Source organism: Nicotiana tabacum, chromosome 23, assembly GCF_000715075.1.
Source record: "Nicotiana tabacum cultivar K326 chromosome 23, ASM71507v2, whole genome shotgun sequence".
NCBI lineage: Eukaryota > Viridiplantae > Streptophyta > Magnoliopsida > Solanales > Solanaceae > Nicotiana > Nicotiana tabacum.
Genome location: NC_134102.1, coordinates 142,070,110 through 142,142,198, shown reverse-complemented (window position 1 = coordinate 142,142,198; position 72,089 = coordinate 142,070,110). Strand labels below are relative to the sequence as shown.

Sequence of the window (72,089 nt, the reverse complement as noted above, 5' to 3'; positions counted from 1 at the left end):
CATCAAGGGCAATGATTTAGAAGACTATGAAATCAAATTCGTGTTGTTAAAAAAATTAGGGGAGACCCTCTCGAAGGGAGCAATGATTTGGTATCACAACCTACCACCAAATTCCATCGACTCGTTTGCCATGTTAGCGGATTCTTTTGTAAAAGCACACGTCGGCGCCATAAAAGTCGCAATAAGGAAATCAGACCTTTTTAAGGTAAGACAAAAGGATAACGAGATGATGAGGGAGTTCGTATCTTGTTTTCAAATGGAACGAATGGATCTGCCACCAGTCACAGACGATTGGGCTGTTCAGGCTTTAACTCAAGGTTTGAACGAACGAAGTTCGACAGCTTCATGGCGGTTGAAGCATAACCTGATCGAATACCCATCCATCACGTGGGCCGACGTGTACAATCGATAACAATAAAAAATTAGGGTCGAAGATGATCAGTTGGGGTCTGAATCCGCTGCCCGAAGGGATATTAATTGAGAACAAGGTCCGATCAGGGATCGATACCGATCGTATAAAGGAAACTTCAGAATCGGTGAATCGAGACATAACCCCGGACAAAATAACAAAAGAAGTGATCGAGGTCAAGGGTTTCGGGGGCTGATGAATAGAAGTAGGTTCGACAGGCCTGTCGGATCTAAGGAAGCGCCTCGGTTATCGGAGTATAACTTCAACATTGATGCATCCTCCACCGTGTCGGCTATTGGACGCATCAAAGACACTAAATGGCCTCGACCCATGCAGACCGATCCTACCCAGAGGAATCCCAATCAAATGTGCGAATATCATGGCACCCGTAGCCACATAACGAAAGATTGCAGGCAACTAACAGAGGAGGTAGCCCGGTTATTCAACAAAGGGCACCTTCGAGAATTTTTAAGCAATAGGGAGAAGAACTGTTTTAAAAACAGAGACTTCGGCAAGAAAAACGAATAAGAAGAACCACAACACGTCATTCACATTATCATCGGCGGCGCCGATACCCCTCAAGGACCTGTGCTTAAACGCACTAAAACATTGATTGTGAGAGAAAAGCGATCTCGAACTCAGGATTACGCACCCATAGGAACTTTGTCCTTCAATGATGAAGATGCAGAAGGAGTCATATAACCTCATAACAATGCACTGGTAATATCCGTACTTATGAATAAAACTAAAGTTAAGCGTGTGTTAATTGATCCAGGTAGCTAGGCCAACATCATTAGATTGAAGTTCATAGAACAGCTCGGTCTATAGGACCAGATCGTAACCGCAACCCTGGTTCTAAACAGATTCAATATGGCATGTGAAACCACCAAAGGCGAGATAATTCTACCGATAAACGTGGACGGGACCATCCAAAAAATGAAGTTCCACGTAATCGAAGGCGAAATGAGGTACAACGCCCTATTTGGAAGGTCGTGGATCCATAACATGAGAGTTGTACCTTCGACCCTACACCAGGTCCTTAAATTCCCAACATCAAGGGGAGTCAAAATGGTGTACGGAGAACAACCGTCCGCAAGAGAAATGTTTGTTGTCGAGAAAGTAAATCCAATATCCTCACCTTCGCCAATAAAAGGATCTTGCCCAAAAGGGGAACGAGATGCCAAATAGCAATCACAGACATCAGCTTTAGCCCAACCAGAAAATCAGAAGATCGATGAAGATGATGATCAAAGGATCCCTCGATCCTTCGTGGTTCCCGATGATTCCGACGCTACCAAATCAACAATTGAGGAATTGGAGCAAGTCACACTAATCGAACACTGGCCCGAACGGAAGGTATACCTGGGAACGAGGTTGACTCCCGAACTCAGGAAAAAACTTATTCAATTTCTTATCGATAACGTAGATTATTTTGCTTGGTCCCATTTAGATATAACAGGGATCCCACCGGATATAATGACGCATCAGCTATGCTTGGACCCCAGGTTCAGACCGGTGAAGCAAAAAAGAAGACCCGAGTCTGAGGTAAAGCACACATTCATAAAGGACGAGGTAACCAAACTTCTCAAAATAGGGTCCATTCGAGAGGCGAAATATCCTGAATGGTTAGCCAATGTAATTGTAGTGCCTAAAAAAGGGAACAAACTTAGAATGTGTGTAGATTATAAGGATTTGAACAAAGCATGCCCCAAAGATTCCTTTCCGCTGCCCAACATCGATCGCATGATCGATGCAATGGCCGGTCACGAGATCCTTACTTTTCTCGATGCCTATTCCGGGTCGAAAGACTAGGAAAAGACTTCATTTGTCACCAAGTATGGAACATATTGTTATAATATGATGCCTTTCGGGCTAAAAAATGCAGAAGCTACTTACCAACGCCTAGTAAATAAAATGTTCGAGGAACAAATAGGTAAATCAATGGAAGTTTATATTGATGACATGCTAGTTAAGTCCCTGCGCGTAGAGGACCATTTGACCCATTTGCATGAAACGTTCGAGATTTTAAGGAAATACAACATGAAGCTCAACCCCGAGAAATGTGCTTTTGGGGTCGGTTCGGGCAAGTTCCTCGGCTTCATGGTGTCAAATCGGGGGATCGAGATTAACCCCGATAAAATCAAGGCCATCGAAGACATCACCATCATGGACAGCGTGAAAGCCGTACAGAGGCTAACAGGATGGATTGTAGCCTTAGGCCGATTCATTTCGAGGTCGTCAGATCGAAGTCACAAAATTTTCTCTCTACTCAAAAAAAGAACGATTTCGCTTGGACCCTGGAATGCCAACAAGCATTAGAGGAATTAAAACGATATCTATCGAGCTCACCACTGCTTCATACTCCCAAAACAGACAAAAAACTTTACTTGTACTTGGCAGTATCAAAAATCGCGGTAAGTGGTGTCCTAGTTCGAGAAGAGCAAGGTACGCAATTTTTCGTTTATTATATAAGTCGAACCTTAGGAGAAGCAAAAACTAGATATCCGCACCTAGAAAAATTGGCACTTGCACTAATAAGCGCCTCTAGAAAGTTAAGACCATACTTTCAATGTCACCCCATATGCGTATTAACCACTTACCCGCTTCGTAATATTTTGCACAAGCCCGAACTATCAGGCCAACTGGCCAAATGGGCCGTCGAACTCGGTGGGTACGATATCAAATATCAACCCCGTACGACCATCAAGTCTCAAATTTTAGCGGACTTCGTGGCCGATTTCACGCCGACCCTCGTACCCGAAGTCCAAAAAGAACTCTTATTGAAATCGAGTATGTCATCGGGGGTATGGACCCTTTTTACGGACGGGGCTTCAAACGTGAAGGGGTCCGGGCTAGGCATCGTTTTAAAGCCACCCAGGGTAACACTATTAGGCAATCTATCAAAACTACTAGGTTGACTAACAACGAGGTCGAGTATGAGGCCGTGATTGTAGGTCTCGAGCTAGCTAAAAGCTTGGGAGCAGAAGTCATCGAAGCTAAGTGTGACTCTTTGTTGGTGGTAAATCAAGTAAACAAAACCTTCGAAGTTCGAAAAGATATAATGCAAAGGTATTTGGACAAACTACAGGTCACTTTGCACCATTTCAAAGAATGGACTTTACAGCATATTCCACGAGAGCAAAACAGTGAGGCTGATGCACTTGCAAATTTGGGATCATCGGTCGAGGAAGGCGAGATGAGCTCGAGGACTGTCGTTCAACTCTCGAGATCCATGATCGAAGAAGGTCATGCCGAGATAAATTCTACGAGCTTAACCTGGGATTGGAGGAAATTCGAGGTCCCTACGAATCAAAGCTGCTCGATTCACATTAACTGCAGATGGAACGCTATATCGAAAGACATTCGATAGACCATTGGCAGTATGCTTAGGTCCGGGAGACACCGATTACATCTTACGTGAGGTGCACGAGGGCACTTGTGGGAATCACTCCGGTGCCGATTCATTAGTCTGAAAAATAATCAGGCCAGGGTATTATTGGATCGAACATGACAAATGTCAAAGGTTTGCACCAATGATCTATCAGCCCGGAGAGCAACTTCATTTAGTCCTATCCCCATGGCCATTCATGAAATGGGGAATGGATATCGTCGACCCTCTACCATCAGCCCCATGTAAAGCTAAGTTCATTTTATTTATGACTGACTAGTTCTCTAAATGGGTTGAAGCACATGCGTTCGTAAAAGTAAGAGAAAAAGAGGTTATAGACTTTATTTGGGATCATACCGTATGTCAATTTGGGATACCCGCCGAAATAGTATGTGACAATGGAAAATAGTTTGTCGGCAGCAAAGTGACGAAATTCCTCGAAGACCACAAAATAAATAGGATATTATCAACACCGTATCACCCCAGTAGGAACGGACAGGCTGAATCAACAAACAAAACTATCATTCAAAACCTAAAGATATGGCTGAACGACGCTAAGGGAAAATGGAGAGAAATCCTACCCGAAGTTCTTTCTGCATATCGAACAATATCAAAACCTTGTACGGGGGCGACCCCGTTCTCCTTAGTATATGGCTCTGAAGCCTTCATTCCAGTTGAAGTCGGGAAACACAGTACCAGGTTTCGGTATACAACAGAAGAGTCAAATAACGAGGCTATGAACATTAGCCTCAAATTATCAGATGAAAAATGAGAAGTTGCTCTCGTACAATTGGCCACCCAAAAGCAGTGAATCGAAAGATACTATAATCGAAGAACCAAGCTTCGCCATTTTAAACTCGGGGACTTAGTGCTAAGGAAAGTCACCCTCAGTACCCGAAATCCAAACGTAGGAAAACTAGGACCGAACTGGGAAGGACCGTATCAGGTTCTCAAAAACATCGGAAAAGGATCATACAAGCCCGGTATTATAAACGGCAAACAACTATCAAGCAATTGGAATGTGTCGCACCTAAAATGATAATACTGCTAAGGTACGACCCTCCCATATTCATTTACATTTAAAAACTAACCCCTGCATGGGTCCGATCAGGAGCTAGGATGGATCTTTCAATACGAAGCCCTAGGTCTGAAAGCATGCGTTGCACTCTTTTTTCCTTAGACCGGTTTTATCCCAAATGGGTTTTCGGCAAGGTTTTTAATGAGCCAACCAGTAATCGTGCTAAACTTAAAAACAATTCGACAGTATCCGAGGCCTCTTTACAATCGACCTCGAATACTAGGGGGCATTAGCCCTCAAATATATCAAGTTCTGATGCAAGAAAGTTATTTCGTAACAACAAAGTTCCAATAGGAAAGGTTGTAAGAGCCAAATGGTCAAAACGAACCATGCTCATGTAGTTGGCCCGAGCCCTGACACAACACATGGACACATGTATAATGACTTGCAAAGAAAAATTTCTTCTCTACCGATATCTTATATCCAAGAAAGATTCCCTTATTTCGAGTTTTATTATGCAAACAGGCTTAAGGTACATCAATGAGTTCGAGCAATACTCACTCAACTATCAAGCCTACGGGCTACATTATTTCGAGTTCGAAACATTCACTCGACTAATAAGCCTACTGCCTACTCTTATTTCGAGTTCGAGCAAAGAACTCACTCGACCATCATGCCTACGGGCTATATTACTTCGAGTTCGAAATATTCACTCGACTAATAAGCCTACGAGCTACTTTTATTTCGAGTTCGAGCAAGCACTCACTCGACCATTACGCCTACGGGCTACATTACTTCAAGTTCGAAATATTCACTCGACTAATAAGCCTACGGGCTACTCTTATTTCGAGTTCGAGCAAGCACTCACTCGACCATTACGCCTACAGGCTATATTACTTCGAGTTCGAAGCATTCACTCGACTAAAAAGCCTATGGGCTACTCTTATTTTGAGTTCGAGCAAGCACTCACTCGACTATTATGCCTACGGGCTGTATTACTTCGAGTTCGAAACATTTACTCGACTAATAAGCCTACGGGCTACTCTTATTTCGAGTTCGAGCAAGCACTCACTCGACCATTACGCCTACGAGCTATATTACTTCGAGTTCGAAACATTCACTCGACTAATAAGCCTATGGGCTACTCTTATTCCGAGTCCAAGCAAGCACTCACTCGACCATTACGCCTACGGGCTACATTACTTCGAGTTCAAAATATTCACTCAACTAATAAGCCTACAGGCTACTCTTATTTCGAGTTTGAGAAAGCACTCACTCGACCATTATGCCTATGGGCTATATTACTTCGAGTTCGAAACATTCACTCGACTAATAAGCCTACGGGCTACTCTTATTCCAAGTCCGAGCAAGCACTCACTCGACCATTATGCCTAGGGCTACATTACTTCGAGTTCGAAATATTCACTCGACTAATAAGCCTACGGGCTACTATTATTTCAAGTCCGAGCAAGCACTCACTCGACCATTACACCTACGGGCTATATTACTTCGAGTTCGAAACATTCACTCGACTAATAAGCCTACGAGCTACTCTTATTTAGAGTTCGAGCAAGCACTCACTCGATCATTATGCCTACGAGCTATATTACTTCGAGTTCGAATCATTCACTCGACTACTAAGCCATATGCTATTTTTATTTCGAGTTCAAGCAAGCACTCACTCAACTATTACACCTATGGGCTGTATTACTTTGAGTTTGAATCACTCACTCGACTGATAAGCTTATGGGCTACTTATTTCAAGCTTGAGTAAGCTCTCACTCGGTTATAAAGGCTATGAAGTCCAAATTCGATCAAATTTCCTAAATCCTTATGAAAACATTCATAAAGCATGAATAAAATCTTCACAAGGCAGGAAACAAAACAGAAGCAAGTCGGTAAAATAAAAAGATGTTTATATATACAAAATTGTTTACATGATTGATTGCAACATAGAAACTAAGGTCTAAGTTTCTTGGCTATCTCCGGGAGCGGTCTCTTCTCCACCGGGATCCCCCCCGTTCTCGGACCCGCTCTTACTCCCATCATCATCATCATTATCATCATCGTCGTCATCGAAAGCCAGGGCTTCAGCATCGACTTCGAGTTCTTTGGCCCTTTTAATCTCTTCAGCGAGGTCGAAATCTCGAGCATGGATCTCCTCGAGGGTCTCCCTCCGAGATCGACACTTAGCAAGTTCAGCAACCCAATGTGCTCGAGTATCGGCGGTCTCAGCTGCCTCTCTTGCTTGGACCTGGGCAACTTCAGCATCGGCCCGATAGACAGCCACGAGTGCATCCGTATCGTCCTTTGCCTTTTTGGCGTTAGATTCGGCCTTGGCAAGTTCAGAGGACAACCGAGCCTCGAGCTCCTCTATTCTTCTTGCTTGGACCGAGCCTTTCTCCTTCATTTTTTGAAGTTGGTTTTTGGTTGATGATAATTGGGCTCGAGCAGCTTCTTTCTCTGCAGCAAAGCGGTCCATTCCTTCTTTCCACTTCAAAGACTCCGCTTTTACCACATCGACTTCTTCACGGAGTTTTTCGATCATCTCAATTTTCTGCTGCAGCCGTGAGACCGAAAAATTAGCCATCATTCCGGTATCGAGCCCATAGGCTTTTAAAAGTATTATTACCTGCTCGGACAGGTCGATCTGATCTTGGTGAGCCTTGGCCAACTCAGCTCGGAGGTCTTTTATTTCCTCTCCCCTTTGGCCTAAGAGGAGTTTTAGGGAGTTCCTCTCCTCCGTAACACATTGAATCTCGGCCTCGTATCGATGCAGCTCGGTTCGGGACCAAGACCATGCTTCTCGATAAACTGCCGCGGCAAAGAAAGAAGAAATGAAGTTAGAAAAGAAAAGCAAGCATAAAGGTAATACCAATAAAATAATTTAAGGCTTACCTGATTCAAAGCCTGTTGCACCCCGTGAAAAAGATCTGATGCATCACTAGTATCCGCAACATCCTCGATACCGGTAAACAGGTCACGAAAATGATCCTCTCCATCATGAGGCCTGTCTAGTTTGAGGGCCCCTAAAGCTTGGGCTTCCCGAATCGCCCCTGCGGAAAAAGCAGGGAAGGTGGGCGAGTCTTCGATTGCTACTGCCTCAAGTGAATCACTTGGAGCATTCTCTTCGGTTCGAAGAGATTTGAGGAGAGCCCTTTCAGACATATCCCCCATCTGTTGGCTTCGATGGGAAACATCTTCGATCTCCAAAAACTCGGGGACTCCGCCCGAATCTTTCTTCGATATATCCCCAGTTCGAGATGGAGCCTTATGAACCACCATCGATCCAGCTGCCTGTGGAACGTCGATGGTCTTCTCCGTTCGGGCTGCCAGCGCGGACCCATTATTTTCTTCTTCTTCTTCTTCTTCTTCTTCTTCTTCTTCGTCTCCATCCATTAGACACATAACTGATTCTACGGTCAAAGGAATGGTATTCTTGTTCAGCTTACGAGCCGTCCTCTTCTTCGGTTTTGGGTCTTCAGGAGCGGAGGCTCTTTTCCTCTTATTATCTTTCACCGGCTTTGGCACAGAGGCCGAAGCCTCTTCCTCGATGGACGAGGGCCTCAAAACCGCATCTTTGCACACACCTACATATGGAAAATTTCATTAAAGTATATGGAAAGCATCTTGTTCGAACTACCAAAAGGTACGAGAAAAGGGCTTACCATGATTTTTGGCCTCCCATCGGCCCTTTGACAAATCACGCCATGAGCGTTCGGCATATGTGGAGGTCGAAGCCAGAGCTCATACCTAGTTCTTGAGATCGAGAACTGCTCCGGGCATTCAAGGAATCACTGCATCACAAAAAGATGAATATCAGTGAGAAAAGAAATAAAAGGGAAAAATAGAAGGAAGTAACAGCAGAATTACACTTACGTTTCATATTCCACTCCTCGGGAAAAGACATCTTTTCAGTCGGAATCAGGTCTGAATTCCTTACTCGAACAAACCTGCCCATCCAGCCTCGATCCCTGTCCTTGTAAATGCTCGAGAATAGAGCCTTGGTAGCTCGACGCTGAAGTTTTATTAACCCTCCTCGAAAAAGGCGAGGACGGTACAATCGGATGAGATGGTTGAGGGTGAACGACATCCCCTCGATTTTGTTCACAAAGTATCGAATCAAAATAACGATCCGCCAAAAAGAATGATGGACCTTGCCTAGGGTTATTTGGTATTGATGGAAGAAGTCAATAATAACAGAGTCGAGGGGACCTAACATGAAAGGGTAAACATACACACTTAAAAACCCTTTCACGTAAGTGGTGATATCTTTGTCAGAAGAAGGGATTATTATTTCTTTATTATCCCAATTGCAATCTTTCCGTAGCTGTTTGAGGTGCCTCTTGGTTATCGAACACATGTACCTCGATACTGGCTCTCATCAGCCGGGAACCGATGAGCCTTTATCGACCTTAAAATCAGAGGTAAGAACACACGCCCCAGGAATGCACTCCTCAGGCCTGGCTCTACCGGTGTTTCGTCGGTGGCAGACTGTGAAGATGAAACTTTCTCTTTCTGAGGAATAGTTTGTGATGTTTTCGCCATTTTCAAATTTAAAAGTCGAGAATAGAAGAAAGTAACAAAGATTTGGTAATTTTGAAGAAGGGCTTTTGCAAAGAGGAATCAAAGATTTGCGAATAAACCCAGAGGATATGAAAAAGAACTTTGGAAATTTGGAAGATTGAAGATGTAAAAGTGGTAAATGGTAAAAGGAAGGGCTATTTATAGATTAAAGCAATGGCGGTTCAGTATCAGCGGTGGCCGACCATCGTCTGACATGCATTAAATGCCTTGAAAGACTAAATCGACGGGACAGCTATCACGTGCATCATGATCGATCCCAATGTAAACGTCAGCTTATAATCCGATCGAGCCGTTGAGAAATCATATCGTTTCTCACCACATCCTTCCCGGGAAATGAGGGGACTATCTGTATACGGTCGAAATAGATTTCAGCCTTCGTACGATTGATCAAGGTCGAAACATAATGGATCGAAGAAAGACTTCGAGATGGGTTCCTAAGATGGTACAAACAAGCTTCGAATTTGAGGTATAGGTCAAACACCGAGTTTGAAGTCTTTCATCGAGCTCGGGTCCGAATCAAACTATAATGAAATGATTTCGAGCTTAAGGGGCAGAGGCCAACCGGGATTGAGTCTGAATCATCACCTGATCCCGAGTCCATATCGAGCTCTAGAAGCATTACCGACCAGCACCGAGGCCGATTGAGCTCGAGCTCACAGACAAGAGCCATTGCAAATATACTAAGGGGGAGAATCTCGGCGGAAATTAGGGAAAATCTGATTTATCATGGATTCTCCACTATGTATTTTTAATTATATCTAAAATAGGATCCTCCACTATAAAGAGAATGGCTACATTTCTGTAGAGGGCAGCGTTTTGCTTACATCGTAATTTAAGCACCATATTCTCCTATTCTCGAGAGTTATTCCTTAAAGTTTCATTAATTGATTCATCTTGCTTATTTTGAGAAATCATCTTCTATCCAACCTTGTTTATTTTGCATTCTTTGCAATCCATATTTGATATTTTTATTTATCCTTACGATTTGTATCAAACTATACCACATATCCTTAGAACTACGTACAAATTCAACTCTATCTGTTTTTCAGGTAAACACAAACTAAGCAAATTTGTACTAACCTTAACAAAAGAAGGCTCTTGATTATCAGAGTAATGACTAATGATCAACTCAGCACCAAAAGAAGGGTAATTATCAAAAAAAGAGTAAATCTCCCGTGATCTGTTCTTTCTAAGCAAAGATTATTTTTAATTTGTACAGTTGATAATATGAATATCGTTTGTTGGCATCGCCCTTTGACATAAATAACACCTTTCTTTCTTATTTTTCTATTCGTAAAAGTACGTGTTAACAATCTCTTTTATAGATAGAACTTGCAAATTGTTCTATTATATTTATTGAAAATGTGCAAACAAAAAAAGAATGCATAGATTACTTTTATGTTGATCAACCTGTACCTAGCAGCTTAAAGTGAAGGAGTTCTTGCAGCTCAACTTTGTGAAGCTTATATACCCCCGCACCTGCACATTCTGTTGCCTCTCTATATATTCGGCTTCCGCAACAATTGGTATCAGAGCCAAGGTTCTATCTTAGTATGCTCTGTGGTTGCAACATAGTTTGAACTTCCACACCAGAAAAGAATTATTTTGGTGTTCTGTACTGTCAGCAAATAAATAGCATCTGTAGCAAAAATGGGAGATAATAAAAATGAAGAGTCCACATCGGGTGTCAGTAATACGTCGTTGGCATCTTCGCTTATGACAAGAATTATGTCAAATACGAAATTTGCAGTTGAAATTTTTGACGGGTCAGGACATTTCGGGATGTGGCAAGCTGAGGTTCTTAATGTCCTTTTTCAACAAGGGCTAGATATTGCCATAGAAGAAAATAAACCAGACAATATTGGAGAAGGAGATTGGAAGATTATCAACCGCGTTGCTTGTGGTACCATTCGATCTTACCTCGCAAGAGAACAGAAGTATCCATACACAAAAGAAACTTCTGCAAGTAAATTGTGGAATGCATTGAAGGATAAATTCTTGAAGAAAAATAGTCAAAATAAATTTTACATAAAAAAAGACTATTGCGCTTCACATATGTTCCCGGTACTACAATGAATAATCATATCACAAGCTTTAATAAGTTGGCGACATATTTGTAGAATATGGACGTGACCTTTAGTGATGGAGATATGGCCTTAATATTATTAAGTTCACTTCCCGATGAGTACGAGCACCTCGAAACTACTCTACTTCATGGGAATGATGAAGTATCTCTCAAGGAAGTTTGTTCTGCCTTGTACAACTATGAACAAAGAAAGAGAGAAAAACAAAAGAGTGGAGAAGGAGAAGCACTGGTCGTGAGAGGTCGTTCTCAAAATCACATGAGAACGAAGAAAGGAAGATCCAAGTCAAGATCCAGACCCAGCAAAAATGAATGCGCCTTTTGCCGAGAAAAGGGGCACTAGAAGAAAGATTGTCCAAAGTTGAAAAATAAGGCCAAACCTAACAATGGGAAGGCTGTCATGGATTCAAATGTAGATGATTGTGACGACTCTGATTTCTCACTAGTTACAACTGAGCCATTCAAACCATCTGACATATGGTTGATGGATTCAGCTTGTAGCTATCATATGTGTCCTGACAAGGACTGGTTCGTTGATTTTTAAGAAAGAGAATGTAGAGTTATTCACACCGCAAATAACAATCCTCTTACCGCATATAGTATTGGTTCAATCCGATTAAGGAACCATGATGGATTGATCAGAACATTAACAGATGTTCGATACGTACCGGAATTGAAGAAAAATCTCATTGAGCCCTAGAGTCAAAGGGGCTCAAAGTCGTTGCAGAAAATGGGGTAATGAGAATATGCTCTGGTGCACTAATGGTAATGAAGGGAATTCAGTGAAATAATAACATGTACCACTATCGCGGTAGTATAGTTATTGGGACAGCAACAGTGATATCTACTGATGACAATGAGGCAGAAGCAACCAAGCTATGGCACATGTGCTTGGGACATGCTGGAGAAAAATTCTTGAAAATTTTCTCAGATCAAGGATTGTTAAAAGGAGTAAAGACTTGCAATTTGGAGTTTTGTGAGTATTGTGTCAAGGGGAAACAGACAAGGGTTAAATTTGGAACAACAATCCATAATACTAAAGGTATTTTGGATTATGTTCACTCTGGTATTTGGGGTGCTTCCAAAACACCTTCATTAGGTGGGAAACACTATTTTGTAACCTTTATTGATGACTTTTCCCGGAGAGTATAGGTGTATACTATGAAAACCAAAGATGAGGTGCTGGGAATTTTTCTCAAATAGAAGGCGATGATAGAGACTCAAATAGGTAGAAAGATAAAGTGTCTTCATACAGATAACAGTGGAGAATACAAAAATGATCTTTACAATAAGATTTGTGAAGATGATGGCATTTTGAGACATTTCACCGTCAGAAATACACCACAATAGAATGGAGTGCCAGAACGCATGAACCGGACTTTGTTAGAGAAAGTTCGGTGTATGTTGTTCAATGCTGGCTTGGGCAAAGAATTTTGGGATGAGGCAATAACATATGCATGCCACCTCATTAATCGTCTACCATCTGCCGCTATTGGTGGCAAGACACCATTTGAAAAATGGTATGGAAAACCTGCTGAAGATTATAATTTTTTTACATGTGTTTGGATCAATTGCATACTATCATGTGAAAGAGTCAAAATTGGATCTGAGAGAAAAGAAAGCTATATTTATGGGGATTACTTCTAGAGTCAAAGGATACCTATTATGGTGTCCAGAGACAAGAAAAATTATATTCAGCAGAGATGTTACCTTTGATGAATCTGCCATAACAGATAAGGTGACAGTTGAAGATGTCAAACAAACTGATGGTGCTTCAAAGCAGGTGGAGTTTGAGGGAAAATTAATTTTCCCAACACAGGGAGAACACGAGGAAACGATAGAAGATTTTCCCCTGGAAGAAGAGTCAGTGGAATGTGAGATTCCAACTCAGGAATCCCAACAACAACTTGAATCAATAGCAACCAGCAAGCCAAAAAGAACAATAAAGAAACATGTTCGTCTCATAGATACAGTGGCTTGTGCAGCCTCAATTGTAGCTGATGGTATTCCTACCACTTATAAAGACGCAGTCCAAAGTTCAGAAGAAGATAAGTGAAGGATTTCCATGAATGAAGAAATGCAATCCCTTCATCAAAATTGCACATGGAAATTGGCCAATCTCCCGAAGGGCAAGAAAGCAATTGGGTGCAAATGGGTATTTGCAAAGAAAGAAAGATTTCCTAACCAAGAAGATGTTCGCTACAAAGCAAGATTGGTGGCCAAAGGGTACACTCAAAAGAGGGAATTGATTACAATGAAGTATTTTCTCCAGTCGTGAAACACTCCTTCATTAGAGTTTTGTTGGCTTTGGTAGCACAGTTGAATTTGGAACTAGTTCAGTTAGATGTAAAAACTGCATTTTTACATGGAGACTTGGAAGAGGAAATCTATATGACTCAGCCAGAAGGATTCAAAGTTGCTAAAAAGGAAAATATGGTGTGAAAACTTGAAAAATCATTGTACGGATTGAAACAATCTTCTAGACAATAGTACAAATGTTTTGACAAGTTTATGTTGCGGCGGAAGTACAGAAGAAGCAAATACGATCATTGTGTGTATTTGCGCAAGCTTGAAGACGGATCCTTCATATATCTTCTCCTATACGTTGATGATATGTTGATAGCTTCCAAAAGTCAAGAGGAAATTGAGAAGTTGAAGATTCAACTACGAAAGGAGTTTGAGATGAAGGATTTGGGTGAGGCGAAGAAATTTTTTGGCATGGAGATAAAAAGAGATAGACATTCAAAGAAACTCTATCTATCTCAGAAAGAATACTTGAAGAAAGTAATAGATCGATTTGGCATGAATGAGAACACGAGGTCGGCTAACACTCATCTTGCTCCTCACTTTAAGCTTAGTGTTGTTATGTCGCTGAAGAATATGAGAGTATATGTCAAGAGTGCCATATGCGAATGTCGTTGGTAGCTTGATGTATGCAATGGTTTGCACAAGACCAGATATTTCACATACTATCGGAGTTGTAAGCAGGTATATGCATGATCCAGGAAAGGAGCATTGACAAGCTGTGAAATGGATTCTACGGTATATTTGTAATACTGTAGATGTTGGATTGATTTTTGAGCAGGAAGATAGTCAGTATCTGGTTGGATATTGTGACTCGGATTATGCGGATGATTTGGACAAGCGTAGATCAACTACCGGTTATGTTTTCACTTTTGCAAATACACCAGTTAGTTGGAAATCTACTTTGCAGTCAACAGTTACTTTGTCTATTACTAAGGCAGAGTACATGGCAATTACGGAGGCTGTAAAGGAGGCAATTTGGCTTCAAGGGTTGCTTAGAGATCTTGGTATTGGTCAAGAAAGCATCACATTATTTTGTGATAGTCAGAGTGTTATCCAATTAGCAAAGAACCAAGTTTATCATGCAAGGACGAAGAACATTGATGTTCGATATCACTTTGTACGAGATATTATAGAAGAAGATGGAGTCATGGTGCAGAAAATTCGGACTATAGACAACCCTGCCGATATGCTAACAAAAGTAGTGACTGCGATCAAGTTTCAACATTGTTTGAACTTGATCAACATAGTTGAACTTTAAAGATTGAAGTTGAAGACACAATCAAAATTTATCAGTAAGAGAAAATTGCAAAAGTGAAATCTTACCAAGGTGGAGATTTATTGAATTTTGACAAGATTAATGTGAACATTTGAAGCCTCATTTTAGGAAGAAATTAGTAGATGCATTTTTCATTCATTTACATTGCATTTTCACACTTAATATGATGTCATGCATGACATTATTAAGGTCATTTCCCTTCTATAAATAGCAAGGATTTTGTTCATTTGAAATCATCTCTCACTTGCCTTCTTATCTCCTAAGGCATTTGAATCTTCTTTCTCTCTTGTAGTATTTCACTTGTATTTTTGGAGTGAAATAAATTTGAGTTGATTGTGTCCGAGGACTAGGCAAAAATTAAATTTTGCCGAACCTCGTTAATTTTTTGTGTTCATTTTATTATTGTCTCATTTACTGTTTATTAGCTACCTTTAAATATAGTAGTTGTGATTTAATCGCTATCTATATATTCGGCTTCAGCAACAGGAACAATGGGTGATCTGCAAGCAAGAAGTCCATCATTCTTAGCTTCACATTCATTTCACCAACTCATAACCATTATAAAGCACCAAAAATTACTTATGACCAAGCAAAGTATACAAAAGTTTCAAGTACTTCAGCTCTCATTCGTGAAGAAAACTTAACAAAGAACACACAGAGATTGACCAGAATCTCATTTAAAATCCACAGTTCAGCAAACATGAGATGTAGATTAAAACTCTTCAATGAATTGAGCTTTCTATTTGATTTCTTATCATCCTCCGGATATAAGGTAGACATATTCTCAAGTCTAGAGACCTAAATGTTTGACACTGCTAGCACCTGTGTTTACTTTACCTTTTTCCTTTTTCTATTTTCACCACAGAGCAGGTGAGATTATGGATACAGAGAGAAATATTTGACCAGTTGTGGAGAGGGCAAGGGGTTTCGAGGTTTATAATGGGTGTGACGTAGAACAAGGTAATACTAGATAATTTTTTTTTTTTGGATTGTGAGTTAGGTTGAGAGACTGATATTTGAAGAAAGTACAACAACAACAACCCAGTATAATTCCACTAGAGGGATTTGGGGAAGGTAGTTTGTACGCATACCTTACCCCTACCCTGGAGTAGAGAGACTGTTTCCGATAGACCCTCGGCTCCCTCCCTCCAAGAACTCCCCACCTTGCTCTTAGGGTGACTCGAACTCACAACCTCTTGATTGAAAGTGGAGGGTGCTCATCACTAGAGCAATTCACTTTTGTCCTGATTTTTGAAGAAAGTACAGGTACGAAAAGGGAAAAAGAGGAACACATCTAACTGTAAAAGGTAATTTCCGCATTTTGTTTTCATATTATTGAACTATCAATAGTTTTTTATCCTATGTATTTATCCATATAGTATTCATGTTGTATGTTACTCCCTGTAGTTATGTAGTATTCATCATGTGTTTCTCTGTATAGTATTCGTCATATGTTGTGCTAATAGCTTTATTCCTCTTAAAAAGTATTATCATTTTGTTCCCGCTGTTGTTACTTTTTTGTTCTAATATTATATAGATATGCTCAGTCATAATTCTAAATAGTTGTACTTGATATTCCGTGTTATGTTGTAGAGATGTGTTTAATTTATGAATAGAGGCATAAAAAATTTAGACTTTAATAAATAACTTTGTGAAGCACGTGGAAAAGTGACGCCTAACGACAAAATAAAAGTGGATATTCAAAATTAGAATTGGATTGCTTACAAGCTTTTAGGGGCGTTGTTGTTGGGAATAAAACCCCCACGTGAAATAAAATTCACGGTCATAAAAACGGAATAATAACGTAATATCGAGATATGGTAATTAACAAGAATAAAATAGTGACAACGACAACAAGATTTTTACGTGAAAACCCCTTTTGAATAAGGGAAAAAACTACGGCCCCGAGACGAGCAACTGATATCACTATAGAAAGGAATTTTACACTTTGTAGGTCCGAGTAAAATACTCTAAAGACCACTACAACACTAAAAAAAATAACCCTCTTTTGATATTCCCACCTCACTACAATATTGCTCACTCTCTATTTTTCTCACAGACTATTTTCTTATACCTTGTCTGTGATGCCTCACTCTTTCTTTCTCTCTTTGTTGATATGTAGAAATGAGAGCCGAAACTCTTCTTTTATAGGCGGAACCTCACTCTCTCACGCCTACTATATTTGACATTTTTTCTTCTGCAGATTTGCAAATCCCATAGCCTAAATCTCATAGCCTACCAATGTTGACAATGCAGAAAGAAAAAAAAAAGGCGGCTGCCAATCAAAGAAAGTTATCTTCCTTAATTTATGGGATGGACCTCACAAATCTCTCCCTCCAGTCTCATTCACCTGAAGGAGGTAACACCGGAGGTTCTAGTTCGAGTGCATGCCGACAAGTTCTTTGCATATCTCAAACTTGTCTCTTGGTACTACCTTGGTCAGCATATCCGCAGGATTCTCACTTGTATAGATCTTCTTGACCTGCATAGATCCATTCTCTATCCTGTCTCGAATCCAGTGATATATCACGTCGATATGCTTCGTCCTTGCATGATACATGGTATTTTTTCTCAGGTCTATTGCACTTTGACTGTCACAATAAACGAGATACTCATTTTGATGTAATCCAAGCTCTCGAAGGAACTGTTTCAGCCAAACTATCTTCTTGCCAGCTTCAGTAGTGGCAATATATTCTACTTCAGTTATAGAGAGTGCAACACACTTCTGCAACTTCGGCTACCATGATATAGCTCCCCCTGAAAATGTGAACAGGTATCATGTAGTATATTTATGATTATCAAGATTACCTGCTATATCAGCATCCGTGTAGCCGTTCAAGATTGGATCAGATCCTCCAAAACACAGGCAGTCTCCTATAGTACCTCTTAGATACCTGAGTATCCACTTGACTTCTTCCCAATGTTCCTTTCTATGATTTTCAATAAATTTGCTAACAACACGGACTTCATGAGCAATATCAGGTTTGGTGCATACCATTGCATACATCAAGCTTCCGACTGCTGAAGAATAAGAAACTCTAGCCATGTTCACTTTCTCCTCCTCTATTGTAGGACACATCTTCTTGCTCAACTTTAGATGACTAGCAAGAGGTGTGCTGACTGGCTTAGCATTCTTCATGTTGAAGCGTTCCAGTACACGTTCAATGTACTTCTCCTGAGACAGACATAACTTTCTGCTTGTTCGCTCTCGAACTATATTCATACCCAGAATTTGTTGTGCTGGGCCCAAGTCCTTCATATCAAATGACTTAGACAATTCTCCCTTCAACTTTGCGATCAACCCCTTGTCTTTTCCTACAATTAACATGTCATCCACATACAACAACAATGTAATAAAGTTATTCTCAGAAAATCTTTTGAAGTATACACATGGATCATAATAGGTCTTTATGTATGTTTGACTTTTCATGAATGAGTCAAACTTCATGTACCACTGTCTTGGTGCCTGCTTCAATCCATAAAGACTCATATTCAATTTGCATACTATATGTTTCTTTCCAGCTACTTCAAATCCTTCTGGCTACTCCATATAAATCTCCTCTTCCAAATCTCCATGAAGAAATACAGTTTTCACGTCCAACTGCTCCACTTCAAGATCTAGGCTAGCTGCTAAGCTCAAAATTGTTCGAATAGAAGTCATCTTGACAACAGGTGAGAAAATTTCGTCAAAACAATACTTTTCTTCTATTCGAAGCTTTTTACCACCAATCGAGCTTTGTATCTGACAAGCTTGTCATTTCCATCTTTCTTGAGTTTAAAGACCCATTTGCATTTGAGTGGTCTTTTTCCCTTTGGAAGTTCAACCAGCTTGTACGTGCCATTTTTTGTAGAGATTCCATCTCTTCTTGCATGGCTTTCATCCACTGGTTCTTTTCTGGGTGGGACAGTACCTTCTTAAGACTTCCTGGCTTCCCTTCATCACTGATGAGGACATATTCTATGGAAGGGTACTTACATGACTCTACCCTTGGCCTCTTTGATCTTCTCAGAGGTTGAGGTTGTTCTTCTTCCTGAGTGGGGTACTCCACTTGTTCGACCTCATCATCAAGTTGCTCCCCCTGCTCAATAACCTCACCAGGTTGCTCCCCCTACTTCGGCATCCTCGTCGATCCTACTTTCTGCACTTGTGGGATTGTTAGAAGTAGAAGGAATAGTAACAAGGTTAGGAATTATACCATTCTTGGCCTTCTCTGGCATATCGTCAGCATTTCCAACTTCACTTTCTCAGAAGACTATATCTCTGCTTCTGATGACATTCTTCTTTACAGGATCCTACAATCTGCATTCGAACTCTTCATCTCAATATCCGATGAATATGCAGGGAACAAATTTATCATCTAGCTTTGTTCTCTGCTCCTTTGGTACATGTGCAAAAGCTCTGCAACCGAACACATTCATATGTGAGTAGGACACTTCCTTGTTGGTCCAAACTCTCTCTGGGATGTCAAACGCCATCGGAACTGATGGACTCCTATGGATCAAGTAACAAGCTGTCTAAACTGCTTCACCCCAGAATGACTTAGGTAGTTTAGCCATTCTGAGCATGCTTCTCACCTTCTCAACAATGGTGCGATTCATCCTTTCGACTACGCCATTGTGTTGTGGGGGTTCCAGGAACTGTCTTTTCATGTCTGATCCTATCGCTCGAATAATACTCTTCAAATTCCCTTGAACTGTACTCACCTCTATTGTCACTTCGGAGACGCTTTAGCTTTTGTCCTGTCTCCCTTTCCACCATAGCATGAAACTTCTGGAAAACTTGAAACACCTAATCTTTGGTTTTCAAAATATAAATCCATAGTTTTCGTGAAGCATCATCAATAAAAGTAACAAAATATTTGTTACCGCCCATCGATTCAATTTCCATTGGACCACAAATATCAGAATATACTAAATCAAGCATATTTAATTTTCTTTCAGACGATGTCTGAAATCAGACTCTATGGTGCTTACCAAATAAACATAAGTCAGAAGGTTTTACCGTTGTACCTTTGGCATAAAAAATGAGTGATTTCCTGGCAAGAATCTGCAATCCTGTTCTCGCTCATATGACCCATTCTTTTGTGCTACAAATCTGCATAAATCTCATCTTGTGCCGCGTTCAATTTACCTTGGCATATTTCTGTATTTGTCCTGTACAACGTGCCACGAGCAATTCCCTTTGAAATCACCAATGATCCCTTAGTGAGTCTCCACTTTTGATTTGCAAAATAGCTTTCGTATCCATCTCGGTCTAAAGCAATTCTCAAGATCAAGTTCATCAGCAAATCTGGTACATGTTGCACGTCCTTCAGATCCAATGTGCATCCGACATTTGTCTTGATACAAATGTCACCAATCCCCGCAATCTTTGAGTAACTTGTGTTACCTATTCTCACAAGGCCGAAATCACCAGCTACATATCTGCAAAAAAAGATCTCTTACCAGTGTGGCATGGTAAGATGTTGTTGTATCAACCACCCATTCCGACTCTGGACCTGATAAGTATATGCATTCCTCTTCCTTTTTTATACAGAGGACAACATTATCATTGTTTTGCACCATGGAAGTTATGTTGTCGTCATTCTTCTGGCCACTAGTTTTACCTTTGCCCTTTCTTGGATTTGGGCAATATCTTTTGAAGTGACCTGGTTGATCATAATTGTAGCAATTTTTAGCTCTTGATTTGGATCGGTTCTTAGACTTCCCACGAGCTCCGAATCTACCATAGTTACTCGAACTCCTTTGATAACTCCAGCCTCTACCTTCTGTGATGAGAGCATGTCCTTGATTTTCAGGCTTTTTTCTCATCTTCTCATTAAGTAGAAGAGCCGATGTGACATCTTTCAACTCAATGGTAGTCTTACCGTGCAGGATGGTTGTTGCCATATTATCATACGAAGATGGCAACGAGTTTAACAGCAAGATGGCTTTATCTTCTTCCTCGATTTTCACTCCGAGATTGGCGAGGTGTGTGATTAGTCCGTTAAACACATTTAAATGTGACAAAAATTTTGTACCTTCACCCATGTGTAGGGCGTATAGCTGCTTCTTCAGGTACAATTTATTTGTTAGCGTTTTGGACATGTATAGACTTTCCAACCTTATACAAAAGCCACGTGCGGTGTCTTCATCAATGATGTTATTTACCATATCATCTGATAAGTGCAACCTGATTGTACTAGCACCCTTTCATCCAAGTCAGCCCAATCCTCAGCTTTTATGGTATCAGGCATTTTGGCATCAGCATCTAGTACCTTGTGTAATCCTTATTGGATGAGCAGATCTCTCATCCTTCTTTGCCATATTGAGAAACCGCTATCTCCGTTAAATTTTGCTACCTCGTACTTTACTCCAAACATTTTTGTTTTTCACCGAGTATAGTACTGCCAACAGTGGATAGTATTTATATGAACGAGCAGAACATGTGCTCTGATACCAGTTGTTGGGAATAAACCCCCTACAGAAATAATATTCACGTTAATAAAAGCGGAATAATAACATAGCATCGATATATGGTAATTAACAAGAATAAAATAGTGACAACGACACCAAGAATTTTACGTGAAAAACCCTTTTGAATAAGGAAAAAAATCATGGCCCCGAGACGAGCAACTGATATCACTATAGCAAGGAATTTTACACTTTGTAGGTCCGAGTAAAATACTCCAAAGACCACTACAATACTCAAAAAAAATAATCCTCTTTTGATATTCCCACCTCACTACAATATTGCTCACTCTATATTTTTCTCATGGACTATTTTCTTATACCCTGTCTGTGATGTCTCACTCTTTCTTTCTCTCTTTGTTGGTATGTAGAAATGAGAGCCGAAGCTCTCCTTTTATGGGCGGAACCTCACTCTCTCACGCCTACTATATTTGATATTTTTTCTTCTGCATATTTGCAAATCTCATAGCCTACCAATGTTGACAATGCAGAAAGAAAAAAAAGACGGATGCCAATCAGAGGAAGAAAGTTATCTTCCTTAATCTATGGGATGGACCCACACTTATCATATAAATTCTTATGAAAGCAACTATCTCCGGAGAGTCTATAGAACCTCAAAAACTGGAACAATGACCAATGTCTTTCTGACTTCTTATATATGTAGTTTGTTTATGGTATCCTGGCCCCTCTTCGATCGGGACAAGTTCATCCTATAAGTACAATGCACTTTATCTTATTTTTGATGTCCTATTCTGATAAATTTATTCTGTTTTTATGCAGTATGAGGATAGTGTACAACCTACATAGTTGCAAAATATATGGAGGATTCCTTTTGGTAGAATGATTGGCTCATGCAAAAGAAAATTCTTCTGTTAACAAGGAGCCAACCCACACAGACATCTATACTTACAGCTTTGGCAACTGAATTTCTTTTGTTTGTTCCATCTTCGTTCTATGAGGGCTCCAATGCTCAATACATGTGTGTCTAGAGAGCGGGAGAAAATATAATAAGGTACTACTTTTCTTGGCAGTTCAATGGTCTTGCCACAAGCAAGATTGTTTTATTTGCATAATAGGAGCCGCAATGTTGTCTTGAGAACTGTGTAAAAATGAAGGCAATAAGAAAGTTATCGATTTTTATAGGTAAAGAAGAATTAGAATTATCCATTTAACAAGAAGAATAGTAAAAAGTTACGTCCACTTTTAACTTATTTTCTTTTTGGTCCGTTCCAAAAAGAATGACCCCTTTCTAAATTTGAAAATAATTTTGCTTAAACTTACAATTCTACCCTTAATAAGAAGCTTTTATAACCACACAAATACTCTGGGCCCCTTTTTGAATTGTTTAGGACCACAAATTCTAAAAGTCTTCATTTTTTCTTAAATTCCGCGCCCAGTCAAACAGGTTCACATAAATTGGAACGGAAGGAGTAACATTTTATATTCCCTCTATCATATTGCCAAATTTGTAGGCTTTTAGCATGACTGTTCTTCATTTATTCCCTACAAATAGATTGTTACCAGGAAAAATTATTTATTTACAATTGTCTTTTATACTAATATAAAAATTATGTTCCTGGATTGTTAAAAAGAACTAATTTGAAGTTGAAGTAAATAACTTTTACTGTGTGAATGAGGTTATTTAGCTCTCATATACAACTGCTAATTTAATCTCAAAATCTCACACAAGAGTCTGTTTTAGGATTTGGGAAGAAGTGTTCTCTTCTCCTAGCTTACATGGTTTTGGTTAAACTCCTTTTAAGTTGCGGAGGAAAGCAAATGACAAGAAAAGATTGGATAAGAATATTCGTTACGTTCAACTTTGTTGCCATTCTTATTTTCTAGCTGTTGGTATCTTAGACACTTTTTGGTTTAAAACTATGTTGTTGACTTTAAGAATCATTAGCATTAATGCTATTAATCCCAATAAACTTCTTCAAGAAGGCCAATGTTCGTTGGAGCAATTTTAGATTAGAAAAGTAAGAGTTTGTCAGGTTGTAGTACTCGATTTGCCTATATCAAGAGCATAAGCGAAAAGTGTACTATATCTCTTTACAGCTTTTTTGGGTAAGATAGCTCATAAAGAAAAGGCATGAGAATGGAAGGTAGGTTGAGGATTGGTCGTATAGATAACTTCTTTTGATCTGAAGCTCTTTTGCAGTATCGCACACTGATTCTTTTGGTATGTTTACCATGGTGCAATATAAGGGCCATTTTGCGTTTCACTACACGTAGGAGTGAAATCCACCTAGTTGCCATAGAGCTTTGGAATTTTAGCTATTTTCAAGGATATTTTTTATTTTCATTTTCTATATCTATTCACATCATCTCTCTATAAGCTAGCTACTCTTGGTGCATTAACATAAAATCTTGTTGAGGAGTGGACCTCGGATAATGATTTAGGGTCAATGGTATTTAATCACTCCCCATAGTCTGATATTGCTAACATGCTTAATCTTGCACATAAAGAGATAAACGATAAGACCAGAAAGTACAAAGTTGGGAAAAAGTATAATATTGCCATGGCTACTCTGCACCTTTTATTAGATGTTGGTTGGTGCTTTCAGGCTTTCTTTAGTTGTAAAAGCAATGTATTAATTCTAATGGGACGTTTTCATAGTCATATATATGTAAGTGAGAATTTTTAGGTTTCAGAAATGGGTCGACGTAGATAGATTTTCGTTACTAATCATGACATGGTTCATATGATATAAGGCTGCCTCCAAACTCTTGATGTTTTCTCACGACCATGTGTATTTTCAAGTTCAATGTTAATACGACTACTTGATGTCAATTCTTCTGATCTGCTTGTAATTTATTTTTGTTGCGACCAAACACACTCACGTAAGTATACGCGGTCGTCAAGTAATAAAGTGACTAAAAATCGGATGTCGAACTCACGAGGACTTATGATTAACTATTAACTAAATTAGACTATCTTAATTATCTAAATAAGAATTAAACCTAAAAATATTTTATTCTAAACTAATTAAATAAAAAAATATAAATAATGAACTTTGAACAGAGAAAGAGCAGATTTTTATGATATCAATGTAATGAAAACGATCTAGGGTTATGGGCTATCTAACAATCATATTATATTCTTAAATTGAATTGACTGACTAATTTATCTAACTTATTGGTTGACAGGGTTAATATTGCTCATAAGAATCTGTCGAGTTCTTACTCGCCTATTCAAGCTAACCTAACGCCTATATGTCTATGGAGTTAGAATCAACAAGAACACATGTATAATTCCTGTAAATCAACCAAACAAGGCAATTAGGTATATGTCTATCCTAACCACGAATTCGTTCCCCGATGCCCGAGTTCAAGAACTTGCTCTACTCAATCCTATATGCAATATAGAATTCCCACTTTCGAGTTCAATTCTAGATTCGTAGATAGTATTCAATTGGTGATCAAGCAATTAAATAATTAAGCGCAAGATTGAATAAATAAACCAATATGATAAATCAAGAAGGCAAAATCAATATCCGAATAACAATATTCATGAAAGAACCACAACCCTAGAACGTGAAGTTTAGCTCCACATAGACATGGTAGCCAAACAACAAATCATACAAAGAAACATAAAAATTACTAAGTTTGGTGGGAGAAAGATGGAACTTGATGAATTCCGGCCTCTACGGAGGCTCTGTGCTTGTGTGTTTTCTCTCAAAACGTCATCTCCTTCAAAAATAGGTTTAGGTTGGCTTTTATATGAGTTGGGGACGTCTAGGGGTCGAAATAACCGAGTCCTAGTCGAAAAGGGACACTTTCCCGTCTTGAGCGTCCAGGACAGCGTGGGGCGCTGGCCCTGGCGCTCAAATTGGCGCTGGTTGTGGCCCTCAAATCTCACTTTTTGCGTTTTTGTCCCGATTTCATTCCAATTCGCGCCCTTTCATCCCAAATTGCATCCGAATAATCCCTACACATAGAAATACCAAAATTTAGCATAAATAATCATATTAAACATCTCAAATCGTCGAGACATGAGCAAAATGTGAGGCGATATATATCAAAATATGCATACATTTAGCCGATTATCAATTTTCCATTCACTTCTACTCGATAGAAGTTTAATTAGGACTCATCTTTTGCATGTTTGCCGGACACGAAAAGTTCAAACTTACTTGATTAACTATTACTATCATTCCTTTACTTTCCTTTGACAGTTAAAATTGGTTGTGAATGAAGTAGAGGGAGAAAATTATTCTTTGTTATTCCAGCACTTTAAACAAGTTTTTTCCTCTTTGCTGGCCGGTTGAAAGCCATCATTTTTAGGAACTTCTAATGTTGTGGATCCTTGCAGTTGAGTTTTGCTCAATCTTACTCCATGATTTTTTGTATTTATTGTCAGATATGAGAGAGCCACGGTATAAGTGCGTACCTTGTTTAGAAACTACAATTATTTCTATTTCTCATTCTTCTATAAGGCAAGGGAATTTAAGAAAGCTTCATTAGTTACATAGTTCCTTTTCCCCAAATGATGTTATAACGACCCGATCAGTCATTTTGAACTTTAGTGCGTCATTCAACTGTTTGAGGCCTTGAGTAGTTTCACTTCAGGTATTATGACTTGCACGTGTGGTCGGAATTGAATTTCGGGAAGTTTGGAGTTGATTCAAATGGAAAATTCTCATTTTAGAAGCTTTAAGTTGGAAGAGTTCACTAAGGTTTGACTTTTGAGTAAACGACCTCGGAATCAGAATTTGAAGGTTCCAATAGGTTCGTATGATGATTATGGACTTGGATGTATGCCCAGATCGGGTTTTGGATGACCCGGGAGCATTACAACGCTTATTGTGAAAAGTTGGCAATTTGAAAAAATTTCATGTAATTGGGTTGAAGTGTATTTTAATGTTATCGATGTCCGTTTGGGATTTCGAGCTTGGGAATAGCTCCGTATGGTGATTCTGGTCTTAGGAGCGCGTCCGGATGTGGATTTGGAGGTCCATAGGTCATTTCGGGGTCGTTTGGCGAAAGTTGGAAGTTGAAGGTTTTTGGAAGTTTGACCGGGAGTGGACTTTTGATATCGAGGTCGGATTCCGATTCCGAAAGTGGGACTATGTCTGTAATGTCAATTATGACTTGTGTGCAAAATTTGAGGTCAATCGGAATTGATTTGATAGATTTCGATATCGAATGTAGAAGTTAGAATTTCTTATTTTCATTAGGCTTGAATTGGGGTGTGATTCATGTTTTTAGCGTTGTTTGATGTGATTTAAGGCCTCGACTAAGTCCGTGATATGTTTTGAGACTTGTTGGTATATTCGGACGGGTCTCGAGGGGCTCGGGTGAGTTTCGGGGTGGTTTCGGACAATTTCTAGGCCATTTTTAGCTGTTGATTTTTGGCTACAACAGTGTGCTATGTGATCGCGTGGAATTGGCCGCGATCACGGTGAGTAAAATTGGAGAAATTGGCCAGTGATACACGATCGCGGAAGACCTTCCGCGATCGCGTAGAGGAAACTTTCTGCTACACTAACCCGATTTTTTAAGCTTATATCTCGCAATCTATAAGGAATTTAAGATGATCCAAAAATGAAAGTTGTAGCTCTTTGTGTCTAGTTTTCAGAAAATTAAACCATTTGACATTTGGAGTTGTGTACAAAACGTTATGGTTAGTACATGATAGGTTGTTCGGGAAGATATTTGAAAATCACAAAGAAGAAATTTGTGTTGCACAGGGCTAACTTTGGCAGCTTATATCTCGAAATCTATAAGGAAATGAGAGATGACCAAAACATGAAATTTATAGATCTTGGTATTTAGTTTTCAGAAAGTTAGACCATTGGAGTTTTATACAAAAAGTTATGACCATTATACTAGAGGCTGTCCGGAAGAGTTGGAGAAGGCTGTTGGAAAAATTTGTTCTTCGCGATCTCGGAAGAATGGCCGCGATCTCATAGAGTAAAAAAATATTGGAAAAATTTTGTGCTTCGCGATCACGGGAGTTTGGCCGCGATCTCATAGGGTAAATGACTGAGCAGCATATTTAAGTCTGGACTTATTTTCCATTTTTAACGATTTGGAGCTCGGGAAAGGGCGATTTTTGAGAGATTTTCAAGGGAAAACATTGGGGTAAGTGTTACTTATTCTATATTGATTATATTTCATGATTTCATACTTAATTACATCATGAATCCGTGAATTAATGGAACAACAATCAGATTTTTATAAAATCTTCCAAAAATATAAAATGAAGATTTGAAAGGCAATCCGATGTCGGAATTTGATAATTTTTGTATGGTTGGAATCGTCTCGGAATGGGTGTTCGGACTTGGTAAGTTTTTTCAAGATTCGAGACGTAGGTCCTAGTTTTGAATTTTGAGATGAATTTCGGATTTTTATTCGGAAGATTAATAATTTCATATGGAATTAATTCCTACGATTAGTGTTGAGTATATTGAATTTTTTGTGACTAGATTTGAAGCTTTCAGACACCAATCCGCGAGGCAAAGGTTTATTAGAATCTTGAATTTGGTTGCGAAGCGAGGTAAGTCTCCTGTCTAACTCTATGAGGGAAAAACTACCCCTAGGTGTTGTAATTGATATTAGCTACTTGTTGCGGGGGCTACGTATGCACGAGGTGACGAGAGTTCGTACGTAGCTACATTCATGTTATTGTCCGGGTAGACTCAGGTTCACGGCATGTTATAATTGTACTAGAGTTATCTCTTGCTTATTAAATTCTTTTACTTCGCATTACTACTTGAGACTAGACGGGCGTTGAGTGATAGACTTGCTATTGTAGAGATTTGACGAATTTCATGATTAGCCACGGAATAATTGTATTCCTCTACGAATTTTTCCCGCGTTATGCGTTCTCATCGAAAGGTTTCCTCAAAACTCCTTATAACTCACATGTCCCTTCGTGAGTAGGGCCAAAGACCCGTCAAAGCTTCTTATTCTAATGGGATCGGCCGTTCGCCTCGACAGGATAGATACATCTATGGTTCGTGTTGTTCGATCCTCGGTAGTGCACAAATTATGATAGGATCGGGTCGTTCGCCTCGGCAGGATTATGTACCACACTCTCATGGGAGCGAGCCGTTTGCCCCGACAGTATAATAGATGTATCTATGGTTCGTGTCGTTCGACCCTCGGCAGTGCACAGATTATGATGGGATCGGGCTGTACGCCTCGGTATTTCTATAAAATTCTCTCATGGAATCGTGCGTAATATTTGACAAGAAGTCGATGTATCTATGAATCTTCCTGATTTGAATTGTGACGATCTATCTGGTGAGGTCCATTATATATATATATATATATATATATATATATATATATGTGCTCCGGTTGAGGAGGTAATTGCTAATTGAGAACTTGAGTCTATTTTAGAGAGGAGGATTGTATCACGTATTTACCCTTGTTTATTTCGTTTGTTTACTCTACCCCATATCTGTTTACTTCTTACTGTATCTGTCTTATTGGACCACTAGTAAGTGTCGATGTCGAGCCCTCGTCACTACTTCTCTGGGGTTAAGCTAGATACTTACTGAGTACGCGTTGATTTACGTACTCATGCTACACTTGCTGCATATTTTTGTGCAGGTACATATACGTCTGGTGGCCTTTTGGGCACAGAGGCACAGCTATTACGATCCGCAACCTGCAGAGTCCCCATCAGAGTTAATTATATTCTCGTGTCTAATTTGTATTCTAGAGAGAGGTTGTATTTTATTATATTTTCTAGTTGATACTCATGCATTTGTGACACCGGGTTTTGGGGGTACTTATGGGTTGTTCCTTATTATAGTTGTGAAAACATTATCATTTACCCTGTAAATTCTATTTCTTACTATTTAATTGATGAAAATTATGATTTCAAAAATACTAAAATGAGTAATTAAGTCAATCATTCACTGTTGGCTTGCCTGACGGCGGTGTTAGGCGCCATCACAACTTTTAGTGGATTTTGTGTCGTGATAGATGCATTGAAGAATTTTGTATGGACTTACTGCTCTATTTTGATATATATACTCTACTTACATTGACTCTGGATAAAGACTTAAGATATGAACACTTATTTTCGTCTTAAGTGTAGTAAAGTCTTCTCTCGGATCCTCACCCCTTATTGCATATGTTTATTCTATATTGCTAGATACCTAATTGGAACTTCCATTGTGGTTGATGCAGCATACGAACGCAGGAATCTACTTAATGATTCAGTTCAGCAGCTCTCGCTACCAATGTAGAAAAGACAGAAATGTACGAGCAGAGCAGGAGCTCCTCGTGACAAGCTTTAAGGTGTATCAAGTATAAAGACATTGTTGCGTGTGTTCTTGTTATGTTTTATAGGGCGGCTCATTGTTTGAATTAAGAATGGGTTCTGAATTCGAATTCTTAAATGATGTTCTTTTCATGTTGTTGCATGTGTTATGTTAGTTATGTTTCCTTGGGTGTTTCACGCAGATTTTTCATTTATTGTTGAATCCACTGCAGATTTTTCATGTGCAGTATGCTGTGCTTGGCCAAGTTTGCCAGAAGGCTTCTTTTTTTACTTTTTCATGTTTGTATTTTGTGGAGATTAGTTGGCACCTGTGAGTTTGAATATGTTGTTGTGCTAGAACTTTGGGTTGCATGTTAAATGTACCAACCAATTCAGTCACATATCTTTTTATGTGTTTGTCAATGATCCACCTGAAGAAATTAATTTGGGATAATCAACTATATCGGGTATGTGCCCGCTCTCATCTAGTCTAGTAACTAGTTTCTATTATATAGAAAAGCCATCATGGTCGACCAAGGGCGAAACCGTTATTTCAAACATTATATATTTTCTTTCCCACAGCCCACAACGCACAAAAACCTCAGTCTAGAAACATCGACCCTTCCATCGCTTTTACTCCTATTCTCCTCCTTCTTCCGTAAAAAAAAATATTCTCTATCTTCACACTTTTACAGAGAATACTCTTTCAGATGTGTGGAAAATAGATAGCATATTTAGTTAGATTTTTTCAGATTATATACGCTAAAATCCTCTCCTCTATCTGGAATTAGCTAATTTTGAGTTTTTCTCTAACACCTCTTTGTTTTAAATCTTTTTCCTTTCTGCTATATGTAATGGCAGGGGAAGATCACCATTCACCAGAGTAGGGGAAGTATGTCAAATACACATCAGTATTTCATATAATCAGGCTAGCAAAATCTATCGTTCCAGGTAGTTTCTTGAAACAAGGCTTTCAGGTTTAGGATTTTGTGTTATTCGCTGTATAATCAAAATTAAGGAGAGTGTTTGCTCTCTTTTGAAGTCTATTTACTGGCATTAACACTTACTGGACAAGATCTGATTTGTTTGGATGCTTCATCTATTTGTTAAGTTTGAATTTGTTATTTTCCTCCTTTAATCCTTAGTTTGAAAAATTATCTAAGCCTATGTTTATGTTTTTCGTTCATGAATAAAAAATTTTGCTAACTGAAACGGAGTTTTGTTAACTCAGATGTTACAATAGTAGTATATTAGTACTGGAATGCAAATGGCAACAATTTGATGCTCCACAAAATTACTACATTATTTCTTTCACCACAACTTGGATATGAATGATTTTTCTTTTATTCAAAGAGGATAGGTTAGCCTATAATTAATAGCAATAACTTATTTATTGCCTTTCATCGAAGAGAATTTGAATAGAAAATGAAATTATTGTAAGGTAAATTTGACTGAAAATGCTTACATGTTCAAGTAACAATGACGTTCCATTTCTGTTATGTTTTGAAAGGCCTTTTATAGCTTCCGGTTAAGAGTTGGTTAAGCCTTTTTTTCCTTTCTTTCGACTATACTCTCTGATAAATTTGAGATCTTACATTTGACTTCTTATAGTTTGACCTATCTTTAAACATGACTTACTAAATTTGTGATTTCGTGATTAACTGGAAATGAATCCCCCTTTTTTTTATCCTGTTACCGTTCCATGTTAGAAAATCTATTATTGAGTAATTGAATGCATGTTATATTTGATTTCTCATAACTCTATTGGACAAATTCCTTTAGAAAATATTTTCTTAGAAGAAACTTCTCAGTTAATTCCATATTAAATGTGGGTATACTCCAACCTCTATTCTGAAGGTTCTCTTCTCAAGTTCTTCAAGGAATGGCTACTAGCTTGTAGCTGTAATATTTTTGTCTCTGTAGTGTCAGATGCATTATGTTATATTCTCAAAAGTAGGTCATATGTTCATCTTATTGTATTTTGAGATTTTCCTCAATCTTATTTAATGTCATAGAAGAGTGATACCTGAAAAAAGTTAAACTTTTTTGATGGAGTATTTCTACAGTAAATTACTCCTAAAAGATCATTTTATTATGTTGGTAGTCATTTTATGTGTATTTTAAAGATTATCCTATCTAATAAGGTATTTATATTTAGCTTTTTAATTCCTTTTCAACTATTTTTTTTTAATTTTATTTTACTATGACTTTTCGTATTCTGATATCTAGAGTCTCACTTGTTGACGAAAAAAGAAAAACACACGTAGAGCTGAAAGTTCTGTGCTTATAAAATAAAATAAGAGCTTGCTTGGACTTGGTGGCTCTTATGTTCAACTGAAAATTTATGGTGACTTTTTCTTTAATTTTTAGAAGTTTATTCTGTTGTATTAGATTTTTGCTAGGTTGAAGCTTTAGAAGTTCCATTAAGTTGGCGGAAAAAAGAGCCGATTAAGAAAAAGATTGAAGTGAAAAAGCTTGTAATTCTGAATCATGTATGTTTAATTTATATGTTGAGGTGTTATCACAAAAGTGTCATATTGTCATGAATAAAAGTTGAAACAAGTACTTTAACAAATTCTAGAATATTAGGTATGTGGAGGAGAACTAGGAAAAGTTGATAGGTTTATGAAACTCAAGATGAGGTAATAGTTTATGCAACTTCTTGCTGAACTACCCTGCTCCTCCTTTTACTATGCATGTCTAAGACATCTAAGGGATTAAAGGTTGTTATACAACAGGCTTCAAGAATTAAAATAAAATAGATTCTCCAAATTCATGCGCTTCATTCGAGAAAAGGGACCAAATACTTTGAATTTGTTGTTGGAGCCACTCAAAAATTTTACAAGCTCAAAATGTAAATCATTATCATCATCAAATTTTAAATTAGGTATCAATTATTGTAATTATAACTAATGTGAATATATCAAAAAGGTAAGTACTTTAATTGATGTTGTTACAAGTAAAATCCCCTATCTAAAATATAAAAAATGAAATATCATTGTTTTTATCTTGATTTAAATTAATGTTGACTATTATTCTTTTTCTACTTTCGATGTTAATATTAGCTAAATTCTACTAGATTTGGTTCGTAGGCCATAAGAGAGGCCTCGTGAATTTACATCAATGCTTCATTTGTATTTTTAGATTGGTTTGCTGGTGTTGTTGCCCCTTTTTTTAAATCTTTCATCTGACGAGGGTCTACCAGAAGAAACCTTTCTGCCTTCTTAAAGGTTGGGGTAAGGTCAGTGTACACACTACCCTCTCCAGACCCCACTTGTGGGATTACACTAAATTTGTTGTAGTTCTTTCGTTTGTGTACTTAGCGGAGAAGCTCAATTATCAAGCAGCATAAGTAGGATGTTTCTTTGTATGATGAAAGTTTTAACGCATTATTGTAATGATCTATTGGATAATAATTTAAAACTTTCATGTTCGCAGAATGGAGCGCATATATCTTTGTTGGATGCTCGAGATGAGTTAGCTCCATGCAAAATCGAGCTGAAGGGAAAATTAGACTATCTTGATACTATATTGGTCTCAAAACCTGTCATACCCGATCAATGATGGTTGTAGGGATGACCTTTGCCCGCTAGAGCCTAGAAAGTGAAAAGGCATCTGAAAGTAGTTTTATTTTTTAAAGATCATTGTTTATACGAACTGATAACTTGGATACGATATTATTTATTGTGCTAACTCCAATGCTCAGATTATAGGCACCAAATCTACTGAACTTCATCTTGTAAAATAAAAGTGTACTATCTCTATCCAAGAGTCTTTAAACTTAACTACAAACTTGAAAATGTTCTACTCTGATAAAATAATAAAATAAAAAAGGAGAGCGCTAAGCTCTGGTAGGTCTATTTGAGTTAGCTTAGTTTGCAGTAATTTAAATTTATTTGTAAGCTGCTGCTTCATAAGTACAACGTTGGGCCCGTGCTCAGCACGGGCTTGGCATCATCTAGTAGTATATAATAAGTGAATGTTTTGGTACGACGAAGGGTAGAATAGTAATTGTGAATTGTATTATGGGCAAAATTGGTATTCTTCGGTTAGTCATTTCAGAAAAACTTCTTCTGTTCTAACACGTATTCCATTTGTGTCACTTCCCCTGTTCTTCTTTCTCCTAATTCTTTCTCTATGATTTCATATTCTTAGATATATCGTCTCATCTCAATCCTAGGAAGTAAAATGGTAAATCTTCCTATCATACTGCTCTTTCTCTCAACTCTTATGGGTTTCGTTCCAAAAGTTTTCCGTCTTGGTTGAAGTTTGTCTATGGCGTCTATATTTTTGAATTCTGGTAAATTCTTTTTTCTTTTTTTTTTCTGCGCCTGTTTCTGGTGGGTATTTGTTAATTTTGTTTTGCTACTCTCTTGCTGAGTTCTATAGATGCATGTGTGTTGGCTAGGTTACGGAATTGACAAAAGATCTAATTTTTTGTCAGAAAATTAATTCACTCATCAACTTCTATTTTATCTGCTGAAAATTCATGTTTTGGTTTTTTCCATTTTTAATTTAGAATTTTTTGTTGTTCCTACGCTTGTATGCATGTGAATTTTCTCTTAAAATAGCTCATGGTTGCCAGTGATTTGTTTGATTCTCTCCAAATAGTAGCCAATGCTTTATGTATTTGCTACTTTACCATCATTCACTTTTTTTGTGAAGCAGAGATGGGATCCATTCTTTGTCGTCTCAGGTGTGGGTCCTTTTTGTGCATTTGTTGCCGTTATCTTTTCTGGTGAGTATTATTTGGTGAAATATTGGCTTCTTTATCTTTGGTTTCTTCTATGAATAGTTTGTCCATTATATTTTTTCTGTATTTTGTTCAATGAATACACATAAAGAGTGGAATTGGACAAACTAAAATTGAAATTAGGGTGATTTACAGTTCTTATGTTTAAAAGGCATTTCTATTAGAGCCAGAATTTTTGATGTATAATTGGGTCAAACTTGGGCAAGAATACATAAGTTTCTTTCTTCCTTTGGTAATTGCACATTCTAGAAACTGTTTCACTCTTCCATAACTCTATCCTCTTCTTTCTCTCTCAATTTTGATTTGAGTATTTGGCTCTAGCGATTCAGTATTTTCGACGGGCAAGCACGTAATTTTTGACCCGCTTAGTTTTATTATTCCTGGTATTTTTAAAATATTTACTTGAATTATTTTAATTGGTTTTTAGTTTACTCTTATTTTTAATTTTAGAATATAAATTTGAAAACACATAAAATAGTTTCATTATATATTTTCTTATTTTTACTTAGGGTCATTAGTATTTTTATAGTGATATTAGTTTAATTATACCATGATTCTAACTTACTTTTCTCTACTTTTATTTTAGTATAATCCTTGAAAATACAAAAATAGTTACACTTTATATTATGGTTTACCTTAATTTAGTTCTTTATTTTTATTCCTTATTAGTATTTTATAATACTCTTATTTTTATCCAAAGAAAGAATGATTTTGGGTTAGTTGCTTTGTTTGGGTTTGAATTAGATAAAGTTGGTCCAATTTTAAGAATTTCAGCAGCCCAGTTCTCTCTTACCGAGTCCCTCCCCCATCAGCCCCAATCTCTTAACCCGCCTACTCGACCCGTCTAAACACTTTGACCCGCCACATTTTTCATTCTTTAATCTCAGCCATCCAAGCACTTCTAATCCAACAGCTCACATTTTTTCCTTACACCAAATTATAACACACAAACCCTAATCAGCCTAAATCAGCCGCACCACCTAACCTGCCGCCGCCATCACGCCACAACTCGCCGGAAAACTCACTAAATCGGCCGAGTTAACTCATGATCCCTCCTCTCTCCCTCTTTCACGTCACCAAAATCCCAACAAACTCTGACAATCGAATATGCCTCACGCTTTTTTCCATCCTTTTCGCCTTTCTCTTGAACAAATCGGAACCCTTGATAAATCTTAGAAAAATGGAGGGCCTTTGGATTAATGTTTTTGATCCAAGATCTTCCACTTCTCTGGAATTTATCCATTTATCCAAAAAAGGATTTCGGATTTTTGGTTTGGGGCCCACACGAGATTTCTTGGAGGAGAGGAATAGAAACTCCGAGAGTTCTTGTAAATTCTCTCATTTTCGGGCTTTTTTGGGCAGAGGGAAATTGAGACAAAAGTTTCGAGAAAAATTTCGGACAAAAATTAGGGGAAGAACTAGGGTTTTGGTTTTTGCTTTTTGATCTTCCTCTTCTGATTTTCCATTCGAGCTCTTTCAAAAATTTAGAAGGAAAAAAAGATACAGTTCGTTCCAGTTCCAGTTTACTTTAAAAGTCGAAAATACAAAAAAAGAAGCTTAGTCTCTCCCATTTGATTTTGGTTTCAAATTATGGAGTTTGTTTGAGGCATTAGTGTTTGCTCCAAAGTTTCTGTTTCTGCCTTTTCTGGTTTCAATTGGAGTTGGTGTAGTTCTGCTCGTATGGAGCTTGTTCGAGTGATGGAGGTGCCGATTGAGGTTCGTTCGTGGCTCTTATTTCTTGTTGCTGTATTGTCGCTTTTTGAACTTCCGTTGCTGCAATCATGTATATCATTTTTCAAACAGCAAATCAATTAAGGAATTATTTTCAAGGTCTATCTCTTTTCTCCTTACTCTTACCATGTCTTTGGTGTTGATTATTATGTGTGATAGAATCGTGTTTGAGGGAATTTGAATTCATTACTGGTTTCGAGTGGATCTGTCTGGTTTAGATGCGCCGGATTGCAGTTTGATTTGGTATTTGACTGCTTGAAGTTTTACACATATGTAGCCTATTTGGTTAATCTTCTTGTTTTAAACTTGTTATTTGAAGCTGTCCTATTTTATTTGTCGATTAATGACTGTTCATGCCTCTTGGATTAGGTTTGAATTGGTTTTGGCTTTCATTTTAAGGATTTTAAAAGATAATCTAAAGTTCCACGACTTGAGTTCAAAGTCGGAATTTGTATTAATTGTTATGTTTTGAGGTGAAAAGTTGAGACCCGTCGATTGTCGTGCTCCAACTAGTTTGTCCATGGATTGCTCTTGTTTTGCACTTGTTTTGATGTTGGTCGCACGAGCGTTTGTGAGTAAACTGAATATGGAGTGTGTTTAAAAGGTTTATTTAGTCTCATTAAAAGTTGTAAGTTTGATAATTTCACTGTGCTTGCTTGAAAGTTGATAAATGATCGTTGGAATTTAGAGTCTGAGTCAAAAGTGCCATGTAGCCTGTTTCATCCATTCTTTTAGCGTAATCTGGTTTTGTTTCTCATGTGTAAATGTTGGAGTATTTGTTCTTGTCAAATGGTTTAAAGCTCTTAAAAATGAGTGCCCAGCATGACATTTTTCTTCTTTAGTCGTTCTTTTGAAAGTTCTTTGATAGTGTTTGGTTAAAGATATTCTCTAGTCCTTTAAAATATGTGTTGGTTCTGGGTCCTGTTTACTGCTTCTAAATACCTGCTGTCACTTAATTGTTTTCATGTGCTTGAATGTCACTAGTTGTTTGGCACACTAAATTGCCATGCCATCCTGCTGTTTTTGATTGATTTGTTTAGATGCCTATTGTGGTGAATTTGAGTCACATAATTAGTCTTGGCCTTTAGGATAAAAAGGAGGCAGTTTTAAACTCACTCAATGAAAGGTTCAGTTCAGTGTTCTAAAAGGCGTGGGCGTAAGGCGAGGCGTTTTACATATGCCTCAGCGGGGCGTAAGCCCCATAGGTATTTAGTTTTTAATATTTTATAAAATAATATAATGACAATAAATATTTATAAACAGGTAAAATTGCATAAATATTGAAGAAAACTATATATATGTGTGCTCCATCCCCACAAAAAACTAATCAAAACAATCTATTATACGTTACTTACAAGCACAAGTAATTTGAGTCAAAGAATAAAGTTTTCTATATGAAGGAACAAAAATGATGATTAACCTGCAATTTGAACTTTGAATTTGCTGCTATGAAGAAGAATGTAGTTCTCTTTGTATTTGTAAAATATTCGTTGCTTTTGGGATATATTAGCAGACTAGCGGACAAGATAAAAAATTGGGAAAATCATGAATTAGGGCTTAAATCAATTAAAAAGGTCTTTACTTTTAAATTTAATACTTTTGAGTTCCTTTTTAAACCTTTTGAGTAATTACCAAACTGACTTTTGAGAATTTGGGTATTATATGAAGGACTAATTCAACAAATTTTGTTTTAATTTGAAAAAGTCTCTGGGGCTTACTCCTTACTAAAAAAACGCGCCCCGAACGCCCGGGCGTACGCCCCAAATTGCGGGGCGTACGCCTCTTGAGACTTTCGTCCCACACCATCGCCCGGAGCGTTTTTGGTATGCCTCGCCCCGGGCTCGCCCCAGAAACGCCTTTTAAAACAGAGGTTCAGATATGATACAATTGAGAAGCTAAAATTGGGGGTGGTGCAGTAGTCTTTAAATGGTTCTTCTTATTGGTTTTAATTCACATTTCCTTATTCTACTAGTATTTTAGTTTAGTTCTCATCTTCTTTAAGTGGCTTGGATGTTATGTGCTAGATGCCTTATTCTGTTGATTGCTTTTAGTTGGATATGAAATTATTTGAATGAACGTTGATTGATATGGGCCGTGGGGATTAGCTATTAAATCTTGACTTGCATGATCAGGAATTGGGCTGGGTTAAATACATGAACAAAGAACATGAGTATGAAATAAGTTTCCTTTTTTCTACTTTATTTTTATTTTTTTATTATATTATTCCGCTAGTAGCATATTTAGGCCGACCACACCTGAGTAGGCAAACTTTAGGTCTTTTCTTTTACTCAAGGTGAGAGGTTGTCCCTTTAGTTTATTATTTATCCGGGGAATGCCCGTAGTACTTGGAGGCCAAAGACGGGACGACACTGAAGAGGCGTAGAATTTTTGTTTTTATTTTTCTCTTATTTTCTTTTTTCACGTGGGGACAACCTTGAACCTTCTTTGTGTTTGTTTTTTCCTTTTTGTGTGTTTTACCTCCATTAGAGTATTGCTAAAAGCCAATTAGATCAAGTATGCAACCGTACTAGGTACGGGACTCGGGAACGCCTAACACCTTCTCCCCGAGTCGAATGAACCTCCTTTCTTGGAATTTCTGTTGCAGACTATGTTTAAGAGTCAAAACGTATTTTAAAAGGAAAAATTATTTTTTGTTAAAACGGTGACTTGGCACACCGAAACCAAATGTCAAGTGGCTACTCTCAAAGTCCTTTAAAACACAATTTTTGTCACTTTCAATTTAAAAACCCTTTTGATCTTCAAAAACCACTTTATTATTTATTTTAAAGAGGGTTAGGGTGAAAAAAGGGGTGTGACATGACGAACATGTAAGCAGTATTTTTTTGAGGATTTGCGTCTTTATCTTCAAATTCTATACGCTATATTTGTCGTGTCATCGCTGACTCTAGAAGGTACATAAACTTCTAATGGCTATTCTGGAATTACATGTGTCTTTGGCTCTTTTCATTAATTGATTATGCAATGCACGCTCTCTTTTTAATATTGGTGTCAAATTTGCTGTTCCTGTCCAAATTGCCTCAATGGACATTCTCTGACCCCCACAGTTAAGAAACCCAAATTTATTGAAAGCTATTGTAGAGTTCTTGAGCCTTTCTCGCTTTTGTTAACTGATTTTGCACATACATGTATTTATTGACTATTTTGTGTCCATTTTTTAGCAGTCAATGGTATTAAGAAGAACTCAATGAGAATAGAGAAGGGCTTTGTGAACAAAATTATTGAAAGGTTAGTAATGAATTTATATTCTGTCAACTATTTTGGTTACCTTTCAGCTTACTTTTTTCCAACATTAGAGCTTGAAAAAATGATTTACATGCTTTTTTTTCTCTAAAATGCAACAGCAAGGCAGTTTATTGTAATTTTGGCCTGACTATATTTGTAATATAATACTTATTTCTTGATGGTGAAGCTTTGAGTTTGGATCTGTTGCCTTCTGCATCTTATAGACTTGTGAAGTTTCGATTTTCATAGTGGAGACTTATTCTGTATGGCAGTAAAACTTTTATAATCAAGTCAAGTCGTTCATAATTTCGACTTGGAAGTTGTTTACATCTGTTTTATACTATTGTGAACACGGTTCTCAAGATGGAGCTAGAACAAATAAAGAAATATAGTCTCTGAGTTGATTCCGTTTGAGTCGAAACTGAATTTCACAAGTCATGTGATCAAATTAAAAATTGGTTTCAAAGTAGAAGTAGTTAGAATATTAAAAATTAAAATATAACCCCTTTCTAACCTATTGACCATTAATCACCAATTCATTTGAAATAAGCGAGCATGTGTTCTTTTTGTAGGATTGAATATAGTTGCTGGTGTTGGTGAAATACACAAATAAAGAGACTACGGTTTTTCTATGAGTACTTTTGCCACCAGTGAAGGCCATTGCAGGATCTGCTATCAAAATTTGCTTACATCCTCTCTATTGTTTTCCTCCAGGGCATTAGGCCATTAACAGAGCTCGACAATCCAATCTATAAAGGATGATTACTTCATGTTATGCCAGCAATCCAGAAATTTTCTATAGAGAAAACAGAGTAAGTGTGTTTACGTACTCTTTCCAATGTTCTTATCCATCTAAATTTTGAGTATTATTTTTCAAATCAAATTTCTTGTGATTTCTTTTCATAGTGAAAATAGAACACTGAAATTAGAATGTAGGAGGGGAATCAAATTACAGGGTTTTTGTTTGCAAATGGTGTATTATAAGCCTCAAAATCATTTAGAGAGTACAATTATAACTAATTAAGTAAGATACCATTCATACATCTACAAGATTACAATGAAGAAAAATAAATAGATCAACTTAGCTTCAAACTAATAACTCAGGAAAATAAGAAAATTACCACATTGAAAAGCGCCAATAAAAAAAATATCAATCACATTATTAGAATGATGGTGCAACCCAAGTTGGCGGGCAAATACGACTTAGGGAGAATCCAGGATAAAAAGATTTAATTTTTCCGCTTTCAAGATCGTAAGCCCGCATATCTCTTCCGCCCCCTCCGTCCAATGTACTATAGAAATCAGTCCAATCATCAGTAAAATATATGTGATTCGGCTTGACTCCGATAAACTTAGAAGAGTCAATAGAACTTGCTCTATTACGGCCCAAGAAAATTGATGATGATTCTCCCAAGGTATTAATCTCCTTCAATTCACCTTTGATTACATCTAATTCAAATACTTTAAATTTCAAGGTTTCAGCACCACTATTTGGAACCTCTGAGGCAAATCTGCTAACCAATAATAGTGCACCTAATACTTCTACTAGGTAGAACTGAACTAATGGCCGTTTAAACATATCATCCTCAAGTCAAACAAGATGACGTGACTCTCCAATTAGTACATCATAAACCCAGACTTGGCCAGAGTAATACACAGCATAAAATTTACCCTTATAGTTAGTATTTGAGACTGATAACTCCACCTACTACATTAGATCTGTCGATTTTAATATTTAGTCCAGTTGAGATCTCCAGGTCGCCAAAAACCCAAACAATTTTTATATCCATAAAAAGAAACCACTAATATATAATCTGATGTAAGAGAAGGGCTAGCAGATAACACAATTTGGTCAATGCATGGATATCCTCCATCTGTATCGTCGCAATCAAAAGCCAATAAGGCCTGTTGCGGAGGAAGTTGGATTAGGGTACGGGAAAAAGGATGCAACAAGTTTACCTCTCCGGTGTATGACGCGGTACAGATCCATCCCTCTGATATAAAACACTGTCGCCCTCTAGCTTCGGGGAGAAATATACGCAAAACTTTCTTCTTGGAAAGAGAGTAAAATTTTCGATAATCATTGTCTTTATCAGCCAGCATTAGCAGCGGAACTTGGGGCGAAACACATCAAAGTTTTTCTTTGTAACAACAGTTCGCCAAGAGGCAGAAACAGCACCAAAAGCAATGAAATCTTCAATCACTTTAACACGCTTTGCAATCAGAGCAAGGAGGCCGTGTGGTAGTTCTGCGAAGGAACAAGGCTGTAATACTAATACAGGTTTTCAAGGGAAGGGGAAAAAAGAAGGCAACGTCTGTTATATATATATATATATATATATGTAGGTGGTGTAACAAAAGGCATATTATATTCCGATTTTGACTAGAACTTGGAATGGATTTAAGTTAGAACCTTCGAAGTTAAAATCCTTATTTTCGTCCATAAAGTTTCACTTCGAAGAGGTGTACCATACGTAGTACAATACTTTTTAAGAACAATCAAGCTATAAGATAAATGCAATAACATGAGTTTAAATTATATAATTGTTATCATATGATCAATTAAGTAATATTTGTAACTAAGTTATTTCTATTTTATTTTATTTACCGCGGTGTCTAGGCAAGCTTGAACTCGACTAATTCCATAGGATACCTGCCACCAGCAACAAATATCGGATAACTCTATCCACCAAGGCTTGGATCAATGAGAAAAAATCACCTAATATTTTTTGCCTCCGCTAGATTTTGAACTTGAAACCTCATGGTTCTCACCTAAGTTATTCCTACTATACAAATATGATTTCTCATCGTATCTCACCTAGTACTTCTTTATAGACACCGATCTTGATATGATTTAACCTAGCTTGAATTTAGTGTCACTATTATCGTAAATTTTGGAACAACGGATAGTACTTGACCAACTATAAAAATCATTAGTTGAGCCAACAAAAGCTGTTCAAAGTGCAAGTTTAATAACATGGCGTGCATTAAAAATATGCTGTATTATTGTGGCAATTCTTATAGACATGATAATGAATCCCAAAAGTCCCAGTACTGATAGTACTAAGATTTACTTGGAAATAGGCTGCTAGTTCAGCTCTTGGATTATCAAAGGCAATTTTTTCTGCAACAATTGATGAAAGCACTCAAAAATGACAAGCGAAAATTGTCCAAAAATAAACGAGAGAGAACACAAAATCACTCCGCTTTGGCTGCATTCTGCTGCAAATATCTGCAGGGAAAAGAGAGACTAAAAGTATCAGATGAAAAGCATACAACAACCCAGTGAAATCTCACTAGTGGGGTCTTGGGAGGGTAGTGTGTACGCAGACTTTACCCCAACCCCGAGGGGTAGAGAGGCTGTTTCCGATAGACCCTCGGCTCAAGAAGACGAAAAGAGACAATATATGAGTATCATCAATAAAAACCTTAGAAAGAAATAACAGCATCACAAGAACATAGATAAAAAGCAAAACAATAACCAGTAGATAAAGCCGACACTAAGAGGAACGAAAGAGTAATGTGAGTTCAACATTAACCACTAGCAGTCTAAGACAAAATTCTAACAGACTAGCCTCACTGGCGCGCCGTAAAGATATGCATAACTACCTCCTAACCTACGACCCTAATGCTAGATCTCCACAACTTCCTGTCCAAACAAAAAGCATATGATGCAAAATTTTATTTGATTGTAATTGCAAACACAAGCTTCAAAACCACAACAAAGTCCTCAAATTCTCTAGGTTGGCACAAATATTTAAGTAGTTTCAGGATCATAGATAAGGCTATAACAACTACCCAAACAGAACCACTGATTCCCTTCCCTCCCAGATGAGAGAAAGAGGGAGGGGATTGCGTGTTATGGAGTAAGTTGCTATGCTAGCTCAAAGAAGCAGACTAAGTATCAATTTAGTTTTCCACATCTGCCAACTAATAATACTTCTACAACGCCTCAATGCCAAACTAATTGGGATGATCGGCTATATGAATCTTCATTGACCATGTTACTCCCATTTATACTCATCTCGGGCCAGTATTATATAAAATAAAAATAGTAATAAATCTAAAAAAGGTACTAGAAGTTCTTTATATTTTATTTTTTTTGAGAAGGTACAATATCCAGTCTATTTAAAAAAAAATTCAGCACAAATTTTGTGTTAGAAGCCAAAATAGGCAATTACAATATGGAAAAGCAAAAATATAGTCCTTGTTCTTCTTACAAGGAACTCAAAACATCTAGGATTGAATCAGGATCCTCTACATATTCTGATTTACACCAAAAACAAAAAAGAAGAATACACTTCATCTTTTAATCTTTTGTAGAGAGTTGGTTGTATCTTCAAAGCATCCCAGATTCCTCTCTTTCCAAATTGTCCCCCTCTTCCTTAGATTATCCTGAGTGAGGACAGCTTCCCTAATTACCAATCAGGTGAAACATGCCACTTTATAAGGTACTTTTATTTTCCATATGTGTTTCCAAGGCCATAAACTGAGTTGAGATCCTTCCCGGTTCAAATCTTTGTATGCTGAGCTGACTGAATACATCCTATGTTTTTGCCATCTGAGTATATCTTCACCCTCCCGTGGTCCACTACATTGTTCTAGTGTTCTATAAAACTCAATCATTCTAGGCACCTCTCAATCCTGTAGGAATCTTCTGAATGTCAGATTCCAACCATGTGTAGACCATAGTTCCTTCATTGTAACCCCATGCTGTTGATTCAAAGTATAGATGTCAGGATATAGTTGTTTTAGACTTCCAATTCCCAACCAATTGTCCTCCCAAAACAATGCTTTCTTTCCATCTTTCACAATAAGACTCAGCTTATCTTTCAGATTTGGCCACAAATTCCTTATGGATCTCCAGAGACCGACTCCATAAGGAGTATGAACTCCTTTAGTCATCCAAAATCCTTCCTTTTCATATTTTTCCCTAATCACCTTGCTCCATAGTGCTTGCTCCTCCTTTGAAAACCTCCATAGCCACTTCATCAATAGACTTTTGTTTTGCCTTCTTAAATTCCTAACTCCCAGTCCTCCTCCTTGTTTACTGATAGTCAGGGTCTTCCATTTAACTAAATGGATCCCTTTTTTATCTTTGTTTCCTTGCCACAGAAATTTTTTTCTCAAAACTTCCAATCTCTTCTCTACACTTGCTGGTAAGGGGAATAAAGACATCATATAGGTAGGAAGTGCATCCAGAACAGAATTGATGAGCACCAATCTACCTCCCAGAGACAGATAATTGAATTTCCATCTTGCAAGCTTTTTCTCACACCTTTCCAAAACATCATTCCAAATGTCTTTGGACTTGCTTTTTGCTCCCAGAGGCATACCTAGGTAAATGGTTGGAGTAGTTCCAACTTCCCCACCCAAAATATCCACCAACAGTTGTATCCTAGGTACCTCATTTACTGAAAATATTTGGCTTTTCCTCCAATTAATGTGGAGTCCAGATATAGCTTCAAACAGTACCAGGATAACCCTTAAATGTCTTAATTGACTCTCCTCTGCATCACAAAAAATCAAGGTATCATCATACTGAAGGTGAGTAATTTCCAGCCTGTTTGTTTGAATATTAGCCACATTGAAACCATTAATCCAGCCATTCCCATGAGCAGTCTTCAGCATGTTGTTCAATCCTTCCATAGCTAGTATAAAAAGAAAAGGAGACAAAGGGTCACCTTGTCTCAATCCTCTTTGGGAGGGGAAAAATCCTTCAGGAGATCCATTTATCAAGATTGAGAACCTGACAGTGCTAATACAGAACTTCATCCAATTGATCCATTTCCTTCCGAACCCCATTTTCTGTAAGATCCCTAGTAGAAATTCCCAATTTACATGATCATAAGCCTTTTCAATATCTAACTTACACATTATGCCAAGTTTTTTCTCCTTTAACCTAGAATCCAAGCATTCATTAGCTATCAAAACGGCATTTGTAATTTGTCTGCTTCTGAGGAATGCCATTTGATGAGAGTCAACTAGTTTGAGCATCACCTTTTTAAGTTTTTTAGTGAGAATTTTGGAGATCATCTTATAGATGCTGCCGATTAAACTAATAGGTCTAAAGTCCCTTAATTCCTTGGCACCATTCTTTTTAGGAATCAAAGCTACATATGTGGCATTGAAGATTTTTTCAAACATCTCCTGAGAGTGAAAATTCTGGATAGTAGCCACAACATCTGACTTAACTACCTCCCAACACTTGATAAAAAAACCCACAAAGATCTCTTTCTCATCAAAGGGACTTTGCAATGCTTGTTGTTCTTCTTCAGTGATAGTACAACAATTATGCATACTGCAAGTGGGTCTCCAGTTTTCAGTTTCAGAGTAAAGCTTGGTGTAGAAATTTGTTATCTCCCTTTTGATAGCTTCTGGTTCTTCAATAGTCTCCCCTTCCACCAACAACTGATCAATGTTGTTATTCCTTCTATGAGCGTTGGCCATTCTTTGGAAAAATTTTGTATTCCTGTCACCCTGCTTGAGCCATAGAGTCCTGGATATTTGTCTCCACGCTATTTCTTCCCTTTTAGCATTTTCTTCAAATTCCATGAAAAGATTTGCCCTTTTGATCTTTTGCTCTTCATTCAGACCTCTTAGTTGTTGGATTGCATCCAATTCGGATATTTGATGCAGTATTAAGTTTTTCCTTATCTCCACATTGCCATTATTGCTTTGACTCCATTCTTTCAATCTCCCTTTGAGTGCTTTGAGCTTACATGCAAGAATGTAGTCGGGTCTGCCTTCAAAAATAAAAGAAGTCCACCAGTTTCTAACTCTATCAGTGAAGCCTTCGGTCTCTAACCACCAATTCTCAAACTTGAAATATGATTTCTTCTGTTCCCATTTACCACATTGTAACACTAGTGGTGTGTGGTCAGAGCAAATTTTGGGTAAAATTTCTTGTTTGATGTTCGTAAAACAATCATTCCATTCTGCAGATACAAGGAACCTATCAATTCTGGATGAGATCTCGTGATTGTCCCCACAAGTCCATGTATAAACTCCCCCTATTAGTTGAAGATCCACTACTTCCATGTCTTCAATAAAATCAGAGAAATTTGTCATCGCTCTGGTGTTTCTTGTGCAATTCCTTTTTTCAGAAAGGAATCTAACTATGTTAAAATCACCTCCTACCACCCAAGGACCAGTGAAAAGACCCCTCACAGCTCCAATTTCCCACCAAACTTTTTGTCTCTCTTTGTTGCAATTTGGAGCATAAACCCCAGTGAAATGCCAAATGTAATCTTGAGTTTGAGATTCAAATCTACATGTTATAGAGTAGGATCCATTAGTAACCACTTCCCTTTTCTAAATCTTGCTATCCCACATCATTAGAATACCCCCCTAGTTCCACTAGCCACATATAAATCTTTCACTCCTCAAAAAGCATGGACGTAAACATGTTTCTCAGCCAATAGGGTATCTCCTATATAAAATTGTCGGTATTTTTGACAGCAAACTAGAACTTTGAGCATGTTGTCGAGAACTGTGATTCCTGACGGTGCAAGTGCTCATGGGCAAAAAATCAGATGTGTGGATGAAAACTTTTGGGGTAAGAATTCCCAGCCTCCCTCCACTTTTCCTCAACCTCCTCTTTTAATTTTTTTAACCAAATTAGGGAAATAATTCTCAGCCCTCCAGCTCCGTCTGGCTATGGACTATGGACTATGGAACACTTTCAGTGGTGGAAGTACTGGAGAATAAAGACCGGACAGTGAGAGGGTTACCTAAAGCATAAATCTTTATCAACCATTTACCCTCCATTGACTGTATTATCTTTTAGGAATACTGTTGAGGGAAGTGTGAGTCTATATCATGCGCAGAGGCAAAATGAAATCAGAAGGTAACAGAATGTTCCACTCTTTTAAGAGCAATTGATCACTTACCCTTGACTTTTTGCCCAACGTGATAGTTGATAGAGTTGCACCGATTCATTCGAGGCATGGCATGCCAGAAGAAGATAATTCCGAGGCTGTACCATCCATGCAAATCTCATGAACAATGCAGAATACACACACATTGCTGCAACACCAGAAGGAAGAGAAGGATGAGGGCCTATATCATTTCAAGTCGACGTTCAATTAAGTACAAATTTTCTACCTGAGGTCATGTTGCCTGATATCATCTCTGGTGGTTTCTGTGTGTCGACCAGTCCCTGCAAAGTACATCAATGCAACTCAGTAGAAAGGCATACCGAAATGACAACTCAGTAGACAATAGCAGAATTTAAATTTTGTAGTGGATAGGCATACCGCAATGACAAATCCCCAGTTGGCTACAGGACCCCAAAAGTGAGTTGTCTTAGGACCAACAGGGCTGTTCAAAAATGCCTTGAATGCAGCCATGTGTGACGAGCTATATGAAATATCCTGCAATTTTTAAATAACAACAATTGAGACGTAAGCCTATGACAATAGTTAGTATTAGATTGAGTATTGCCAGAAGTGTCAAACACTAGATATCCTGTTAATAATTGGATACGACTAATATAGCAGCAGGCAGCAGCCGAGATAACACACAGCGTTCTGAAAGGGGTAAAGCTAAACACATTTACATTTCTGTGACCTGTCAGGAATTAACAATAAGCACTGCGAAACCACCACATCATCATTCACCATCATCACAATTACTACTACGCCTCAATCCTAAGCAAGTTGGGGTCATTGCAAGACCACCACCAATGGACAAAATTTTCAATTTACCAAATACGAGATTGCAGACAATATCATATAGGAATTTCAAGCTTCTACCACTAAGAATGTATCAATCTTTTAGATGCAATATCCAAAGAATCGAGCCTTTTATATTCTTCAATCATGTTCAATAAATAAAGAAAAAAGCAGCATATGGTGGTATTCGCATTTCCTATAGAACCGCTCCAACCCCAATTTACAACCCACTACATTTCAAATGATATATAGTTTTAGGCAATCTTCAACTTGTAATCAAAACCAAAACCAAAAAGATGCTTTGGTTAGAGGTATGAATTACTCATGCTTCTAATACCCTCAAATTCTCTTACTCACAATCCCACGTGTTTATTCCACTGCTTCTGATTTTCTTTTTGATATAGTATTCCGGTGCTTCTGATTTGAACATAGGGCACAGCTATTTAAGAGAGAGGATATGAAATCATAATATTGGTATAGAGCTATTTATTTTTATTTTTTTGAGAATAAGGTATAGAGCTATTTATGTAAAGGAGAAGAGGCTATTGACTTTCTTATGATTTTCAGGTGAGTTTCTTCTTGGAAGGTAGATTGATTTGTCGAGAGTTAAAGAAAATAGCAAAAATGATCTTAATGTGTCATTTAAGGCAAATATCTTGCAAGTAATTAGCTGCTCTTTCACCAGCTCATCCAGCACCTACCACAGTCACTTGAACCCCTTCCCGGTCAAGATCACCACCTAATTAAAAACCACCTCCGCAACCACTAGCTTCCATCTTCAACTCTAGTAAAAGACTAAAATCCTATCCACCACGAACAAGCTACCAACCAAAGAAAGTCCAAAGGACAAGCTTCTATGAAAATACCCTCGTAGTAGTGAACAAGCACCATCTTTAACATAGCAAAACATTCGCAAATTCACAATTTCGCAATCAAAATAAAATTTTATTACTTCAAAACTCCACACACATCGTTGGCAATTTGCACCTATCAATCAATTACTAAACTTAGCCTCAATCCTAAACTGTTTGGCGTCCGCTACATCCATTCCACTATATTTGCAAGCCGAAGCTATTTGTACGCCGAAGGGTGGTCAGTTGAACACCCTTCGCCGGAAAATTATACTGCGTATAGAGGTCAAATATTTCTTTTTATACACACCTTAGCAGAATTACTGACTTCGCCACTGTAATATTCGGGCTCATTTTATTCTTCCCATTTGCAACCAAGAAACATAAAAATCAAAAATTGAGCAAAAATATTGCCCCCCTCAAACCACCCCCCCCCCCCACAAAAAAACCCACCCACTCAATCAATTAATAAACTAAGCCTCAATCCTAAACTGTTTGGCGTCCGCTACATAAATCCTCTACATCCATTCTGCTATATTTGCAATGGCAAAGCTATGTATGCCAAAGGGTGGTCAGTTGAATATCTTTCGCCAAAAAAATATACTGTGTATAGAGGTCAAATATTTCTTTTTATACACACCTTAGCAGAATTCCTGCCTTCGTTACTATAATATTCGGGCTCATTTTATTCTTCCCGTTTGCAACCAAAATCAAAATCTCTTCCCCGCCCCCCCCCCCAAAAAAAAAAACCCGCCCAATCCAGGATTCTGTGGAAAAACTGTTACTTATATGGGGTGCTTTCTTTTCGCAAATTAACCTAATAATATTCGGTTTATAATTCATAAAAATCATATCCAAACAAAAAGAGATTGTATCTTTCTGTCATCAGAAAAACAGAAATGCAAACATTAGATTAAAATATCCAGAAAATTCAAACACCCTTTATTTGTAAATTTATTTTACATCTAAAAATATGACAAAGATTGTACCTTTATGGAAGATCTGAAACTGAAGGATGGTTCTAACAGTGACTTCGATTGGCGATTGTGTTATGATTGCAAAGTGGTACTTTAGTAGTTTGGTTGGTAGTCGTCAAACTGGGGAGAATAATTTTTGGATGCTGTTAGGAACATTGTAACTTCGGTGGTCTTCACTTCCTTTAATGACACGTTGTATTGACTTACTCCATTATGCCGATTATAATACGAAAATTAAATAATAACGGACTTATTAAAAAATATATTTTTATTAATTTATGTTTGGTTCATTGAACTAAAAGTGAGATTAAAGGAATTTTAATAAATAGATAAACTCTGATAGATTTTTATTTTCAATTTTAACTTTAGCTTTTAAACAGGTTTTTGGGACAACAGATTTGGAGCATGGCGAGTGTGGCATAAAAATAATAATGCTACATTATAGTATTAACAACCCTGGGGTTGCTTATATCGGAGTAAGAATTCAACCGAAATAATCTTATATTTATCTCGAGATTATTATTCATTATCCTTGTAACCAGGGACCACTTTAATAGTTTTCAAATAGTGTGATCAGTGGCGAAGCCAAAAAAAATTTCAAGTGTGTAGAAACTCGAAAGAAGTGAAAAACAATTCCCGACAAAGGGTGTTCAATATATATTATATACCTCTAAAATCTAATATTTATCTATATATACAATGTAATTTTTCGACGAAGAGTGGTCAACTGACCACCCTTAGGACAATGTGGCTTCGCCCCTAGTGTGATCTCTTGTCTACATGTTGGGATTTTTCTTCAACATTTTACTGAGTTAATAACTGCATAGTAAAAGTTATGGAGTCACTAATCTTCGAGCTAGTATTGTGAATTTTAATCTTTTAATCACTAGATTGTTTTTTAGACAAATATTTGAATTTCAAAAGGGTATTATGAAGCCTAGTTTTCCTTCTTTAAAACTTAGCATAATATAATATAGTACTAAGAGTAGTAGCAGTAGCATAGAGGTTTTGCTATTAAAGTTATTTTTTTCTTATGGTGTACGGAACAAGCATCTTTTCTCTTCATATTTTATAGTATAATATCCTAGTTTAATTGCCAAACAAAAGAATAAGTTTAAGAATTCAATAATTCAAAGTAGTGAACTCTTTAAGACTGCAGCAGATGTGATCTTTAGTTTTTATAAAGATAGATCTGTAGGCTCTCTTAGTATATTTTTGTTTGCTTAAAAAAAAGGGCAGCCCGGTGCACTAAGCTCCCGCTATACGTGGGGTCCGCATAAGGACAGAACCACAAGGGTCTATTACATACAGCCTTATCCTGTATTTTGTTTGCTAAAGTAGAGAGTAAATATTTTGGATCAGAATTGGTCAACTAACCCTATTCCAATTAACTCAAAATATGAGTTTGCAATATCATATAATGTTTGGTGAACAACAAATAATAAGACAAGAGGGGTTACTCGGATGGTCAATACCCCAACCTACAACCCTATGGTCGTGGGTTTGAGCAACCAAAAGAGCAATAGCTCCAACAAAGGGGATCAAAGGGGAACGGAATCAAAAAAAAAAAAAAAAAAAGTACACGAGCACCTAAAGAATAACTAAATTTTGATAATAATGACAAAGTTTACAATTCAAGAGAATAAGTGATGGCTGCTGGTAAAACCAACATCTTGATTGTATTATTCCCTAATGATTGAGCATTATTAAAACAATCACTCAAATCATCATCACAAGCAATCCATATATAATCATTATCTTCATCCATGTATTTTATTCTGAATTTTCCAATTGGTAGTTGCAATCTTTTAGCCAATTCCCTGTCCAAATCATCTTTTCTTGAGGATGAGTATAGCTTAAACTTCATCATATCTTCTCCATATGTTGCCTTCACTGTAATACTGCTGCTGCTATTCACATGATTTGCATGTGTGGAAGTAGCTGCTGAAGTTATTGCTTTCTTCTTCTTTGGAAGCATATTTAATGGCTGGCAATCTGATTCATTGACTGTCTTCTTTCGTTTTGATGATGGCCACCTTCGAATACCATATTTTCTGCATAATCGCTTCAGTGTAGACCGACTAACTGAAACAAGAAAAAGATATAGAGTTTAACTTCTATTCTTTGACACAGTTAGATCACCTAAAAGATAATTACAGATACTGTCCATAATAAGTAAGCTAGAGAATACGACAAGCAACCTGCCACAACATGTTAAATTACACCGAAAGTATAAAGTTGTTTACGTCGTAAGTTTACATAAGTTAAATCCAAAGAAAGAATTGCTTGGATATTAATTCCTGTGGCCTCATGCAAAAAGGTTTCCTAATAGACAAGGTCATTGATTTATGGGAACCAACTTATATTGGAAGACCTTTGTATTTATTTAAGTTTGTAATATGCCCCTCGCGTGCAAGCCTGACTCTTTTTCTTGGACCAAAAACGACGCGTTTCTACATACATTTTGGTTCTTTAAGTACGCAATGAAGGCTGTGTGATGCCAGGTTAAATTGCTACCTGGAAGCCATCTGTGCAGCCCAATCAGTATATTCTTTTTTGTACCAAATAAAGGTTGGAATTGAAGAATGAAAAGGAAAAGAACTTACCCTGAAGGCTTTCAGCTGCATCAGAGAGGTTTTTGTTAAAATGTTGTTTGAGATCATCATAGTTTACAGAGTCTTTAGTTCTTGTTCTGCTTTCTTTCTGCAAATGAGTAACACTGACACATTGCTTCTCTGAAATAACTTGTATATCAGTATTTAAGACATCAGACTGAACCATAATTTGTTGCTGTCCATTATCCACCGAGTTTTGAACCGTGCACTCAGATATAGCTGCATACGAAAATAAAGTTATCGTCATGGATTTCAGTAGCATCATTTGTTAGTCCTTCAAAATTTTGATGGAAAACATGATAACTGCCTGAAACAATGAGTATCTGAATTCTACCTTCTTTCTCTATGTGATTCTCATTGCCTTCCATTAGCCAGTTCCTCCTCTCCTCATCGCACACTTCAGGCATAAACGGACTTTCTCTAGTTTGACATATATGAAAATAATCCACATTCTTATCTGAAGAAACTTTAATAACTTGAACACTTGAATCATGTCCTAGTTCTTGACCTGAAGCAAATTTGAAGTTCTGAAAATGTTGTCCCATTGTAGACAAAATCGATCCGAGCAAGATTGTTGGATCTCCGTTATCAGGGGGCAGAAACAGCTCCAGTATGTAGGCTTCATCGCCATTCTTCAAACAAATAGCAAAAGAACTAGTCAATCCACACCAGCGCGCATAATGTACCAATGGATACTCAATTATGCTGAATTCAGTTATGTTTTCGCAATAGCATAACTCGTCAGAAAAAAATGCTTTCCCAACAACCCCCTGATCTTTTTGCAAAGGTTGTAACTTAGAAATGTCCCGGAAACATAGCATATCGTCGTAATAATAATCGTCATAAACATGGTCATTAGCATCCATTTCCTCATCTGCAACATAGTACACTTCATTACTAGCAGAAATGACATGCTCAGTGCAGCCCCTATACATGCCATTGTGGTCCATTTCCAGATTCTTACACGGAATCCAAACCCGAACGAATGGCAACTTGTGTGTTTCACGCACTATTTTTAACATCCTTTTGATTTCCCCTCTTTCACTTTGTTTCCCTGCTTGTACCTGCTTAGACAAGATTTTGTTCATATGAAAAGTACTAACCCTGAGATGGATGAATGATCAAAAGTATGAAATTTACAACTTACTTTTCTAGCTTTTTGGAGATATAATTTAGGACATTTGAGATCTACTCCCTGCAAGGAGATCAAAATATTAGTCCAACAACAATAAAAAACTCAGTGTAATCCCACAAGTGGGCCTGGGGAAGGCAGTGTGTACGCAACTTTACCCCTACCTTGAGAAGGTAGAGAGGTTGTTTCTAATAGACTCTCGATTCAAGGAAAGATGAAAAAAGAAGCAGTAGCAGCAAGCAATAACACCAGCAAAATAGTTAAAAAAACGAAGCGAAAGCAACAACAACAAGGTAATAAGAAAACCGAAGCTTGGAAAGTACAAAATCTACTAGATGATCTAATGCTTGGAACTCTGCGGAACCTTAAAATGAGAGTGAAACGCCAGAAAAGCTTGTGTCTACTAACTTAAAATTCTATACCTGTATCCATATAAAAGCTACAAATAAGGAGATAGGGCGAACCTCAAGTGCGTTTAGTACTTTTTCAACTTCATAAGTCAAGTAGCCACCTTTCCAAACTGTAACAAGCTCAATCACACCAACACAATTCTTCCCAATAGGTTCAAACACAGGCAAAGCCAAATAAGTCCGGACACCACACCGGACAGCATGATCCCTCATTGGAAACTCTTCGTTCGTGTAATATCCAACATGAGTACTTGATTCTGGCAATTTTTCCTGGAAAACTCGTGCAGGCGGACCAAAAAGATGAGCTTTTTCTGTTCCTTGTTCACCACTTTCACCCTTATTATTAACACTATATTTATAGCCTTGACAGTGCTTCCTATACCAACATAGTCCTTTATATAGATATCTAAGACCAAATGGTTGTCCTGAAGTTGTTAGAAAATGTCTACCTTCAATCTTTTCCAGCCCCCAAAACTGTAGTAGAATTACTTGGGATGTTTCTATTCTCTGAAGTGCTGCTTTAATCTTTTGCTTTACAGCTTCAAGAAAGACAAATCAGAAATCCCAAAATATAGTATGAAAAACAAGCGAGTTTACGTTCTATGCACTACAAATAATGTTAAGCTGACGATAACAACATGTAACTTATCATGACAAACCTAATAAGGTAACATTAGAAAGTAAAGCAATAATAACCTCGTATGACTAGTTAAATTGCACTAATAGTGTTAAATTTCTTTACACTATCAAAAGTAAAAATGGCAGGCCGGGGCACAAGGCATCTCGCGTTAATGCAGGATCGGGGAAGGGCCGCACCCTAAGGGGTATGCTATATTACCCGTCGAAAAATTAGACTGCGTATATAGATAAAATATTACGTTTTAGAGATATATATTATATATTGAACACCCTTTCTCCAAAAAAAATTCGACTTCGTTCAAATTTGAACACCCTTAGGAAAATTAATAGCTTCGCCACTAACTCTAAAGGGAAGCATTAGTGACTGCTTCCACGGCTCGAACAATTGGTCACATGGAGACAACTTTACCGTTGCTCCAAGGCTCCCTTCAGTGTATATAACTTAAATCCAAATCACAAAAAGAAAGAATAGGGGATTGAAACTACTTACATGTTTCTATAAGATTATGGGGAAAGTTAGATTCAGTTTCATTGTTGCTCCAGAAAACCATCAAATGGAAATTAGAACGTTCTTCTGAACAGGATAGTGGTTCTCCCATGTAATTCTTGAACTCAGACGAGGTATATACTTCGTAAACAACATCATCGTTGACAGGCAACTGAGATTTCTCAATCTCTTCCATCCTACTGTATTTGCAAGTGATCAAAAGGAATATTTGTTTAAAAAGATGTTGTCATTTTTAAACTGATTAAAAGGGAAATATTCTGATGAAACGGAAGGAGGAACAAGAAAAGATAATTTAGTCGAATTCATAGATTATAGCAATTCAAGCTAGCGCTGCCTTGTTTGACTTAGTTAAGATAGTGATTCACTGAATTCTGGACACGTGTCAACTCATTTTCTCTCTTAGTTGATTTTACTTCGAAGTCTAATCATCAACTGTTTAATATCATGGAGATTGTACGACCTCTCATTTTGTTACGACAGTACTTCAAGGTTCCAACCAATTAATTATGCATCACTCTGAAAATAATTGAGATAGGCTATATGCATCTTTTTTGTCCATATAAAAACATATCAAATGGAAAAATAGAATTTGCATAGTGAAGAAAAAGGAGGTGGAAGTTACACCAACAAAAGCAAAAAAACTTATAGCCTTAGGCTTACAACAAGAATACAATTGAGATAGAAAACCAAAAAGGAGGTGGAAGTTACCCCAACAAAAGCATAAACTTATTTCCCTAGGCTTACAACAAGAATACATTTAAAAAGGAAAACTTTCTACAATTTCAGATGAGAGCTGCCATAACCAAAACCTACACTCGATATGGACAAAACCCTAAGCACTACAAGAATGGGTTTTACTAGTTTTATATATTTACAACCTAATTCTAAATCATTCACCTGAGCTCTCACAGGAGCTCCCAAGGTTGGGCATTATATCATGAACCAACAACCTTACTACGTTGCTGCCCGATGATCTTGAGATATCGACACATTCTTGCAGGTCTGCATCACACGCGATTAAAACCCACTCATGGTCATCGTCGAGGTACTTGATATCGAAAGTCCCCACCTCTAACTTTAGCCTCTTGGCTACTTCCTCCTTCAACTTAAATATACCAGAACTCAAAAGAAGTCGAAATCTTATGATGTCTTCCCTATACGTTGCTTTTATTGTAATGGACATTACTTCAGGTCTGGTAGAAAACTGTGGCATCTTCTCAGCAGGAAGAGAAACCTGATCCTTAGCAATTCCATTAGAACACGGTGGGTTCGTCCAACTGTATTCCGGGACACGGTCATCAAACATGGCATCTCCAGCCGGACAAAGATTTCTCAGATCATGTGAACTCCCTGCATCCTCAACTAGCATTCCCCCAAATAGTTGCTGGGTGTGTTCTGGAATATAAGGCCCAGGCATTAGGAATGCAGTGGATAAATTGATTTCTCCTGTGGTCTGACGAGCTGGTTCCGAAGAGCCACCCACTTTTACAGACAACTCCTGTGTAGGTGAATTAACCAACTCATTCTGAGGGGAAGATTCATTTGCATGGAAAGGACTACCTTGGCATGAACCATGGGAGGTAGGTGTCCCTGCACTCTCTTCTCTCGAGCCACTACCGGTTCTGGACCTATGTGACCCTTCACGCACAAAACCATTCTGCTTCGGAGAGAGCTCTTCATTCCCAATAATCCTACTTTCCATCATTTGATTTGAGGGTTCGGCTTCTTCATGACTTCCTGGTATTCCATGGTTGGAGAGCTCATTCTTCTCTTCATGGTACTCAGAAGCGTTACACGGCGAACCATTCATGCCTGCAGGCCAAGAAATAGAACCAACAGCAACAGGAAGTGAATTTGGTGCAAGTGAAGTCAGGCTGAATGTTCCATCAGCTCCTTGCACTGATTCAATTACACGTTTTAGCTTTGAAAGGGACCGGTTAACCTTGTTTATCTTGCGAGATGGCCATCTGGAGATCCCATGCTGCCTGCAAATGCGCTTCATTGTAGTTGGACAAACTGTATATGCGAGAACATTAACGAGAATAGTCAAATCCGCAATGACACTGGTAAAGGAAAAAATGCACATTTAATTAAGGAAAAATAGTGAAGGATAAGTTCCTAATAATTCGAAAAACATACCACCAAGACTCTTCGCAGCATCCTTGAGACTTCCAGCAAAATACTGTTGCAAAACCTCTAAGCTTATTGTTTTCTCAGCTTTTCCACGTTTTCTCTCTGATTTCTTACCAGTGCCTTTATTCTCAGAGAAAGAGGCATGATTATGGGCTTCAGCTGTACCATTTACGCCCTCTGCAACTTTTGCAACATTCAATTCCACAGGGGCCTGTTGCTCTTCCATTAGATCAGGAGGCACCCTTCCATTTACTACACTAGCAGGCTGAGGAAGAGATTTGGTTGTTGGCACAGATTCAAGCCTAGAACCAAGTTTATCTTCCATGGATGCTTTGATAACCTCAACTGAACCCCAGTCATGCTCAAGTTCCTCCCCAGAAGCAACCCTAAGACTCCTAAAGTGCTGCTTCATCGTCAATAAGAGTGAGTTCAGCAAAGCTAGCTGGTCATTGTAGTCTCCATCATTTGGTGGCAGAAAAAACTCTAAAATGTAATCATCATTGCCAGTGTAAGTGCTCCGTAAGCAGATTGCAAAACAGCTGGACAACCCAAACAAACGTGCATAGTGCACCAAAGGGTACTCCGTTTTGCAAAATAGCCTTATATCTTCACAGAAACATGATTTTTGAGAAGCATATGCCCTTCCAGCTACTCCCTGTCCCTTTTGTAAGTGATGCTCGGCACAGGCCTCACGAAAACCCCACATGTGAGCATCAACCACATAAAATGAAACATCCGTTGTGGACATACAGACCTGTCCCATGCAGCTTCCATCAAAGCTACTGCAACTCTTTTTCAACCCACCACCATCAGCCAGAACACTGCGATGCCTGCATGGAACCCATGTCTGAGCCAGAGGCAATTTATAAGTTTCACATACAGCTGTTAATATCTCCAAGATTTCAACCAATGCATTCTGCCGACCTTCATTACAGATCTGGTTCATAGAATACCCAACGACATAGACTTGTTCAGACAACAAAGAACAACAACTTAGATGAGATATGTCCAGAATTTTTTTTTTTTGCTCACCTGAGTGTTTTGGTGGTCCAATATCTCTGAACTTTTCAGATTCACCGCCTGCAGAAAAACTGAAATCACTTAAAAAGGAGCTCGTGTTCAATGTAGAAAAAAAGGACTGGAAAAGCTATGCATTTGGGTCACATGATGATGTATCCTACTGATAAAAAAATAATAACTACTTAAGTACATATCAAAATAGTTGAATAAACACTAGCTGATAATTTGATATCCCATGCAGTGAAGAGCACATGCTCTAATGCATCTTCATGAACTGGCAAAACTATCAAAATTTCCTATTCACTGCAGGAAGGGAAGCAATCGATTACATGCACATGGAAGGAAAAGACAGATGTGATCTTGAACAGGGAGACTCCAGTTCATCAGAACACATCTAACAGAGTCACAAAATCTCCAAAAGAATGATGAATACACTAATAGAAATACTTTCAGAAGTCCTTTACCAGCTTTTGCTCACCACAAGAAAGAAACTTCCCCTCCAGTCTGTGATTCTAGCATACAACTACTGACACAGCTTTATAGTATATACTTACAGGTTACATGAGATTCATTCTTAATCCCATCATGTACTTAATTAAAATCCCATCACCAATACGCAGCAATCAAAAGCAAGACACAGGTTTTCAAGAACCGCCTCCTTTAGTTGTTCTTATTGATGAGTTGAAAAGACACTTTAAAATGACTGCTAGAAAGATGATACGAGCCAGAAGACACTTCAGCTAAGTCTATCCACTAAAAACTTAGCTGTTCCTTTAACACAAATGTGCACTTCTGCAAAACGCATATAATGATGTATGGCATAGTGCTTAAAATTTGGAAATTTTTTCACCACTTTGATCTATGAATATAACCTCAGTCAGTAACGAGTATGACAAGATTAATAATAATTTAGCATTCAAACACCACAGAATTGGTGCAGCAAACAAGCTATCGAGTGTCAGTGAGACATACCAATTAGTCAGATAGATATGTAATAGAAAGGGTACAAGAGCCAACCTCAAGTGCTTTGCATACTCTATCAACTTCAGGAGCATAGTTGATTTTCTGGGAGGTCATTATGATCTCCAGTACACCAACACAAGACTGACCAGATGGTTCGAATACTGGCAACGCCAAAGTTCCTCGAACATTGTAATGCAGGGCGTGATTAAGACGAGGGAACTCTTTACTGGAATAATACTGCACATTTGGAGTCCATTCTGGCAACTTTTTCCGGTAGACACGGCCTGGAAGTCCTAGAACACCATCAGTCTCCCCATCCACAGCAAACATATACATCAAAGAAACCATTCGATATTGATGAAGCCCGTTACAGTCGGGGTCAAGAACAAAAGGCTGCCCTGAAGTTGTAAGCATGTAGCGACCGCCATTCTTAACAGGTGCCCAGACCTGAGCTAACACTCGTTCTCCTGTTGATTCTTTTAAGTATCGAAGTGCCTGTGTCATCCTCTCCTTGATTATACAAGACCCATCCAGATAATCTAAAGGGGTTAATCCCATAATTGGCGGAGGGATTCTTTTCTTATCATCAGCGACAGACAAAGTTTCAGCTGCTGCCTCATGATCGCCAGTATCTGCTCCAAACACAAAAGGACATGAATCTTTCGTTGGTGTCAACAGCAAAATGATGCCAATTCTACTTCACTTAGAGAAACAACAACAGCTAGGACTTAATCCCAAAATAGTTCGGAGTCAATTATATAAATCATCTATATCCTTAATCCACTTTGCGTGCACATAAATTAAAGAAGCCTACATAAATCAGTCGGTGTAGCTAGTCCAAGGGAGTTTATTTGTAGAAAGACTATTGCAACCCATAGTAACATTCACACATACATAAACAAGTGCTTGTAAATCAAATATGGGTATTATTGGACAAAAACCTACACAGAGACTGACAACGTAGTTTAGGTCAATGTTAAAGGTATGAAAGAATAACGAGTTTAAGTCCAAAAGAGGGGGAAAAAAACATAGTCTGATCTTGCGCTAGATCTTTTTGTTCCACTGAATACCTGCTACCCCCCTCAAAACTCGTATTGGGCAACTCTATCAACCAAAACTTAGACAGATTGGAAAGAAATCACTAGTGTTTATTGCTTCGGCTGAAATTTAAATCTGATACCTCACGGTTGTCCTCTCCCACCTCATAGGTCAATGTTTTAGGACAAAACTTGTTATAGCGCAATCTTAAGCTTATAGTGTTGAACTAACCAAGAGAAAGCCCAATTTTTTTTCACAATTAAACTACATAACTAATATAACTCGTACTATCTTATTATGAACTGAGCTAAAAGAATTGTTACTACTACTTTCTTTCTCTTTAAAGAGTCAATAAACTTTTTGTGAAGTCAACTAATTCCACACATAGTTCCAAAAATGTTGGAAACAACAAGTATAATGAGCCCTAGGCTTACAAGTAAGAAATCTAGGGTAGCTAGAGAGACGGAGACTGGCGGCGGAGAGAGCATTTCCGGTAGACGGCTTATTATCTTCATTTTCATCAGAAAAAGCCCAAAGAGGAGAACAAGGCTGTTCAGAAGCCGTAGTCGATACGAGAAACGGCGACATAGGATTATTAGAAGCAGCTGCAGCCGCAAAGATCTGATCGAACGACCAGGAAGCATCGAGATCCAAATCGAGATCCATCATCAACGACGGCTCTCTTTGATTTTGATTCTCAGCCGCCACTGTATGCTGCGTCGGCGGCCGAGGGAGAAAGTCCTTTGGCTTTGAACGGAACATGTGATTCATTTCTTCTTCCGGCTCCGACATTGAAAATGGTGATGATAATGATGAGTTTCTCTCTCTATATGTATTTGAATGTATGTGGCGAGAAGAGAAGAGTTACAAAGATGACGAAGAGGATGACGATAATGGTTAAGGGAAATTGCGGACTGTGATTCCATTGAGAATTGGAATCTAATGTAGCTGTATTACTTACTATATTTGCGCCCAAGTTTTATCCATATAACAATTGCAAAGAAATTATTCTCTCCACCACTTTCCACGTTACTACAATATATACTATTGTCACCAAAATCTCCTTAAAAAAAATTCTAGATAGGGCATTCCGGTACATAAAATATTTCGCGTTCAAGTAGAGTTCGGAAGCCCTTTCCAAAGTTTAAGGCTTATCAATCTTATAGCATGTTTGGCGAAACTGTAAAAATTAACTTATTTTGAAAAGTGTTTTTTCTCAAAAATATTTTTGGTGAGAAACAGTTGTTGTTTGACTAATTAATTTAAAAAGCACTTCTGAGCAGCAATTAGTGTTTGGCCAAGATTTTAAAAACTGCTTATAAGTGTATTTTTCTCAAAAGTGCTTTTCAAAAAAATACTTTTGGAGAAAAATTATTTTTTCTACTTCTCCAAAACTGCTTCCGCTTCTCTTCAAAAAACACTTTTTTCCTTCCAAAAACTTGGCCAAACACCTTAATTTTGGGGGGAAAGCACTTTTGGCTTTAAAAAAAGTACTTTTGGCTCAAAAAATACTTGGCCAAATAGGTTATTAGTTTACTCCCATGTAGCCGGCCATAACCGTGTCGGGAGCCAAAGGTTGTTGGCCTTTCGCTAATTCGAACAAAGAGATATGAGCTTTTTTATAAGTTTTAGCAAAATTGGGCTACGTCCGGCAATTGCACCCCGCTGGCACTCACAAAATGCCTCACGAAGCGGTACTCCTCCATAATGCATTGATCCTTTCGACTATCTGCCCTAACTGAAATGGGGATGAAGACTCGTGGAGAAGTTCAGCTTTGATTTGACCCCAAGACTGAAAGTAAGATTTTAAAGGGCGATGTATGCATCATAACTAGATGCAAGCATTAGTGGCTGATTCTACGGCTTGAACTCGTGACATATATGTCACACGGAAATAACTTTAACGTTATTCGCTCAATTGACTAATACGATATTCGAAATCTACTAATCAAAAATTAATTCAAATACATACTACATATGGCTTACGTATTTAAAATTCATTGGTCAATTCCTCTCAATTAATTTAGATTCGTGTTGCATAGAGCTCCTTAAAAGAAAAGACGTATTAAAAGGAGAATTGTTTTCTATTAAAAAAAGTATTTTCAGGACTTTGAATCTAAAACTTTTAGTTAAAATAAAAAAAAAATGCATGCATCTCATCACATATTTGGTAGTTCGAGATCTTTTAGTAAATTACAAAAGATTCCACCATTTCCTTTATACTTTCTTAGTTGTTGGAAAGTTTACGCAAATAAGTGAAGATTCTGTCTAATTCTAGATTGGGCCGTCTTAATCACTTGTTTCTATAGCCTTACATAAAATCAATTTGCACATTAAAATGTTACTGCATTTTTGCTAAAAATATGTCTCTCCTTTTAAGTAGGAGTAATTAATTTAGTTTGACATAGTGATTTTTTGTTTCCTTCTAATTTTGGAGGTGTACATTTGATTGGTTATTTGAACTACTTGGGTCACTTCTTTTAGCTAGAATTCTTGTTAAATAGATGGGGCATCACGAAACCAAAATAAGCTCGATTTGACTTGATTTGTTTGCTTATGATTTGACCCTCTAATTAGACTTACAACAATTTGGGTTTCATACATAACACAATTCAGATTTGAACGTATTATGTTGAGAAATTTAAAATATAATTACTCAAAATATATAGAATAAGCAATGACTAAAGTAAAGCATCTTTCTTACAAGTAAGTTGCTCAATTTACGTACGGAGTAAAAATAAAAGTCATGGTAGTAGTGCGATCTTTCAATTATTTTAACCCTTAGATATAGTAGTATACATCAAAAATTTAATTGAAAGTTTATTGAAGGCAAATGCAACAATCTTTTTTTTTAACTATCTTTTTGTTATAAATAGAACTGTATTTAAGGTGAATGTCTATATTTTATAGAGATTTTACAGATTTTACTTGGTGGCTAAGTCATTCTTTCCCCATAAATAGAGGGTCTTATTCTATTGTAATTGATCACACATCAATAAGAATTCTCTCTCTCTTTTTCTCTGCAATACTCTTCTTCTTCTTTTATTGCTTCATAACACGTTATCAGCACGAGACTCTAACCAATTGAGTAGAAGCTTTGGGATTGAGCATAATGATTGTCAATTATTCCATGAACTTACTTCATGATTAAATTATGGATTTAAGGCAAGTATTTTACTTTATTTTTCTCTTTTAAATTCTTGAAATTCTATAATTTGATTTTAAATACAAGTAAAGGCAATAAACTTTGATTATAACTCTAATAGAGTTTGCAAGAAATTATAACCACCCGAAATGGTAAAATTTTTATGTTTTGCCATGATCAATTTCATGCATGATTGTGAGCATAAGAAGTGAAAACTCGTCTCATTGAATTTGCTTCATTCTCATTCCCTTAAGAGAATGTGATAGCAATATGTGATACGTCTGAAAGAACACAAAATTATTACCATGAATGTATCAATGGATGTGGACGTGGCAATAGACGAAATTATAATTGTCATCATTGTGGTAATGAGAACAATAAGTATTCTCAAAATAATCCTTCACTATATGAAAGTAACATTTGTCATCGATTTGACATGAGATTTTGTAAAGCACATATAGATAATTATGGTATACTCATGATGTGAATATGACAACATGTGATTTATGAATACATATTCATTTTTAGAAGAATATGAGCGTGCTAGTGGTATATACCACACTCACCTCTAGAAGGAGGTTTAAGAGAAAATAAAAAAATAATGTCATTATTATGGCATAAGTGGTCATTGGTCACGTATTTATTGTACGCCAAAATATTTTGACAATGTGATTATTAAAAGACAACGGTAATGCAAGAAACATATCTTGCATATAATTTTGACCATAACCATAATTATATAACTTTCTCTTTAAAAGAAATATTTACCATATGGATGTTGATAAATATGTGGTAGTACAAAATTAATTGAAAGCTCTAGAAGAGCCAATTATACTACTTTGGAGAAATAAAATTTATTATCAATAAGGCATTATGTTGTAGTAAGTCTCAAAGAAATTTATTTAGTTTCTAAAATGTTCGCGAAAGCGATTGGTTATATTGAGACTATAAAGAAAGGAAAAATTTAATATCTTCTATTACTACAACTTGTAGCGGTGTAATATGTATGTGAAAAGCTATCTGCTTTATTCTCCAATTTGTACTACACAAACAAAAAAATATCACAATAAAGTAGAAGTTTATTGATATAAAAACCCATATCATAATAAACTTGCAGTTTATTCATAATTGCATACGTCATGATGTAAACCTGAAGTTTATCAATATTGATAATTTATTCAGTTGGCATAATTGGTTTAGCCATGTTAATTTAAGTATGATGTGTAAAAATAAAAGAGAATTCATACGGGTAAATATTAAAGAACTAGAAAGTTCTTTATGAATTCTCTTATGTTGCTTGTTCTCGTTAATAAATAGACCAACTAAAATTGGGATTGAATCCCATGAATGTTGGAAATATCAAAGGTGAATATGTGCCCATTCACCTGCCATGTATGCCACATAAGATGCATCTATGAGATGGTTACATGTGCGATTATTATTAACCCGCAACCTGGTGTTTGTGAGGTAACTTGCTCAATAATTTAATTTAGAGCATAATTTTCAGATTTTCTATTCAAGACAGTTCATATTGATAAGTTGGTTTACATCACAGCTGGTTTAGCAAAATAATTATTAAGTTCCTCCACTTAATAGTTAAAATATTGCTTATGAGAATAAAATTATTTATATTAGTTTGATATACGTTATACACGAAAGTATATTACATTCTCCCCTCACAAGTGGTTCATGTCACGACCCAAAATTCTAACATGTCGTGATAGCGCCTATCTCGATACTAGGCAAGCCGAAATAAGCCACAATTTCTTAAAGTTTAAAAATATAATATTTAAATACGATACAAAATCCCATAAATACTGATACAAACACTCCCCAAAACCTGGTGTCACTGAGTACATGAGCATCTAATATGAATACAAAGTTTGATTGACAAAATACTGTCTGAAAATATATAACATTACAATAACTGAAAAAAGGGAGTCAAGGTCAGCGGACTCCAGGCAGCTACCTTGATAGTCTCCAACTGATAAAATTCTGAGATCTAGCGGTCGCCGTGTCCGAAAGTACCTGGATCTGCACACGAGGTGCAGAGTGTAGTATGAGTACAACTAACTCAATAAGTAACAAGACTAACCCCTGGTTGAAAGTAGTGACGAGCTCCGCAGGTACAGTCCAGTATAAATAATGGTACAAAAATATAGACATGTTTTCAAATTCAACAGTTAAACTCAGTACAAGCGAAATAGATCAATATTGTATGATATAAGACATATGACATCTCAGTAAAAGGACCTCAAGTAAATATTGGTCACAAATCATCTGGTCACTCGGTATTGTTTATGGCGAATACAGCTCAGGGGTGTTCCAACCCGTATATATATACACATCGACTGACAGTCAGTCACTCAGTACTATATAATGCCAATCCAGCCCAAGGGTAATTTATCCCCGAATATAAATGATACTGACAAGATCCATGTCCGGGTAAACTCATTACAATATAAATACTTCAGAAAGATCCATGCCCAGGGAAGATCCATCCCTCGATATAAATGCTTCGGACAAGATCCATACCCAGGGAAGATCCATCCCTCAATATAAATGCTTCGAGCAAGATCCTTGCCCAGAAAAAATTCATCCCTCAATATAAATGCTTCGGGCAAGATCCATTCCCAAGGACGATCCATCTCTCAATATAAATCAACAGCGCTCACTGGGGAGGTGTGCAGACTCTGGAAGGGCTCCTTCAGCCCAAGCGATATAAAGCATCCGCGTTCACTGGGGGTGTGTACAGACTCTCGGAGGGGCTCCTTCAGCCCAAGCGCTATATAAAGCCTATATGGCCTACTGCAGGCGGGCAGTCCCGATCCATATAATAATAAAGTATATAAAGCCAATATGGCCTGCGGCAGGCACGCAACTCGATCCCATAAATATCCTCACAATGGACGAATATGACTGAGTGTGAAAAATATATTTTTAAAATAATTAATTCAATAGCAACACGACCCCATGGGTCACAAAATATTGGCACATAGCCTAAACACGATATTCAATAAGAGTCTCAGCTCGATTTCCTAACACGAGGAGAATATTCGGATAATAACATGATTCATTTTCTTTTACAACTGTATATGATTTATTCAAGACACAATATATGTGGTGCACGTTTACATACTCATTACCTATCGTGAGCGTCATCTCCAAACAATTTATATCATACCAAATTCGGGGATTCATACCCTCAGAACCAAGTTTAGAAGTGTTACTTACCTCAAACCGTGTAATTCTTTACTCCGCTATGCCTTTGCCTTGTGAATTGGCCTCCAAACGCCTCAAATCTAACCACAATTAATTCGATTTAGTCAATAAAATTTATTGGAATTAATTCCATAAGAAAATAATAATTTTTCATAAAAATCCAAAAATTAGCTAAAAAATCGCCACGTCTCGAAACCCGACAAAAGTTATAAAATCCGAAAGCTCATTTAACCACGAGTCTAACCATACCAATTTTACCAAAATCCGACATCAACTCGACCCTCAAATCCTCAAATTTATCCAAGAGGGTTTTCAAACTTTTCCAACTTAATTTACCCATTAAATGATAAAAACAACCATAGATTCGGGTAATTTAATCAATATTGAGTTAAGAATACTTACCCCGTTATTTTCTCTGAAAATCTCCCAAATATCACCTCTTCCCGAGCTTCAATCTGTCAAAAATGGAAAATGGGACGAAGTCTCATTTTCAGAACTTAAACTCTCTGCCCAGACATTTGCTCTACGCGAACACGACCTTCTTCAAGCGTTCGCGAATAACAAAGTCACATAGTTACGCGATCGCGTCCCGCTTCACGCGATCACGAAGCACAAAATATCACTGCCTCAAATTAACCCTACGCGATCGCAGATATACCCACATGATTGCGTATAAGGAAATCTGATATAGATATCAGAAAATCCCAGCAACTGTTTAAGTCCAAATTTTGATCCGTTAACCATCCGAAACTTACCCGAGCCTCTCGGGACCTCAACCAAATATGCCAACAAGTCCTAAAACGTCATACGAACTTAGTCAAATGCTCAAATCACCTCAAACAACTCTGAAATCATGAATTACACCCCAATTCAAGCCCAATGAACTTTGAAATTTTTAATTTCTACAAACGACTCCGAAACCTATCAAATCACGTCCGATTGACCTCAAATTTTGCATGCAAGTCATAAATGACATAACAGACCTATTCAAATTTTCAGAATTGGATTTTGACTCTGATATCAAAAAGTCAACCCCCGGTCAAATTTCTCAAAAATTCAACTTCCGGCATTCCAAGCCTAATTCCACTATAGACCTCCAATAAATTTTTTCGGATACACTCCTAAGTCCAAAATCACCATACGGAACTATTGGAATTATCAGAATTTAAATCTGAGGTCTTTTACATATAGGTCCATATCCGGTTACTTTTCTAACTAAAATTTTTAATTATGAGACTAAGTGTCTCATTTCACTCCTAATTCCTTCCGGACCCGAACCAACTAACCCAGTAAGTCATAAAATAACTATAAAGTATAAATTTAGTAGTAAATAGGGAACGGAGTTGTGATACTCAAAATGACTGGTCGGATCGTTACATTGAGGGTGAGGAACCAAATAATTTCATCTTATTATTATTGTTGTGTGGTGTATATTTTTATTAACACCATAATGTACAAAGATGAGTTCCCAAAGTCGAGGAAGCAAGTTAGTTTTTCTAACATGAGGGGGAGACGGGATAGACACTTGAGAAAAAGTTACATGGAATGAATTATCATTTCTACATCTAGATCCTCGAATAAGATAATATGAACTTGAAGTTCATAAAAAGATAATTCATCTGCAATATATTGCAAAGCATGCAAGACGCATTTGCTGACCCAAAGAAAAGTAACTATATTCTTATTGCAAATACTCCTATTAAGTCCTAGAAGGACAAAGTCTATGGTACGCTTAAAGCATATAGACAAATCGGTTTCAAATAAACTTCTTGATAAAGAAGATGAGCAAATGATCAAAATGATCATAAAGGAGGCAAGTGATCTAGAAGATCACATGACATAAAACTTCATAAAATCTCATGAAAGATTCAGGTACCTAAATATATGAATGAAGAGATCTCTATGTTATATCTTTATGAAAAATAAGGAGGTTGGAATCGATATAAAATGTTCGTCAATGACATCTATGATAGCGCTAAATATATATATGAGGATCTTAAGTCTGGAGAAACAATTCAAGTAGAATTGGTTTTATATGAAAGACATGTAGTTTTTGATATGCAGATCAAACACCTAAAAGTATAAAGTCAATGGTGTATGCAATCACTTTTATCTATCTTATATGTCTAGCATGACGTGGAAAACTTGATATGCATCTAAAATCTATTTACATGGCTTATTTCATTATACTTATATGATAATTCCTGAAGGATTTCAATTGCTTGAAGCATATACAATTCTTGATCTTGAAGTACCACATCCTCAGTGCAATTTATGCACAAATGTATCTTGCTATAACTATAATCATGATAATGTGATAGCGAGAATTTTTTACCTCTATGGAGTTATTGAAAAGGCCATTCCACGGCAGTTTATGATGACATTATATATCTATCAAGAATGATGTTCATTCAAGTTAATATGACTGATTTGTGTATCAAATCTCTACCAACGATATTTTGAAGATGGTGCACAAGATCGGGATGCGAAGGCTTAAGGATGTGAATTGATGCTCGCATAAGGGGGAGTTAGTATGCGTTGTACTCTTTTTTCCTTACAAGATTTTGTCCCACTGGGTTTTCCATATAAGGTTTTTAACGAGGCAATCAAAAGGCGTATTTCTAAACATGTGTACTTTTTTTCCTTATCTAGATTTTTTTCCCACTGGATTTTATTTTAGTTAAGGTTTTAACAAGGCACATTATCTGTTGAATAGACATTCAAGGGGAGTGTTATAAATAGAATTGTATTTAAGGTGAATGTCTATATTTTAGAGAGATTTTAGAGATTTTACTTGGTGGCTAAGTCATTCTTTTCTTATAAATAGAGGGTCTTATTCCATTATAATTGATCACATATCAATAAGAATTTCATCTCTCTATTTTTCTCGGCAATACTCTTCTTTTTCTTTTATTGATTCATAACACTTTTTTTTGTCCGGATCTTTTTTATCATCTGTGCATCTTTCGGTGTTAGAAGCTTCTGAAAGTATTATCTACATTCATTTGTCATTTCTCACAAACTTCATACCCTATTTTCCTCTTTTGAGGGCCATCGAATATATTCAATATTCTTTTCCCTTTTCCCCTTCACTTTATGGAACAAAATATGTTGAAATTCTCTTTCACCTTTTCTCCGTATAATAGTTCGCCATTCGCGGATTACATATTTATTTTGGTCTTTGCCTGTTATATTATATCGTATTGTTACTTTAAATAAAATATTTATTTTGATTGTTACTTAAATTTTATTATATCGTATCGTTAAATCCATCATTACGTAATGATGGAAAGTGTCACTTTATGGAACGATCGATTTGGTGTGGTCACATCGTTTCCTTATTTTTTCTTCTCATCTTGCCCTTCCTTATTATTAAATAATCATATTTTATCTTTTACCCTACCTTTTTATATAATAATTTTAACTCATACCTTAATTTTTCTTTATAATATTGTAAGTTTATTCTTCATATTGTTGGTGCATGACATCATAAAACGACGACAAATAATACAATCTATCCAAACATTATATACATCAAAACGATACAGTACAATACAATACAATACAATATAATACTATACGATACATTATAAAACGATACATAACAACCATCCAAACAAGTTGTGAGTATCATATTCTTCTCTCTCTTTTTTCTTTTTTTTGAACAGTACTTTTATTTTTTGTGATAAGATCAAGGGCTGGGATTGAATGAAAGTGGTGGTAGACAAATTCATCCTAAATTTATTAACTCCTCAATTTATTACTAAACTATTGAGATTTGTATCAACACGAGCCAGGTGTAAGAAAGTATTTTCCCTTCTACCTCCATCTAAATTTATTTTCATCAACTAGACGCAAATGTTTTAAAAAAAAAAATGACATTTTAAAAAAAATATAAGCAAAGTATGGATAATACTAAAAGGAACATTGTAACAAATTATTTGCTCTTGTATTTAGTGTCGTCTATAACAATTTCTGATATCAATGCTAACATGAAATATAAGAACTAACCGATCTGCATATAGAATAAATGAATAATACTATATAGAAATGTGTAAATTCTTTCCATAAAGCCAAAAAGAAAATAAAGTTAAACAAATTGAGAATGACGAATTACTACTAGCGGCTAAAAGAAGTGTTTAATAAATAAAAAAACGACATTATTAGATTGCTTACTAAATAAATAAAAAGTTTTATTCTTTTTTTTTTTCGTTCTTGATGTAGATGAAAGTAGGCGATCTTAAAGATTGAATCTGTATCATCCAATAACTTTAGACCAATATTTATTATCTTTTTTCTAGATTAAATCTTTAGATTTTTAAAGTAGCAAGTGACGAGAAAATGAAACCATAAGTGGAATCTGTCGTAGATTCCTTAATTAATATTAGATTAAGGGAAATGATGTTTTCAATTGATTTATAAAGCGTTAAAATTACTTTATTTGTCTTGAGTGCTACATTGTGGATGGTGATTAACTTCTATTACATCTTTTATTTAATTAAAATGACGATATTACCCACTAATTACCACTTTTGGGTACTGCAAATTGAACTGATAAAGGTTAAATCTGTCTAAGTTTACCCTTCGTGCAACATCATATAATATTATGGATCAAATAAAATTGTTTTAGTGCCTCAATCATGTGGAGCAAATATCTAAAAGTTTTCATCTAGAGAAGGCTAGAACATACAGAGTGTTTTTTGAAAGTATTTTTTATTTGGATATAATGGATCCATTGATGGTGAAAGAATCCAACTTTAATTAGTAATTAGCAAAAATAAAGGATGATTTAAGTTTGTTAAGCTAGCTTTACTTCTTCAACTTGCCTCTCTTGTTCACTGTAGACACTGAAATTTTAGCAGATCAAGATAAATCCTAAATTTAAGACGACTCTTGAAATATTAGGAGTCTATTAGGGTTACTCGGTGGCTACTCCAACCAAACCCTAATTCATGCCTATAAATAAGGCGACATATGTCCTTCAAAGAGGGTCTCAAAAAATTTCATAAATTCTTGGGATATTCACACAGGAATCAAGGCATAAAATAATGTCGTGATCAATAGATATTCTTCTTGATAATCAAATACTTCAAGAAGAATATCCATACAATGATCGACTTTCATGGAGATCAAATAATTCAGAGAGGTACGCATCATCCTATGTTCGAGAAATACGCCGCTAAGGTCCTCGAATTACGGATAACAAATCAGAGGAAAGAATCAAGGGATAAACAGAGTTGTAACCTAATCCCTTTTTCTTTATAATTATTTGTAATTGCAGTTTTATTTTTCTTC

The 72,089-nt window shown here is 37.2% G+C and overlaps 3 protein-coding genes and 1 long non-coding RNA gene across 11 annotated transcripts; 1 reads left to right on the top strand and 3 right to left on the bottom strand.

The window, feature by feature from the left end:
- The first annotated feature begins 33,788 nt into the window (after positions 1-33,788).
- On the top strand, positions 33,789-50,613 carry LOC107790864 (uncharacterized). Of its 7 annotated transcripts, none has more exons than XR_012705857.1 (5): positions 33,821-34,039; positions 34,408-36,322; positions 39,406-39,469; positions 40,039-40,278; positions 50,350-50,613. It is a non-coding gene; the product is annotated as an uncharacterized LOC107790864 (long non-coding RNA). The 7 variants fall into 7 exon arrangements; XR_012705856.1 differs by lacking the exon at positions 50,350-50,613 and adding an exon at positions 41,563-41,896; XR_012705854.1 differs by lacking the exon at positions 50,350-50,613 and having other exon boundaries at positions 33,789-33,930; positions 40,039-41,896.
- Positions 42,420-50,132, bottom strand: LOC107790863 (mitochondrial pyruvate carrier 1). 2 transcript variants are annotated; one of them, XM_016612826.2, is made up of 5 exons: positions 49,982-50,132; positions 47,725-47,841; positions 47,573-47,627; positions 47,359-47,494; positions 42,420-42,698 (listed from the first exon to the last, which is right to left on the bottom strand). In XM_016612826.2, exons 2-5 carry the CDS (start codon positions 47,815-47,817, stop codon positions 42,665-42,667), a joined length of 318 nt encoding a protein of 105 aa, XP_016468312.1. In that variant the 5' UTR covers positions 47,818-47,841; positions 49,982-50,132; the 3' UTR covers positions 42,420-42,664. The 2 variants fall into 2 exon arrangements, with proteins under 2 accessions (XP_016468312.1, XP_075102149.1); XM_075246048.1 differs by lacking the exon at positions 49,982-50,132 and adding an exon at positions 48,499-48,642.
- Positions 50,614-51,560: 947 nt separating the features above from the next.
- Positions 51,561-55,585, bottom strand: LOC107790862 (protein NLP6). The gene is made up of 6 exons (XM_016612824.2): positions 55,256-55,585; positions 54,181-54,665; positions 53,732-53,779; positions 52,919-53,648; positions 52,576-52,803; positions 51,561-52,054 (listed from the first exon to the last, which is right to left on the bottom strand). Exons 1-6 carry the CDS (start codon positions 55,446-55,448, stop codon positions 51,597-51,599), a joined length of 2,142 nt encoding a protein of 713 aa, XP_016468310.1. The 5' UTR covers positions 55,449-55,585; the 3' UTR covers positions 51,561-51,596.
- Positions 55,586-55,870: 285 nt separating this feature from the next.
- Positions 55,871-61,447, bottom strand: LOC107790861 (protein NLP6-like). The gene is made up of 5 exons (XM_016612823.2): positions 60,862-61,447; positions 59,444-60,021; positions 58,439-58,486; positions 57,413-58,343; positions 55,871-57,289 (listed from the first exon to the last, which is right to left on the bottom strand). The coding sequence occupies exons 1-5, from the start codon at positions 61,217-61,219 to the stop codon at positions 56,163-56,165; spliced, it is 3,042 nt and encodes a 1,013-aa protein (XP_016468309.2). The 5' UTR covers positions 61,220-61,447; the 3' UTR covers positions 55,871-56,162.
- Positions 61,448-72,089: the final 10,642 nt, after the last annotated feature.

What these genes read in the sequence shown, in the direction of transcription:
- LOC107790863 (XM_016612826.2), bottom strand. Translation starts at nt 47,817, where the DNA reads ATGGCTGCATTCAAGGCATTTTTGAACAGCCCTGTTGGTCCTAAGACA. An exon ending in ATCAGGCAACATGACCTCAG is followed by an intron (nt 47,495 to 47,572) that starts GTAGAAAATTTG and finishes CTGGTGTTGCAG; the next exon opens with CAATGTGTGTGTATTCTGCA. An exon ending in CGTTGGGCAAAAAGTCAAGG is followed by an intron (nt 42,699 to 47,358) that starts GTAAGTGATCAA and finishes TTTTCCCTGCAG; the next exon opens with ATATTTGCAGCAGAATGCAG.
- LOC107790862 (XM_016612824.2), bottom strand. Translation starts at nt 55,448, where the DNA reads ATGGAAGAGATTGAGAAATCTCAGTTGCCTGTCAACGATGATGTTGTT. An exon ending in CCATAATCTTATAGAAACAT is followed by an intron (nt 54,666 to 55,255) that starts GTAAGTAGTTTC and finishes TCTTTCTTGAAG; the next exon opens with CTGTAAAGCAAAAGATTAAA. An exon ending in AAGTACTAAACGCACTTGAG is followed by an intron (nt 53,780 to 54,180) that starts GTTCGCCCTATC and finishes ATCTCCTTGCAG; the next exon opens with GGAGTAGATCTCAAATGTCC.
- LOC107790861 (XM_016612823.2), bottom strand. Translation starts at nt 61,219, where the DNA reads ATGTCGGAGCCGGAAGAAGAAATGAATCACATGTTCCGTTCAAAGCCA. An exon ending in CTACCCTAGATTTCTTACTT is followed by an intron (nt 60,022 to 60,861) that starts GTAAGCCTAGGG and finishes TGTTTGGAGCAG; the next exon opens with ATACTGGCGATCATGAGGCA. An exon ending in TGCTGCGAAGAGTCTTGGTG is followed by an intron (nt 57,290 to 57,412) that starts GTATGTTTTTCG and finishes TCGCATATACAG; the next exon opens with TTTGTCCAACTACAATGAAG.